This window comes from Piliocolobus tephrosceles, chromosome 6 (assembly GCF_002776525.5).
Source record: "Piliocolobus tephrosceles isolate RC106 chromosome 6, ASM277652v3, whole genome shotgun sequence".
In the NCBI taxonomy this organism is placed as follows: Eukaryota; Metazoa; Chordata; class Mammalia; order Primates; family Cercopithecidae; genus Piliocolobus; species Piliocolobus tephrosceles.
In genome coordinates this window covers 24,302,926-24,375,014 of record NC_045439.1, presented here as the reverse complement: position 1 = coordinate 24,375,014, position 72,089 = coordinate 24,302,926, and positions in this window count along the sequence as shown.

Below are 72,089 nucleotides of genomic sequence, written 5' to 3'. Positions count from 1 at the left end.
AATTCTTGAAACACTTTCTGCCTACACCTAAGTTTGAGACTGTAATAATGGATTTAGTAGAAAAAATGGAAAATTAAATACGTAAGATCATTGAGTTCACTCAGCCTGATGTTCAATTGCTCATTAGGCAAGAAAGTTGGCTTTTAAAATGTAATGAAAGACAATGGGTTTCTGGTATGGAATGGCTGAACAGATAAATTAGGTCCCAGCATGTACTGAGCTCTGTGCTTTTGTGTTTTGACTTCCTTCTCCAGCAACAATAACTTTCCAACTACAGCGAGGCTGAGTAAAAAACACAATCACTGATTGATGGTCAGACTCCTATGGTGTTTTGAACCTTTAAAGAAACTAAGGCTGGTGGCTGATTTCTGGTTGAAAGGGGCTAAATGTTCTCTCCTGGAGTTCAGGGAACCAGCTGGGCTTCCTGCGCTGGCAAAGGAGAGAAAACCTTGAGGCAGAGCAGCTTCAATTTGCATGAGATGTACTAAGCAATCCTCCAATTAGCTGGCTCTTGCCTCTCTTGATGGCTACCTTGGGGAGGAGATGGGGGTTGTGAACTTTGAAGTGGATTATTAATTATTCATGCCTCCTTTGCCTTGATGGAGGTAACCTGCATCTCAGGAGCCAGGTCCAGCATTCATTATCTTCCTGTCTGTGTTTGCAATAAAATAACACTGAATATTAATCCTTTTACCTTCATTCTTAACTCCCTCTTCCCCCTTCTCCAGTCTCTAGACAGATTATGCAGAATCATGCCTCTCCTTTAATTCTTCTCATTCCTGGTCCTCCTACATCATTCATTGTTTATTCAATAATTTGCAGACCTGTTAAACTGAGAATTAAGTTCAAGGGCTAGTTGCTTTCTTGAAAGCTCCCCAGAATGCAATGTTTTCCTACTCAAGTTTTCAGTTTATTTTTTAGCTTGTTTGTGATCATCATGTCATGATTAGTGACTTGTCACCTGTTTTTTATTTCTATATTCTAAAATTTTAGGAGTTTCATGCTTTTTCTTTTTCTTAGAGTACTCTAGAGACTTTACTGTCAGGTTTAATCAGGGTTTTCTAGTAAAAAGCTGAAGACTTGTTTTCATGTCAAGTGTGGGTGTTTGTGTGTGTGAGTGCAAACCTATGTCTGTCTGTGCATTACTTTTCTTTCAGGGAACAAATACATAAATCAGTACTTCTGAAAATTTAAGTTAATTCAATGAGAGGTCACTAAGTTAAGTCTTTATAACAAAGAATAATCTCATGATATATCAAGAAAGGGATTAATTCTGAGGTGGGTTAAAATTAGCTTGCAGAAGACTTGGTATGAAGATTTGTTTTTAACTGAAAAGGTAAAACATAAAGAATATTATCATGACATGATAATAGTTAATTGACCAAATGTAATGATAGTCACTGAGTTAATGCAAGAAATGTATATGGGCAGTCTTGGGGATTCTCATCATTACCTTCTTGACTTGGTTCCAGCTTTTTTTTTTTTCTTTCTTCTTCATATTCTCTCTCTTTATCTTACTTTCTCTTTCTTTTTTTTTTTCTTTTTTATTAACTGAAACACATAGTTTACACTTGGGTTCACACTTTTAATCATACAGTCTATAGGTTTGACATATGTATAATGTTATGTACTCACCACTATAGTATCATACAAGATGATTTCAATGCCCTGAAAATTCTGTGTGCTCTGTTTATTCATCCCTTCCTATCTTTGCCCTAGAACTTCTGGAAATCACTAATCTTTTTACAATCTCTAAAGTTTTGCTTTTTCTAGAATATCAAATAGTTGGAAACATACACTAGGTAGACTTTTTAGACTGGCTTATATCACTTAGCAATATGTACTTGAGATTCCTCTGTATTTTGTTATGGCTGAGCTCATTTCTTTTTGTCACTGAATTATATACAGTTGTACGTAAGTGCCGCAGTTTATTTATCCATTACCTATTGAAGGACATCTTGGATGCTTTCAGATTTTCACAATTTTGAATAAAGCTTCTAGAAACATCCATTTGTAACTTTTTGTGCAGGCATAAATTTTAAGCTTAATACCAAGGAGTGTGATTACTGAGCTTACATAAGACTATGTTTAATTTTGTAAAAAGTTGTCACGCTCTCTTGTAAAGTGGCTGCACCATTTTGCACTCCCAGCAACAATGAATAAGAGTTTCTGTTGTTTCATATACTCTCTAGTATTTGGTGTTGTCATTTTTGAATTTTAGACATTCTAATAAGTGTGTAGTGGTACCTCATTGTGTTAATTTGCAATTTCCTAGTAGTATGATGTTGTGAATCTTGTCATGTGATTATTTGCCATCTGTTTATTTTGCCATCTGTTTATTTTCTTTGATAAAGTCTCTAATCAGATAGTCTGCTCAACGTTAATTATGATATTTTCATACTGCCGAGTTTTAAGGGCTCTCTGTATATTTTGGATATGCGTCTTTATCAGATGTGTTTTTAGCAAATATTTTCTCCCAGTCTCTGGCTTTCATTTTCATTCTTTTAACATTGGGTTTTACAAAGGGTTATGCTTTTAATGAAGTCCTATTTATGATTTTTAAAAAATGAATCATGTGTTGTACCTTTTATATATATATATATCTTTCTTTCTCCTTTTTTCCTCTCTTCTTCAGAACTCAGAATGAAGTCCTGTGTGAATCATGACTTTGCCACTTTCTATTCACATGATTTTGGACAAATTTTTTTTTTTTATCTAAACTTTAGGTTCCAAGTTCCTTGTTTATTTAAGGGGAAATGATAATGTTGCTTACTCCCTGAGTTTGCTGAAAATGTTATGTAAGATTATTGTTATGGACTGAATGTGTCTCCCCCAAATTTGTTTGTTAAAACCGTAACCCCCATTGTAATGAATATATGTGTGTGTGTGTGTGTGCACGCATGTGCGCGCGTGTGTGTGTTACTTGATCCTAAATCAAATGTAGGTTTAACAGTGATTTAAACTGACTGTTTGCACCTAATTCAAATTGGGAGGGTGAATTTTTTTTTTTTTTTTTCATTTTGATGAATGAACTTTGGTGCATTAGTCTACTGAACTTGGATGGGTACTCAAAAAATGAGTCCAAGGTCATGTTTTAACCCTAGAATTGATTTGATCAAGAGAACAATTTCATGTTAGAGCCTTGTTGAGGCAGTGGTTTTCAAACTTTGTTCTGTAGAGCCTGAGGGATTTAAAAACCCTCTAGCTATGAGAAGAGAGCAGTGCTGCTGAGATTTTGAAGACCCCTCCCACCTCCCACTGATTTCACCAGAACAGCTTTGCTTGTGTTAATAAGTTCTCATGTAATATTATGCATGAAGGAATGGTTTTGCTGCTAAGAAAATGTTTGGTTTTCATCAAAATTATAAACTGGAGTTCAAGATTCTAAATGAGTTTACTGGTACTCTGTATTAGAAAATGGCTCATATATTTCAAGTCATTTTTTTCTGGGAAGAATTACATTAAATGCATTAGTGGTTCTTATATGTTTAGAAGGCCACTGGATCTGTTTTACTAAGTATGGTGGTTGATCAGTGAACTGTTTTTATTTTAATATCTTCTGTTCTTAAAACTGCCTATGACAGAGCCACTATATCTTGTCATGGATTCAACTCAAGTTGAAATACACTGAGGCTCACAGTCTAATATGTTTTCTCTCTCACTTGATTTATAGACTTAGCCTTTATATATTGAGAGCCAGAGATGTTGATATAGACTTGAGACATAAATGATGAGGTTGTTTATTATTCTCTTTCTTCTCCAAAGAGACAGACCAAGCAAGGGTTAGAAGAACCGTATGAATACAAATATAAAAGAAAAAACCTCAATGGAAATGAACTCACATCTTCAAATTTTCAATTCACTAATTTCGACTTACTCATCCTTTGGAATATCTTGTGCATCTGGTCTTTTCTATTCCCAAAGCTTCATTCTTGTTTCAAATATTTTTCAACTCCTTCCATTTTTCCTGCCTTCACTTCCTCTCACTTTTAATTTATTCTACATGTGACCTTTAAAACTAACTTTCTAAAATGCCAATTACATACTATTGTTCCCATGATAAAACATCTCAAATGACTACTTTTTTTTTTTTAAACGAATGTAACATGATTTATTTAAGAACTCTTCCCTATTTTTAGACATTAAATTTATTTCCATTTTTGGCTATTATAAATAATACTGGGAGGAACAATTTTCGCAAAAGGCTTTTTTTTTTTTTTTTTTTTTTTTTTTTTTTTTTTTTTTTTTTTTTTGCTTTGAGATCATTTTCTTAGGTTAAACTGCCAGATGTGTAATTACCCGACTGAAGAACAAGACTGAAGAAAAGGATGATTTTAAAGTCCTTGAAACAGCTATGCCAAATTGTGTCCCCCAAAGATTCATTTGCATACCCAACAGCATGGGCTATATGTCCCTTGCTGATCCAAACTTTCTTTTATTAAATAAATTAACCAAGCATAGGATCATTAATAACTTCTTATTGTTAGAATTAATAGCGCTGCAGGTTAGAAAGAGCATAAAGTCTTTGCAATTGCCTTAAAAGGCACAGAAGTATCACAATGCTATTCGCATTTTTAAGACACTCTATGTAAATTTTGATTGCTAGGGTTTATTTCCATCAAAAAAGTGGAAAGACACTTGTATTCGTGTGATCTTAGCAAGTTTGCATTTAATTAAGCAGATTTTTTCAGAATCTGGACTTTAGCTGGGCCACTTTTTATTTTCAACAGTTTTATCAAGGTACACGAACATATTGAAATATATAATATGCTGGATGATTTAAAGTGTACACTTTGATAAATTTTGACACGTATATACATATGTGTGATGTGAAAACATCACTACAATCAAAATAACGAACATTTTCATCAGTCCCAAGTTTCCTCTTGGTCCTTTGTAAACCTTGGAGACCCTTGCTGCCTTCCCACAACTCCATCAAGACTAAATCCTTGCTCAACAGCATGGTATTCAAGTTATCAGTAATTTTTATTTAGTATTTAAAAGGATCCAAATTCTACCTTTTGGTATATAACAATCTAATTTTTTTCCCATCCAGATTAGTTTATTTTCTCTCATCTAGTTACGCAATACCCATTCCTTGTTCCAAAACTTTGCCTATGTTTCTCCCTTACCATCTCTTCTGGTTGTCCAAATAAGTATATAATTCCCCTTTCAAAATTCAGTTTGATTCTTCACTCCCTCTGTAACCATTTTTGGATCATGATATATTTTTTCTATTTGAGTTTTCTAAACATATTGTCTGAGGCATTTATTTCTATTAGTTAATGTTATCTTTTTACTGATTATATTACATTTCAAAGTAGGTTGTTCTCTATCGAAAAACAAAAAAGTAACCAGGTCTCATCACACTAACACAACCACTGACAACAGTAATAACAACTATGATTTTTATGAGTATATATTCTGAGTCAGGCAATGTGATAAGCGCTTTGTTTCTATCATTTCTTTTAATCTTCAAAATCACTGCAAGCTAGCCTTTATTATTCTATTTGACACATGAGAATATAAAGGCTTTTAGATGTTGAATAGCTTTTTCTAGGATGCTACAGTAATATTTGGCATAGCCAGGATTAAAACATAATTCTGTTTGACAAAAGAAAAGAAAAAAGAAAAGAATAAAACGCCTCTTCAATTCATAAATTGTACAATATTGCTTTGGTATTCACTTCAGCACCCAAGACAGCTCCACCAAAAAGGGAAACCCCCAAACTGAGTTTTTGAAACCCTGCCTTAAAGAGAGAAATATGGGTCACAATAAGGCATCAGGGTAAAATATCTCCAGGATTCTTTAAAACTGAATTCCAGTTAGACAGGAAACTGACATCAGAGTCAAGTAAAAATCCTTCCTAGTGTCAGTTATGCTGTTACAGAATTGTCCTGCATCAGTGTTAAAAAGCATTGTGAGTAGGGGTAGATGAGGATAGGTGCTTGGAGAAGCTTGTGTAGAGGATAGGATTTAGATTTTTCTTATCTAAGTCAGAAGAAGGATGCTAAATATTATCTAATCCTTCTCCTAGCTTAAGTACTAATGAGGCCAGAAGTAACAATATTTCTGTGGAATAAATAGCAGAATGATTTTGGGGTCCCTCTTTCATTCCTCTGTGAATAAACACTTGCAGAGATAGCACACCACTCACTGCATAGTCACTGTAAACTTTTCCAGGGAAGAGTAAGCCCTTTGTAAGCTCCTTGATCTGCAAAGATGTTTTCCTTTGATGTTTGGAACACCAAAGAACTATTTGATGGTGATTTATTTGCTGATTTTTTATTTTGATTATTTTCTCTAGTCTCTCCTTTTCTGATTATTATCAGCTTCTTTTTTGTTTTTTTACCTACAGTGCTTTTGGCCATTATAAATACATATCACAAATATCCAATAATTATAGAAAAAACATAAGAGTTTCACTAGTGATCATAAATATGAGCAAAGGCATTTTGAAAGCTCTAGGTTTGTCTTCCTACTTATAGCTCCTTCCCTTTTCTCTAAGCCCTTAATTTAAATCAATGAGTAAGTGCAGCTGCACTTTGTACTGGAGTTCCTTAATATTCTGCTAGACAGTTTTGCTATCTCTCTGAGTCAGACATTTTCTGGTTATAATCTACTTGTATCAGATTGTTGACTAAGAAAATAAGAGCTTAGAGAGATATTGAACAATTCAAAACAAAGAAACAAGGAAGCCTAGAAAAACTTGAGTTGATTCTTAAAAAAAAAAGGAAAAGGAATAAAATAAATGATTTACTTCAAGAGTGTGATTCATTTAATATTCAGAACAGATCATTAATTGAGAGGTGTAATATCCATTGAATATTTTTATACTAAAATTTAAAAGAAATCTGTTTCTAAAATTTACTGTAAATTAAAGTGTGTGTGTGACCTATAACTTCCACAGCTTTCCTTTTACATAGGCCAAATAAGAAGTTTAGGCTACCAGTTGAGAAGGTAAATAAATTAGTTGTAAAAATTTAGAGATAAGAAAGTTATCTGGGTAGTCTTGGGCAACAAATCTGAAACAGAGAGAATTTCGTGGAAATTGGAATTGTTCAAATAATATGCCTCTTACATTTTTATACTATTTAATTGCTGCAAAATTCTTATAGAGAAGAAACAAATCATTTTGAATTTAATTAGTCTTCAAATCATAGAAATGACATTGACAGCCTTGGAGGACACAGCAGAATTTTTCCATGCTTATTAATTAGATAATTTTAGTGAAGCATGCTAAAGATGAACAGTGTTATATAAACAGTAGCCTTATTATCCAGGGGCATTAAACATGACTTCATGTACACATATAGAATGGATAAATCTTTCTTAATGAGCTGAATTTCCCCACTTTATATGTACCTTGTTTTTGAAAACCTTGTTGAATTTTGAGTTGTAATTTTTTTAAAGAACTCTACAAATATGAGTGCTATTAGATTGTTATACTCTAGAACAGTGGCCCCCAACCTTCTTGGCACCAGGGACCGGTTTTGTGGAAGACAGTTTTTCCACAGATTGAGAGGGTGGGCTGTGGGGTGGGGGCGGGGAATGGTTTCAGGATGAAAATATTTCATCTCAGATCATCAGGCATTAGATTCTCATAAGTAGCACGCAACCTAGATCCCTCGCATGTGCAGTTCACAATAGGGTTCACCAAACTGGTACGGTCTGTGGCCCAGGGATTGAAGACTTTTGGTAGAAGATGTATGCATTCTTTGAAATAAAATATATTGCAATATTTTGATAATTTTTATTTATAATTTCAGAATTATCTTCACTTTTTTATTTTATCACACATTTTAATGATCTCTACTCTACATCAATATATTTCCCTTATTTTGAAAACTAAAGTAGTGCAAAGGAGAGTAATAGCAACTTAATTATCTACTTTGGTAAGAAACAGTCAGATACCTAACTGTGGTGAGATAATTTTATATTACTTTGAATGAAGGGGTTTAAACTTTTCTCTGTGTGGGCAGCATACAAAATGGGAAGTATGTTTGCTATGTAAGTGTATATAACTAGAAGTTTGGAAGTATTTGCATATTAGAAATGTAAAATTTCTTACTTCCTTCATTTTAAACATTTTTAATTTAAAAATTTTATAGCAACTGTTAGGGAAATTTTCTGTTGACATAAAATAAACTTTCAGTTTGATAATGAGCTTTACTTTTAATGAGATATACTCTATATTATTTATTATAATTGTTTTATGATGCATTAACTTACTGAAAGACACCTGTATTAATAACATTTAATTCTAATAATACATTTCTCTCTAATTAACCAAATAATTTACTTCATTGAAAAAAATAAAATCCATACATGTAGAAAGTTGAAAAGGGAAACATTTATTAAATAGTGTATGTAGTCCATTCTTATAATTGTCTATTTATTCATTCAGCATTTATTGATTACCTTTTTGTTACTAATTTGAAGAAGGGGGTTTATTATAAAAATGTCACTTAATTGGTGACATTTATTTCTGTCCCTAAATTCACCTTCTTAATTGGGTTAGGTAATTATTTAGCAGAATAATTCTGCCCAATCTTTGTTATAAAAATTACTCTAATAAACTGAATTTTATCTTATTCTACTTATTCTCGCTTCGTACCCAATCATTTGTTTGAATAATCACACATAAAAAGAGATCAATACCAAAACCGTATTTTTCTCAAATGATGAGGTCTCTTATGGTCAGTTTTATTGTTATTGTGACAAGATTATAGTATTTAGTTATTCAATCAAACACTACTCTAAGCATCGTTTTGACAATATTTTGTAGATATAATTAGCATCTAGAATAAATTGATGTAAAAGGAGATCATTCTGAATAAAACCAATGCAACCAGTTGAAAGATCTTAAGAAGGAATCTAAGGTTTCTCTGAGAAGAAGACATTCTGACTGGGGACTGCTGGTGCGTTTCCGGCTGGTCTTCCTGATGGTCTGCTCCACAGAATCCTACACACAATCCTAGGATGATTTTGGACTTGCCTAGATAGTCTCTATGATTAAAATCACAATTCCATATAATAAATCAATCCATCTCCCTGCTTCATATATATAGAGATTGATCTATTTTTATCTATTTATCTTCCATCTATTTATCTATCATCAATCAATCATCTGTCTATCATCTATCTATCACCAATCTATCATCTATTTATTACCTATCTATCTATCTATCTATCTATCTATCTATCTATCTATCACCAATCTATCATGTATCTATCATCAATTTGTCAATCAATCAATCAATCAATCAATCTGTCTATCTATCTATGGAGTGTTATTTCCTACATTTTTTGTTGTTTCTCTGATGTTATACTATTCCATTTTAAGTATCACCAAAATATTCATAAATGATACATAAAGCCTCATAACTTTCTTGTGAAGGAGTGTGTATTATCTATACATTTATGATGCTTTCACATGGTGAGGTCTTGCTATCCATGGAAAGACTGCCCCTCCCAGGGCTAGGCAGTTCCTAGAGATATGAAAGGGCTCACATGCAAGAGTGTCTTTTATTTAATCCAGAGAGTATACCCCTAACCCCTACCTCTGTCAGGCTCTCACACTCAGAGCCACTATTTCCCTGTCCAAGTCACCCAAGGTCTAGTATCATAGTCCATCTGTGCTGCTATAACAAAACCTGAGACTGGGAAACGTACAAATTATTTTATTTCCTTTTACAAAACATTTAAAAATAGAGATGGGGTCCCAAGCGATTTTCCTGCCTCAGACTCCCAAAGTTCTGGGATTACAGGTGTGAGCCACTATGTCTGGCTGAGACTGGGTAATTTATAAAGGACAGAAATTTATTTCTCCAAATTCTGGAGGCTGGGAAGTCCAAGATCAAAGTGCCAGCAGGTTCAGTTGTCTGGGGAGTTTCTGGTCTCAACTTTCATGATGCTTCAAGATTAATTATTTCTCCAGAAGAGACAAATTCTGTGTTCTCACATGGTGAAAGCTTGAAGAACAAAAGAAACGAACTCCGGCCCTCATGCATTTGTATAAGCACACCTGTGTTCACAAAGGTTTCACCCTAATGACCTAGTCACCTCGTAAAGTCTCCACCTCTTAGTACTATCACCTTGGCAACATCTGAGTTTTTAGAGGGAATACATTCAAGCCATAGCAGCCAGGTATCATATAACTGGGGACAGCCCCTGTGCCCCAGAGTCTGCTGAAATTATTCAAACCAGTCAAACCAGCCAATCCTAAACCTGCTTACCCTGCCTCACACTATTTTTCCTCAAAGAAACTGCAATAAAGGCTCTTGCCCACTTTTTTTCCCTCAGCTTTCTCTATCTCTTGATACTGATGCTTCTCTATGTGAACCCCCATGGTATGGTGTGCCCCCTCTACTTGGGACTTGTGAATTTGTGAATATAACCAACTATCCAACTATTTTTTTTTTTTTTTTGAGGCAAGGTGTTACTCTGTCACCCAGGCTGGAGCAGTGGTGTGATCATAGCTTACTGCAACCTCCGCCTCCTGGGCTCAAGCAATCCTCTCACCTCAGCCTCCCAAGTAGCTGGGACAACAGCCATGCACCACCGTGCCTGGCTAATTTTTGTATTTTTTATAGATATGTGCTTTCACCATGTCACCCAGGCTGGTCTGGACTCCTGAGCTCAAGCAGTCCTCCCGCTTTGGCCTCCCAAAGTGTTGCAATTACAGGCATGGGCCACTGCACCTGGTCCCAACTATCTTTTCAACAGCAATTATTCCTATCTAAATAATAATGTCACTCACATGTTAAAACAGAGGAAAACATTCTGTTTAATTTAAAGATACACTACAGAAAGGTTTTGTAATATTTTACTGCTATAGATTGTGAATTTATTTTGCTTTAAGAATGTTTAAATGGTTTGTCATACATTTATATACCCAAGTTCATTATTCTTTTATTTGTTTTAAATCTAATGCATGCCTTTCTAGTTATTTTGTAAACTCCCAGTGTTAACCTTATAGTAATAAAAAAAGACTGTGAAATATATTTCTTGGTTCTTAATTACCGCTTAGCTGACTTTATATTTGGGGTCTATTTCTAGATTGTCAAATAGAACAATGGGTGAAAAATTCTCTAGAACTTTTTTCTTTTTGATAGTGTTTAAGCAATCTTCACTGGAACAGAGTCCTCTCAGCTTCACAAACAATGCATATTTTTCCCAAAATGCACACCCACATACATTAGGCATAATTGAATTTATGTTGCTGCATTGGATACTAGACAAAAACATGAAATCCTGTTTTGCTTACCTGGTAGGTATTTATATATAGCCTAAACTGAAAAAAAGGACTTTATCTATGTATATACTACCAACCTGAGCGTCTGAAAATTGGAATCAGTAATTATTCTTATTTTTAATGCTGTTTGCATGTTTGTTTGTATATGCTAATTCTAGCTTGACTGCTGTCTTAGTCCACTCATTGTTGCTGTAACAGAATACCTGAGACTGGGTCATTTATAATAAACAGAAATTTATTAGTTCACAGTTTAGGAGGCTGGAAAGTCCAAGATTGAGAGGCCAGAAACTTGCAAGTGTCTTCTTGCAGTATCAGCTAATGGTAGAGGGCAGAAGGGCAAGAGAAGGTGAGAGAGAGAGAGAGACAAAAGGGGGCTAAACTCATTCATTTATAAGGTACTCATTCCCATGATATAGACCCACTCCCATGTAACAACATTCATTCATTCATAGGGACAGAACCCTCATGGTCTAATCTCCTCTCAGTAAGCTCCAGCTCCCAAGGCTGTTGCATTGGAGATACACGTTTCAAATACATGCTTTGGAGGACACACTCAAACCACAGCATTCATCTCCAAATTTATGTTCTTCTCCCATTCAAACTACATTCATTCCATTCCAATATCCCCAAAGTCTTAACTTGTCTATATATCATGTGGCTGGGACTCAAGGTATGCTTCATCCTACGGCAAATTACTCTCTAGCCATGAGCCTTTGAAATCAAACAAGTCATTAACTTCTGAAATAGGAGAACAGGACAGACACAGAATAGATATTTCCATTCCAAAAGGAAGAAATGGGCACAAAAAAGAGGGGTATCTGCTCCCATGTAAGTCCAAAACCCAACAGAGCAAACAAAATCAAATCTTAAAGCTGGAGAATAATCTTTTTTGACCCTTCTTTTGCCTTCTGAGTACACCAGAGGTGGGGGTTGGACCCTCAAAGCCACAGGCAGCCTGACCCCTATGTTTGTGTGTTCATGGGCTGTTGAGCCCTCATGTGCTGGCAGCACTCCCAAGCTGTGGCTCCATGCTGGCAGCTCTGAGGTCTTGGGGATGGCCCCAGTCCTGTGGCTCCACTAAGCATTGAACTCTGGTGGCTCCACCTTTTTGGCAGGTTTCTGCCTGGGTCCCTGGGATGTTCACGACACCCTTTGAAATTGAGGTGGAGGCCACCATGGTCTCACAGCTTGTGCACTCTGTGAGTCTGTGGAGTCAGCACCATTGCTTTGTGTGGCAGTGTTTGTTCAATTATCTTTTTAATGTTGTAATATCTTTCCTTTTGAAATTAGCAGAAAATTGAAAGTGCTACAAAGATGGAAATATTAAGCATATTAAAAGTGAAACTTTTAATCCATTTGAATATTCATTATATTTAATTCAATTGTAAATGAAAATAAAAAGCTAAACTATATAATCCTAAAAAATCTATAATTGAATATAGCATTTGAAAAGTGAAGCATAGTGATGAATTTATAGAAGTTATTAAACTGTGGTTTGAGTAATAATTAATAATGTTATTGCTAAAAATTTTGAATGCTTCTTTGCCCAAGCATAGAGCTAAGGGTTATAAATAGATTATATAATTTGATTCCCACAACAACCACATGAAATGATTTGAGATTTTACTCTACTTGCTAACTAACAGGTTATCGTGATACAGAGTCAAGGTTACAAACAGAAGTTATAAGACTCTTGGGTCAGAGACAAAGAACTACATATTCTAGAAAGAGCAGAAGCCAGAGCATCAGCATTCGAGCCAGTTGCCAAAGCCTAGATTCCCCCAGGGCAATGCAGTGAGGGCCAGGCAACTCCTGGGCTAAGGAAGGAGAAGAATCCTAAGTTTAGGTAGTCCAATGTTTTAAAGGATAATGTATAAAAGGAAACGTGTCAAATTTTTGCTCTGGAGGGAGACATTATTACTATTATTCTGGACAGCAAAAGGCAATGTTTCTATTCTACACTGTCTCTGTTTTGCATAGCAAACAATCTTGAAAAGATAGTCTGAAATAATATATTGTCAGGACTCTTACTCATGTTATAATATATGCAGAAATACAAAGGACCCATGAGAAATTTTCTTCCAATGATATATGTTCTACTATTTCCAGTTAAAACATTGGGACACTGAGACTTTGAGAGGTTAGATTACTTAATTATGGTCACAGATATTTGTATCAAAAGTTTATTGTAGGGATCTAAAAGCAAAGGAAAGTTCATGGTTTCACCAGAGAATCCTTTGTTTAGAGAAGATTTCCTTTCATAATCATCTGATTACATTTTGTTACCTATGGACTAGTCAGAAAAATGAATCAGCCTCACAATTCCAGACTCAATCCATGCTTAATCCAAGGCTTTGCTATGTTTTCAGTCATAGTGCCTTCTTCCCAATATTGGAACATATTTCTTCCTTGCACTCAAGGTCACGGTAGTTAAGCTAAAATGCTAACTTTCTAAAATACTTAAAATTTATTTGTGTGGTCTGTAGCAAATAGAAATCCATGTTGTTAACCTTTGAAATACTTCTAAAGGTTGGATAACATAAAGAAAAATAGTAGCAACAACATCAACCAGCCTGCATAGTTTCAATAGTTTTCTGAAAATGAAATCTTCACTTGATACATACAAGCTTCTCGTTTCTGCTTTTGGAAATTCAGCTATCAAGTATTGATACAGTTTGGCTTTGTGTTCCCACCCAAATCTCATCTTGAATTCTAATCCCCACATGTCAGAGGAGGGACCTGATGACAGGTGATTGGATCGTGAGAAGGCTTCCGCCATGCTGTTCTCCTGATAGTGAGTTCTCAGGAGAGTTAGTTAATGGTTTTAAACGTGTTTGGCGGTTCTCCATTGGCTATCTCTCTCCTGCTGCCTGGTAAAGAAGGTGCCTGCTTCCCCTCCATCTTCTGCCATGATTGTAAGTTTCCTGAGGACTCCTCAGCCACAAAAAACTGTGAGTTAAACGTCTTTTATTTATAAATTACCCAGTCTCACATATAGCAGTGTGTGAAAACAGATGAATATAAGTCATTGTTTCAAAAATGCCCTCTGTATTAACTAATAGACTTTCTCTATGTAAGCATCAGTGTGGGGCTATTCAGGAAGATCATCAATACCTCCCTTCCTATTAGTTGGGAAAACTACAGTGGGAATGTACCTTTGTGCTTGACTTGTGGTGGCAGAAGAGAAGGGGCTATCCTTAGGAGTAGAACACAGAGTCCACAGTCCCTGAGTGGGACCGTGTGAGTAAAGTAGAGTAAATGGATGTGTAAACAGAGCAAAGGAAGAAAACTTCCTTTCTTTACTGGTTTATCTATGCTGCTTACATAAATCATGCTTGGGATTTAATTTTTGCTCTAAAATACATGTTAAGGATACTTACTGTAATATTTTAAGAATACTGAAGAAATGTAGCCCTTTCAAGTGAAAAATAGCCATTAATTCTACGTAAATGTTACTTTGAATAATCTCAGGTTGGGTTCAAGGGCTATATACTGCTTTGTAGAATTGGTTGGTGGGTTTATTTTCTGTTCAGTGGCACATTTTCCCCCTTTCAAGATTCTATCCTGATTCTCTGGTGAGATAACAGGTTACGTGACCTCTTCTTGTGAAATGGTACTAGATTACAGAGTAACTTCCAAGATGTGTATGTGATCTTGGGGGAATTTTTCACCTGCACTAACGTAGCTAGGTATGTTCATCTAATTGATTCCTGTAAATAATTTATAACTGGTATAATGTACTATAACTGCAATAAACGTGTACATACATGAAGAGAAAGTGCCTTATTGTTTTCACTCAAACACAAATAGAACCATCTACCAACAATAACTCTCCATCAGTTCCCCACGAGCCTAAACAGCACACTGCTCCCTTCTATATTGGGTATATGTAAACTGGATTGAATTCTGTATTAAGTTATATACTGTTTTGGGGATTTATTGAACACAATTAAGCAGTTGTGTCTTTGGAATTGTAAATGATATTTCTATGGCACAGAATAAAATATCAGCAAACAATTCAGTCATCTGATCAGCTGCCCATCAATCGTGAAAGCTCTGTACCAAATCAGATTTATTCTTAAATCCTATTCATTTCTCACCTGTATAAAGAGCCTGAATAAAATTTTCTCCAATTTCTACAATGTAGTTCAGAGAAGTGCTTCTATTTTCAGATAATGTAAAATTCAGCAACTGAGTCACAGTACACTGTACCAGTTGTACACTCTTTATAAGAATAAAATAGATGAGCATACACTAGATACAACCCTAACTCATAAGTCTATAACTACATAAATCACATACAATTTTGGTAACTTCATGGAAGTATAGGAGAACTGATACTATGAGGCCCAGTTCCTTTTTACTTCATAAAATATCTCTATATGTAGTATTTAAAAGAAGGAAGATATAAAATGTTTGGATATTTCATACTGAGAATCAGTGGTGATTGTTATCCTCTTTCAATTTCCAAGGGAGAAGGACATTATCTTGAGAGCATTGGCAGACTTCAGCTGTGAAGAAACAGCCTCCTGAGGCTTGGAAATGATACTGGGAAAGGTATAGGACCAAATCATACAGGAGACATAGAGGGAAAGAATCAGTAAAAAAATGTTACATAATTAAAGTTGGTGAATGAAGCAGAGTTGGAGCTTGACATAGATAGAATATGAGGAGAAAATGGCAGCCTTTAAAATCATAGACATAGATGGTAATACTCACTCTGACACATGGTAGAGGAAGGCTAAGCAAATCCTGGCACTCACTCTGAAAAACATGTATGCATATGTTAAATGGTAATGAAAGGAGCCCCCTCTGTTGTTCACCCCAGCTGCAGTGGTTTGTCGTTTTCAATAAAAACTTAATGCCTCTCCCTGAGAATGAATGCGTGTCCTGGTTTTAAAGGGATAATGTACTGGGCTTATTTCCAGTGTCTGACAGATCAGCAAATACACGTAGGCACAACTGCCTATTTGCTATTTACTACTACGGTAAATGGCAAGCCATAAAAATGCGATCTGTTTAGATTGCATTTTGCAAACAATCCTTTCTTCATGCCATACACTCTGTGAACATTATTATTGTTATTTATGAGGCACAGTTAAGGGTGCCTGGTGCTAGGAGAATTGTGGATTTCTTTTACATTTAATTTTGCAGAAGAAAGGGACCCAGAGATTATCTTGTTGGAGGCTTCCATTTTATGGTAGAACAAAACTGAAATGTAGTAACTTAACCATGATCATACAGATAATTAGAGATAAATGCCAACAACAAAAAAGTTCTGGCATATTTTATTTTAAATTGGACAAAATATCCATATTCTTTTATTAGGTTGGTGCAAAAATAATTGCAGTTTTTGCCATTGCTCTGAACAGCAAAAACCGTAAATACTTTTGCACCATCCCAAAACTTAAAGCAATTGTCAGTAAAAGAATGTAAAATCCCCGGTAAGAGTGATTGCTACTCTGAATGAGCATTTTGAATGTGTCATTCAGAGAAGGAAACACACATACATATGTAATATTCATTTCTATATTTGAATAACCTGCATAACAAGCTTGAGTGAAAAGCCGAATTTATGTGTTTTATATATATTATTTATATATTAGGCATTATATACATGTGTATAGGTGCATGTGTATGTATGTGTTTCTTTCACTGGTTATCACTGTTTTGGTATTTCAAATTGGAGAACCTTATCAATTATAAACAGGTTTTCAGGTTCATCAAGTGAAATGACTATAGAGATATAAAGAAATAGGAGACATAATCTCACATCTCTTATTAGTGGGGGATAATGAGGACTCTCCAAGGAACATGAATGTAAGTGAGATGTATCTATTCTCTGGGAGTTAAATGTTAAAATACAAATATAATGGACCAAGCTAAGATTTGTGAAATTTCTTCCAAGAGGCAATGTATTTCTTAGCCTTATAATAGGCCAGAATATAATCCTATTTTAATATATTTCAGGTCAGTTGATGGCTTTGTATCTTCACTTGGGTGTTTGTCAGGCATTTCAAACTAAAATTAAATTATTGGTTTGTTCATCCAAACCAGAACCTCCTTCTCTCATTCTCCCACCTTTCTGTAAAGAGCTCTGTTGGCATCCAGGCTAAGAAACCAAATTCTAGGTGTTATTTTAAATTTATTCCTGTCCATATCCTCTATCTCAAAGCCATCAGTCCATGCTGCTTACCCTTTCTCCAAAACCTGTCCCAAACCATCTGCTTCTCTCCATTTCTACTATTGCTACTCTAGCCCCTTCTGGCCTTGATAAATGCAAAAACCTCCTGACTGCATTTTACTTGAATCTGTCTGCTTGTAATTTTTTTTTTTTGTTTGTTTTTTGAGAGAGAGAGTCTTGCTCTGCTGCTCAGTGGCATGATCTCAGCTCACTGCAACCTCCGCCTCCCAGGTTCAAGTGATTCTCCTGGCTCAGCCTCCTGAGTAGCTGGGACCACAGGCACGCATCACCAGGCCTGGCTAATTTTTGTATAGTTAGTACAGACAGGGTTTCACCATATTCGTCAGGCTGGTCTCTAACTCCTGACCTCAGGTGATCTACCTGACTTGGTCTCCTAGATTTCTGGGATTACAGGTGTGAGTCACTGCACCTGGCCCCTCCTTGTAAGTTAAACCTTTCCACAATTAATTGTCTATGCACCAACAAAAGTGATCCTTCAAAATACAAATATGATCACATTATTCACTTGATGAAAAATAACACATAGCTTCTCATTGAATTTCACATAAAACACACAAATGATGATTTTTTTCTGCCTTGTGAAACCCTGCAAGATCTGGTTCCACCTATTTCTTTGAACTCAATAACAACTTTCTCCTCACCCTCTAAGCACTCATTTAATAATATCCTTTTTGTTCCTAAAACAAATCAACCCCTTTCCCCACTATAGGGCCTTTCTGTGAGCTATTCCCATCCTGGACTTTCTCAGTCTTTGTATGGATGGCTTCTAATGGTCATTTAGCTTAAATATCACTCTTCAGTCAAGTCTTCCCTGACCCCACATTCTGAAGTAGCCATGCAGTCCTTTCACTCCTGGGCTCTGTTTCTTTCCCCACGACATCACAGGGGAAGAGCAAAGTTTCACACTAGAGCCTACTAATTTCTTGTTTCTTTTTTTTCTCTTTCCCTCAGCGGAGGAGGAAACAAGAAAAAATATTAGTTAGTGAAAAGTGCTCTGGGTAAAATTAAAACAAGAGGAACGAGACATGATCAAATAATTACAAAAGCAAACCCAGGGCATGTACAATACAAATGTCAGTAAGTATTATGATAGGAAACCATAGAGTGAGGTGGTGTATGCACATTCTCACCAGTGCTCCTACCTGTCACCAATGGAACTACCTATATATACCTTTCGTTGATATTGACCCAAGTGGGTTAGGGGACTGTAGATAGCCAGGAAAGCCTAATATCGGTTTTTCACATAAATGTATGAGGTGTATTTGTATTTTTATTAGGTTAGTGCTTTGAGAAAGCAAGGGACAGGAAACTCATTACTGATTCACTTGAGTTGTGAATTACAGCAAGCCTAAATGGCTGGGATTTAGAGCCTGGATGCTATTAGCACACAATGTACTAGATTGCCCCAGTGTCTAGACTTGAGACTACTCCCTGGTTTCATTAGGTTTTAAATAATTACTTTAGGAAATTGTAATAAGTCTGTTCAAAAATCCCTTGGTAAGTAATATGATTCATGGGACGAGAAGTAGGTTGGGCATCAGAAAGAAAGGAAGAAAACCGGAGACATGGGTTGAGCATTTGCCAATCCATGGGCTAGATTGTTAGGTACTATCATTTGTTTTAGGATCCCACACTACACTGTGGATTTCCTTTTATACTCATTGCCATTAATTTATGTAGTTATTTGATTAATGTTTGATTCACCAATTAGATAATCAGTAAAATGAAAGTCGAATTTTTCTTTCTTTAACTTACTACGAGGCACTAGGTCTGACATATAGAAAATGCTTGAATGAAACTGTTGAATGCAAAATATGAACATATATTATTTCATGGAATCATCTCAATAATTTCTTCAGGAGGCAGTATTTCACAGATAATATCACCACTCAGAAGTAAAAAAATAACATTTTGTTGCATAACACTTAGAAAAGTCTCTTGGACAACAAAACCTACAAAACTTTAGCTACATAGATCTATTCAATACCTGAATAGTAGTCTATTATATAAAAATATTACCATTAGCCAATAATGTTTTTCTACTGAAAATGTAGGTTTCCATGTTGCCACCATTGTAAATAATTCTCTGATAAATACACGTGTATTTTTTGTGTGATTTAAAAGTCTTCTCATCTTTTAGACCATTCGTGATTTCTAATTTGTTGTGTTTTTCTCTTTTCTTCTTGAGTAGGCAGCTAGTGGTTTGTCTATGTTTTTGTTTGACTGTTTTCAAGAAACCAATTTCGGGGTAAATATATTGGCTATACTGTTTGTTGTTTTCTAATTCATTTATTTCTATGCAAGTTTTTGAAAATTATTCTCTTCTCTTTTGGCTAGATTCTTTATTTTGTATTCTTTTTATGATCTCTGACATTAAATGCTGAATTTATTATTTCTTCCTTAAATATAAAAGTATTTATAGCTATAAATTTGCCTATAAATATAGCCAAGGTCACATTTTAAGTTTTCCTAAGTTGTGTTCTAAATTTTGGGTTTTGGTTTATACTTTGATTCTTTTATATTTTGATAAAGTTTTACTTGAGTTAAAACATATTCAGAAATATTATGACCATATAGCTAGATGAATTTTTCCAAACTGAACACATCTAATGCCTTTTCTCCAAGATGCTGTTTTCAAAGTTTGTTGCTGTATAGTCATAGAGTACAGTTTATATGTTTTCTATTGGGAGAAGGAGAGGAAAACATGCTTTTTGTAGTCAGCTCACTCTCAGGAACAAAAGAGAAAATCTGAGTTAAGCATGCCCTTTTCATTTTTCAAAAACTCATTGACCAAATATGTCACTAGGTTTGCCCTGGGAAGGAGTGACCCAATAGAGAAAGCCAAGGAGGGTTATGCCCATTAAGTGCTCACTATGAAAAAGGAAGGAGCATGAATGGGAAAGGTGGCCCATCAGGAATGTTTCTTTATCCTTGTTTACTTGTATTCATCATCTTTAATGTAGGACTAAATAACTAAATAATTTATCTTTATGTTACTACTTTATTAATTCAGCAGCTCTGGGAAGAAACAAGGGAACCTGGACCATAAAATTGTTTTATAACAAACTTCATGTCTAGTTTCTTCTCCATGTTTGTGGAAGCCACTGACTCAAGGGTATGTTTTCTGCTTTACTCAACCTCTGATGAAGAGAACTGGCATGACTAAGTTTGAGTTCTTTCCTGTGTTATTATCTGCCATATCAGGAAGCCCTTGTCATACATTGGTCCTATAGGTACAGGTACTATGTTTGGCCAGAGACATCCAAATTTATGACATAAAGATCATACTTGCTCCTAAGTTCCAACATTTTACATTATTTTTATATTGATTTGTTTATTTTAATTGGGTTCTGATGGAGTGGGGACATACAAATATTTGCATTCAAATACTGTTTGACCTGGATATTCTCTTTTTTTTCTTTAAAAACGTTCTGAACCCTTGTTCCTTTATATAGTCTGAAATTATGAAATTACAAGCATAAATGCATTTGCAATGACCTGAGTTCTCAGATTAAAACATAGCAATAATGATTTTTTTCTAAATTATTTGGAGATCCATATCTGAATAGAGTACTTGGCTTTGTCTACATTTTCTAATTTTTATATATAGCTTTATTATAATTTATTATAAATTTTCTACTTATAATTTTTCTCCTAACATATTCTAGGTCATCTGTGTTTTTGTTGGACTTTTATACTTCAAAGTAAAAGGTAACAATCATTATCATTTAGATGTCTCACTTCTTTACTAAATCTTAAAAATCATTCAACTGGCCCATGAAATTTATAGGTATGGAGGCTCATCAGAAACAATACTGAGGAGCCAGTATTTTCCTGGATAACATTTATTTCCTTCCCTCTCTAAGCCATTCAACTCTGTCATGTTTAAATGTTTCTTTCCTTAGAAAAAATAAAAATTAGTTAAAGAAAATACATGTTTAACTATTGTCAGGCTTTGCTTTCTCCTAGATGTATATTAAAATGGAGGAAATGTTTTTTTCAAAACAAGTTTTTAGTTTTTAAGCATGAAGCATTGATGGAGAAAAGTGGTCAGTTACACAGAGTTGAGGACATTCTATAGTTTCATTTTGTGGCTGGGTGACGCATACGTCTAATTCTCTGAACTTTAAAATATGTCTCCATGTGTAGGTTTGCAATTTTACTGATCTTTATGAATGATTTTGAGGGCAGTTATGGCTTTTAGAGTTAACTGCATCAATACTATGTAGTCTCGAATTTGGAAGTCCCAGACCTGATTATTTAAAGATATACACCACAGCTGATAAAACTATTTTTACCAACCAAAGTCTATTCTGTTTAATAATCTGGCACTAACTCATGCATTCTTCAAAGGTGTCACATTCTGCCTTTATCTTTGACACTTATCTCTCAACATGTTTGTATTTAAAATTAAGAGAATGGAAATAAATGTTATAGTTTGTATTTGTCTTTTCTCACAACTCAAAACAGTGATTCAGTTTCTGTAGGGAGAAATGGAAAACCTTTGGAGCTTCTGTTACGATCTAACCCAAACAACCTACTCTTCGCATTTGTAGTGACATATGATTAAAATGTGATTCATATGATTTCATCGAATGCCTACTATTTGCAATTATCAAAGTCAAAAACCATAGATCCCTTTTTAAAGGCGCCGAGTCTACTGTTGAGGTTTCATGTTATATTTTGTACTGTAGTTATCTGTCTAAAAGCCATACAATTATTTTGAGAAATTGGTATGCTATTTTAGGACATGGAATGATTACTACCAACTTGGGAATAAAAAATATTTTCACAGAGGAGGTGGCCTTTGTTTGCAGGCTGGAAATCTCCACTTGGGGAATTCATGAGAAATATAAAGTTTAAAACATAAAATGGTGGTGAAAAACCTGCAGACTTATAGAAATGATTCAACAGAGGAAAGAAAAATTCAGATGCAAGGCAATAGAATTTTGGAAGAGAAAGGGTTGGAATAAGAAAGAAGTTAAAGTTTTAGACACGAAGAAAGGAAAAATATATGCTCTTTATCTCTATTGGGAGAAGGAAAATTATATAGATACACATGGAGTGCCATTTTAAGGTAGAGATGACAGAAGACAGTAGATGCATATTTGCTACAACACTGTAATGTGATTGATGAAAAGCTAATATAAATATGAAGTCTGTAAATTCTTGTTTAATGGCAAAGAATATAGCTATGCACAGTTAATGTGTGGAATGAAGAGTGTAAGACCATTTTACCATTTTTGACAATCTTTTTTACACTCTCATAGATTCCCAAAACTCTCAAATCTCAGTATATATGCCTGCTTGTCTGCCCATTAGTGATTATCAGATAAACGTTCTGAGTGTTTCAGTGAGCCAATTTATCAGGAACATCCACCAGTAGGTTCAAGTTGTAGGCTTGCCTGGGGTTTGTTCCTGCAGCAGAAGAAAGGAAACAACACTTATTAACACCCTAACACCCTCACAAGTGCAAGACATTGGCTTATGTAATTTATATCACTTCATTGCATATTACACATATACATATTATAGCCCTCATTCTATGATTAAGGAAATGCAGGCGCACATTTTATGAACGTCTTCTTGGTACAATATAGTAAGTTATGTTTTGCCGAGCTGCAGGACCAAGGACCTAAGTGAGGATGGATAGAGGTAGAATCAGTAAGATTGCCTGTAAAATTGTCCCCACTAATACTTGGCTGCCTTAGATGTGAATGAAAAATGTGAACAATGTAGACTACCTTAGCTTTGTATATCATGAAGCAATATGAATAAGCAATATGGACATTCCATGAGTACGATGACTCTGAGTCCAGTAACTGACCAAGATCACGTAAAAAGGCAAGTGAATTTTGAAAGGAGTCACATGTTGTAGAGATAACGAGAGGCTGCAGGACTAGAGTTAACAAAGAGGGAGAAGAATATGTACAACCCAATGAATTAGTAGAAAAGTAAAAAGATAAAAAGCATGGCCTAAGTAGTGAAACTTATATTTTATATCTTGGAAGTAGAGATCTTAAGATATGGCCAGTGAAGTGTAATGAACTTATGGTTGCTGGAGTTCAGAAAGTTAAGGATCTGTAAGGTTGGCACTTTAATGATCATTGATATGAAGTTGCCATCACTGATCATAGAGAAACTGGTGGGGTGGAAGCTTATGCATACATGGGTAAATTACTGGAGTTTAGAAGACCAAGGGGAGGGGGATTTAAAAGCCGGTGAAAACTAGCCATGTATTGTCTTGGTATGATTCCAAATCTTAAAACCGCCTATGGGCTAATGATCAGATTTTGGGTAGTGGTGCTTTAGCTGGATTTTGGCTCCAACAGATGAGCACCTTTGTACATGGCACAAATTGCACAATCAAACCCAGTGTGCCTATACTAATTGGTGGTATGAAATTTAAATGAGAAAACACATTGAGAAATGATAAAACATCAATGGTCAGCCAAGACTTGGCAAATATACTACCACACCCCACAAATTCTCACAATAATGATATCAGATCATGGATATCCACAATCTGGAATATATATCCCCTCACCCTTAGAGATATTATAATCATCCTAAGGCCATAACCACCAGAAGAACAGTGATGTGAATTAAATAGACTGATACATTCTGCTTACTGAGGGTGTCTGAATGCAAGTAATAGCTTTTTATTGCACTGGGTTCTATTGCACCCTGTATTCCAAATGTGAAAGCCAGTTTGCACTTATGAACAGAGGGCGGTTGGAGCCGTGTTTGAAAGAGAGGCAAAAAAGCATGGATCCTGACAGTCACAATGAAAGCACTAGCCAAAGGAAAGACTTGAGTAGGGCAAAGAAGGATGGACTGGGGTTTCTAGGAATGAGATTTCAGTAACAAATCATAGTGATGTAGTGATATGAGCTAAAAGGGTTTCTTTTCATGAACTCACTGAATGAAGCAGGAGGATGATGAGTAAGACTATCTACCCATTAGTGATGGGTTTCAGAAGGCAGAAGGTAGAAAATGGTAGTTTATTGGAACAACTGGTTCTACAAATTCAAATAGAATACAATTATTTCCCTTTCCCGGGGACTTCATGTGCTGCTGCTGATGCGGTTGGATACATTGAACAGAAAGAGCTAGTGGTGGCATAGTCTGGTGCGTCTCTGGCCCCAGAAAGTTGGTCACGGCATTGAAATAATGGACTGTGGGGTGAGAAGGTTAGAAAATATATATTTGCATGGTCTTTAAAGTATCCAGACTCAGTTTATTTTACAGTGTTTAGAACCTAATGATACATGCTTTTTATTTTGTTTATACAAGGAAGGTCATGAAAAAGAACTGGCAACTTTGTTAGTACATTTCTGTAAAACCCATGGAAATACCTGCTACTGCATCCCAAGTTTCCTGGGAGAACTAAACCTTACCAGTCTCTGCATTCCCAGCATGTAGCACAGTACCTGGCACATAATACATTTTAAAATACATTTTGTTGAAAGAATGAATAAATTGGGTCGGAACTCAGTCTTATGGAGTTGAAGCTATCCTTTATTTTCAAATCCTTTTATATCAGAAGTTCCTACTGAATTTTAGGGGTAGAACATAAATGCCACTTTGTACACAGGTCAGCCACAGACACTAACATCTTCTTACTCTGTTATTTTAACTGAATTCTGAGGCAATGGACATGGTCCACTTGATTAACTGATTGACAAGTAATCTGCAAATGGGTGACTGGATTGGTTTGACCACATGGGAGCTGCTCTGAGTCATTCTACCTCATCCTTTCTGCAGACTCTCAAGATAATGAGCCTCTCAGAGTTGCATTCATTCTAAAATAGACGACTAGAAAAGGGAAAATAAAATTATTTATAAGAAAGCCGGGGAGGAAAAAAACATACTACAATTCTTGACTGCAATGATAGGGGACTCATTTAGAAAATCAAGTGCACTAATCAATTTATAGTTTCCCTGGTAGAAAAGAACAAAGCTATCTTATGCATGGACTAAGCATTTTTCTGTAATTTTAAAAAATTGTGAGCAGATGACAAATTAGTGCATGAGTAACACATTATGAGGACTGAGCATGCATGTTTATATTTCATTGTTTTAACCTAATCTAATACAACACACACTAAAGTCCCTCATACACACATTTAATGGCATGCATAATCATGATTGTGCTGCATAACAATTAGGCATTAGTGATAAGCAGTTCCCATAAATTACTGTAATTAGTATTACTCTTATACCACCACAGCAATTTTTTTAAGGTTTTCTCTTCTAATTTTGTTAATTCTTTAGTATCAATCATCAACACAAATGTCAGCAGTTTCCCTAATGCTATGTGTGACTTAATTATCATTATTCTTTGCCCAGAGTAAGGTCTCAATCAATGTTTGTTGGACTGAATTGAATAAAATCATCACATAGCAGCTAACATTTGCTATGTTGCAAGGCAAACAAGTTGGATTTGCTCTTCAGAGTTTGGGGCTTCTATCTACATTTCCCAGGGCTAATGCAATTTTTTCTATCTCATATACCTTTACTCTCCTTACTTCTCCCTTGACAGAACCATGAGTTTCAGGTCTTGATGAAACATGGGTCAGGAAATGCTTGGCTGGAGCAGAATGTAGTGACTATTGATCATTTCCCAGCTGTGTAGCTCACAAATTAGGGAGCTAGATCAGAGACTGAGCAATACAAAAAGGAAAGAGAACAATGAAAATGTATCCTTGGTACCAAGCATCTTGCTATGTTCGGCTGAGAAATAAGCTAAGAGATTACTTTAATTCACCAGACTATTGGTTCAAGGTTAACAGAGAGCTGAGAAAAAAGTTTACAATTTAGATACCCTGCAGCACCATCAGAAACAGCTATCAGAGACTTCTAATTCAGGGTAAGGACAATTTATCTGCTGGAGTAGCCTTGGCTTTGAATAACTGGAGTGAAGAGAATGCTCTTGATTTTTAAAATATTTCCTCTTGTTCCATCGGGAGGAGGCAGAGCTTTATTTATTTATTTTTCCATCTTAAAAACAGGTTTTATTGCATTTGGTCCACAGTCAGTATTTCACATTATTTCATGGTGCAGAGCCCCTAGGTGGGGGACCCTGTGCAGTACTTGGCGGGGCGTGTGGCAGGGGAAGATGGAGCAGTACAGCTGGTCAGGCCCAGAAGGTGAGAAGGAGGGCTGGGGCTCCTTAAAACCTCCTGAGGGGCCGGATGGGGTGGCTCACCCCTGTAATCCCAGCACTTTAAGAGGCTGAGGCAGGTGGATCACCTGGGGCCAGGAGTTGGAGACCAGCCTGGCCAACATGGCAAAACCCCATCTCTACTAAAAATACAAAAATAAGCCGGATATGGTGGCATGCTACTTGGGAGGCTGAGGCAGAAGAATCACTTGAGCCTGTGAGGTGGAGGTGCAGTGAGCCGAGATTGTGCTGCTGCACTCCAGACTGGGTGACAGAATGAGAACCTTCTCCCACCCCTCCACCCCTACTATGGCCCTTAGTAGGTTTTTGTTTTTTTGTTTTTTTTTTTGGCTTTTTAAAAATTTAATTTGAGAAAAATAACTTAAAAATTCAAATAACTAACAGAAAACATTCGTGTAAATAAGTTTCAACCAACTCTTGAAAATGAGATCAAGTACTTTCTTGGATGGTTTAGGAGAATGGACTAAAAGTAAATGTGTAAAGTTATCAGAAGTGCAGGCTGGGCAAAAGTTAATGTTCCCTCTACCCTACGTGGCCTGGCATCTGGGTCCCCTGGCCTCTTTAGAGTAGCCACATATACTGATAGTACTCGACTATGTTTCTTGGTGGAACAAAAGAAACACAAGCCAGTGAAGCACTGGGTAGCTGCATTAGTTTTCTATTGATGCTGTAACACATTACTGGCTTAAAACAATACAAATGTATCATTTTACAGTTCAGTAGATTAGAAGTCAAGAGTGTGCTCATATAGCAAAGAAAACCAAGGTATTGGCAGGGCTTCATTCTTTCCTATAGGCTGTAGAGGTGAATCTGTTTCCAGCTTCTAGAGGTTGCCCACATTTCTGGCTTGTGGCTTGTTTCCTCCGTCTTCGAAGCCAGCATGAAAGCATCTTCAAATCTCTCTGCATCTCTCTTTAACTTATAAGGACCTTTGTGATTACCTTTGGACCATCCAGATGATTCAAGATAATTTCCCCATCTAAAAGTCTTTAATCACATCTACAAAGTTCCTTTAGCCATTTAAGGTAACATATTTTTTGGATCCGAGGATTAGGATTTGGACATTTTGAAGGGGGCGGGTATTATTCTGGTGACCACAGTAACGGATAGCACCTGACCAATGAATACTAAACTCCTTAATAAGATTCCATGATTTAAAAACCTGTGGCAAAGCATTCTTTCCTCTTCTCTGGAGCTACCTCCTGCTTCCCTAGCCTCTTTATGATTCACATTAGGGTTATGTTCTCATGGGAATTCTTTCCCTGCATTTTGTCTAATACAGAAAGAGATTCTTGGTCATTGAGTTCCTTGGAGCCACCGTCTTTGCCAGGTTCACACTTCATAGATTAGACATCCTGACCAATTCTTTTGGTGACTCTCCCTGGCAATTTAGGCTTAGGAAACATAAAAATAATAACAAAAATAAACATTTCTCTAGAGATTAGTATGTATTCAAAACTGTTTAAAATGCTTTACACAGACTAAGTCACTTAATCTTCACACACTCCTATGAGAAAAGTGCTATTAACACCATTTTGCAGATGTAAAAACTGAGGCCCAGAAAGCTTGTATAAATTACCAAGTCCACACCTAGTAAATGACAGAGCCAGTATTCAAACCCAGGCTGTCTGACTCTGGAGTCAGTGCTTTAAATCATTACACTATATATGCCTCTCACAGCAAAACTAAAGCTTACTTTAAAAACACAGACAATGCTATACTAAACCAAAAATAATGCTGGAGAGATGGAAAATGGGAGGGGGAATGAGAGGAAGGTTTGCATAAAGAGTGAGCATGCATACACACACACAGTAAGGAAAGAGAGAGGAGGAGGGGGCCAGGAGAGGGAAGGAGGGAGGGAGAGAGAGAGAGAGAGAAAGAGAGAGAGAGAAATGCATTATTTATACTCCCAGTGTTTGAAAGCTTATAAGATTGGGAGACAGTCTCATGGCCATCTCTGCCTGTTAGACCCCCAGATTATTTCCAAATGGAGGTTTGCTCATGTGAGGACCACCTCGCCATGGCCCCCACCTCCAGTGTCTCTCATAACTCAGTATTTCTCTCAGATTTATTTCTCCCAAAGACTTTATGACGAAGAATAAGTCCGAAATAGTCCAGCTTCTCTCTTGTTAAGATAATTAATACGTAATTAAAATGCATGCCATGAGCCAATAAAAGGTAAGACTTGGGACTTACTCCAGTCAGAAGACTCAGTAGGATTAAAAAAAAAAAAAAAAAAAAGGTTGTTTGTTTCTTACACAATTGTGTCTCAAATCTTACTTCATAATTTGCAAAGATTTTATAAAGCTCTCCAATTTTACTTTTGTGTAAAAGTAATATTAATTTAAAAAAAGACATGTAAAAAATTTATAACTGTGATAAAAGTCTCCATATATTTCTTACTAATACCGTGTATATGTTGAAATGTTAATTTATTGATGTTATTTATGGTATGATTTAACACCCTTTGGGATAAATACTGACCTTGAACTTCTTCTCATTTTCTCTTTTCCTCTAAGCATAGTAATTTATAACATATACTTGTTAAATTGCACTAAACTATTTAGGGTTCAACTGTACAGTGGATAAAGCTATTGCTTAAAAAAATTTTAATGTTAAAAATATTTTAACATTTCTCTGCGATGTTTACCCTTAATGGCCTTTCTTATATGTCTTTTATATTATGAAGTGACAATTTAAGTTGACAACTAAACAGGCACCAAGATTGATAATCATTATAATGTTTATGACTTGATTTTATCAGTTTCCTTATGGAAGAAAAGGCCTGAATAATTTGACAATATGGCTAACATTCCCTGCATGTTCTAATAGGTACAGAAGGGAATGGGAAGGGAAGGGAGAAAAGCTACTTTTGAGGTTCACTAACAGAAATGGCAAACACTTGTTTTTGTTCTTATGAAGTGTCAGGATTAATGCTAAATGCTTTGTATGTATTTATTATTTAATTTCATCCTTGAAACAGTCCAATGAGATCAGTATTCTTACTTTGTCTAGTTTGCAAATAAACAAACTGATGATTTTTCTGAAAGTCAAAAGATATCAATCAGATCAGATGATTAAATCTAACGTACATCTTAAAAATAAGTTTCTAGTTTTGCAATAATTTTAGACTGACAGAGAAGTGCAAAGGTTCCAGAGGAACTGCCTTTTTTTCCTTGCACAAATGTGCCATCTAGGCTAGCAGCAACTCTGTTCACAAGCTGATGAGTGTATGAAAGCAATTTTCTTGACTAGAGAAATGGATTTATTTAATATATATTATAAGATTCAAGAAATATGTTTTCTAGCATTAGGACTATTGGCTTTCCATCAGAAATCCTACAGAGATATTTAAGGTATGAGAACACTGAGTTGATTGTTGGAAGATCTGGTGCCTATATGGTACCAGCACTTTCACTCATGGGTCATTGGACTCGCAACTTATATGAATTACTTCTTCCTCTGTAATTAAGAGCTTAAAGATCAAGGTGCCAATCATCTTCCTAGGCCGAAAATTTTGTGATTTTTGTTTCTTCTTGTTGAGACATAAATAGATATCTAATGGAGAGGTGCTATCTTCCTTTGAGGCTACTTTGAAATGCTGTGGTATCTGTAAGTGTTATTTATGACCCTGCTTAGGCTGTTAGAGTTATCAACTTTTTAAGTAAAAGATATTCCATAGAAATAACATTAATCATTGGTTTATAGCAACTAGATAGCAGAAATTCAATAATCAATGAATTTTAATCCTGAAATATTAATTCTTATCACTCACTCAGTAGTTAAAATATTTAACAGCCTCAAATTAGTTGTGCATTAAAGCTGCTCTTTAACACAATGGCTATTTCTGAAAATACTTGGATGTGGGAAGTAATTGTGTTTCTATTGAAGCTATTAGAATGAATCACAATTGGATTTCACATAAAAAATTTTAATGCACAGATATTTCACATATGTTTATAGTTAAGGGTTCTTCAAATAAAGCTGCTTTGTCCTTTAGGGATTTTAGTCAGGCTTACCTCCATTTAGATCAGATATTCTTGCTTTTTCTTTTTGTTTTCTTTTTAAATGTCTTACTTAAATTGTTTGTAGGCAATGTGATAACACCTATAGTTCTTATGTTCAGGCTGAAAAAGAAGGATAGACTTCCTCATCCAAAATTTGGTCTGGATGTCAAGACTGATACCATATGCACAGCAAAAGAATATGAAAGATTTATTACTCACATACAGAGGCTTTCTGGGGAGAGCCGGGCAGGCCCCCAAGCTGTCCAAAATGTCTTGGGAAATAAGGAAAAGGGAATGGCTTGGGGTTTTTATGGTGATTACATAGGTTGGACCAGGTGATGGCTCCTGCAGGTGGTTTCTTCCTAACAGAGTCAAAGGAAGCACCTGGGTTTTGTTATCAGCATGACTGTATATGGCCCAGAAGGGGAAGGGAAAGGGGAAGGGTTAAAAGCTATCAGCTGTCAAGCATTTTACAAAATGGAGTCAGAGTCTTTATCACAATCATTCACATTAGAATATAATTTTACAATATACTTTTGTACCTGTCATGCAAATAATGAGCAAATTTCATCTGCTTTTTGTGTATGTGTGTGTGTGTGTGTGTGTGTACCCACCCCTACCATATTATAAAGATATGGTGACAAAAGCAAGACTTGGAATAAAATTTAAAGTCTGTTGATTACTTGCTGTATCAGTCAATATTCAGTATTTAGGGCAGGAAATAGAATCCACTGTAGGTATTTAAAGCAGACGGTAGGGTAATACAGTGGATTGGATACTTACATGATTATAAGAAGGGCTGAAAAAACAGCTTCTAGTGACTCCAAGAGTGAGACATAGAACAACTCTCCTAGGGAAGAGTTACTTCTGAGGTTTCCCCATAGATATGCTGGAAGCAAGCATCTCTTCCAGCACCACTGCTGTAACTGCCTCCCAACATCCAAGAGATTGGGCAATGACCTGGAATTGCTACTATAGAAAACCCTCAGATTTTCAAGGTGCTTGCTTGCTAGCAACAAAAGCCATGAGCCACAAGAAGGCAGCCTTGGCCTCATTTCCACTGTCCCAATCTTGCATTGGTATATGTAATGGGTAGAAGTGAATTCACATTTAGAACTCTAGCTTGAAGGAGGTTTGAGAAATGTTAGTTTAAACATGACAAAGTCAAATGAGGATTGAGTGAAACAATCTAGAGTCTTGTGTACATTTTCCTTGTGATCTGGGACAAGTATTTTAACCTTAACTTTCTCTTCTGCAAAAGAGATCTAATACTTAGATCAAAGGACCATTCAAGCACTAGAGATCATGTAATTCAGAAGGAAACAAACAAACAAAAATATTTTCCTTTACCTTCTTCAGTTCAGTGGTTGGGGCTCTACAAATTAGACTGTCAAAAGACAGATTACATAGGAGAAAAGATTTATTAGTACATATGTATATAGAGGTCTTTGTAGAAAAGTATAGATCCCCACAAAAGTGATAGGCTTGAGACCTTATATACCTTTTTGAAAAAAAAACAAAGAATGATAAATTATGAAGATATGATAAGACAAGGAAAAAGGGGTTTGGGTTTGGGGTGACAAATTGTAGGAAAGTAACTAGAAAATACACTGGAACTTATATATATAATGAAAATTATGTCATAGAAGATAAGGGTTAATTTTAGGAAGATTTGTTTGCATACCCATCTAGGGGTTGACTCTCCATATCTTCATGGCCATAAAACTACCCTAGGAGAGAAGTTTATGGCAGTCCTCATTTCTCAGAAGTTTCTGCTCTTAGTTGGATAAGGGAACCTCTGACACGTCTTTCTCTATCTGTTGATTCTCATTTACGTCCAGCTCAAAATAATTCTTGTCAAAGTGGCATATTTTGAGGTGGCATATTCTGATTCCCTTAAAATTAAAGAATCTGGTGCATGGTAGTTGGCTAAATAACCATATCTATTATTATGGCTTTTTGGTGCTATTTTGGAATTTCAAAAATCATTACACTGAATGTCTTAATGAACAGTTGCTTTATTGTAAAGTATGTAATCAAGGAATTTTCACTTCAAGTTAGTGTGGGAAATTACATAGTTCAAAACTGATTTCAGAAACTAATAATCATAACTGACATTGAAATTTATAAATATTGGGACACAAACTCATACCTAGCTCCATTTTGTATTTATGGATTCATTAATTCAACTAATGCAGATTATTTTTACAACCTTTTGTGCTGGGCACTATACTGATTGTTGGATACATAGAAGAAAAATAAACAGATTAATCCTTCCCACCAGCTTTAGAGTGGATAAAAATGTGTTCAATAAATAATCAAAATTACAGTGAAACTGCCATAAAGGAAAACTACAAGTCACTGAGAAAAACTATAATAAGAAAAACTAGAGTTGCCAGATTTAGCAAATAAAAACACACGATGCTCGTATAAACTTTAATTTAAGATAAATACAAAATAATCTTTGTTGTTTTTGATAATCCCTTTTCACATATATAATTTGCAAATATTTTCTTCCATTTTTTTTAGGTTGTCTCTTTAATTTCTTGATTGTTTGCTATGCAGAAACGTTTTGGCTTCATGTAATTCCATTTGTCAATGCACGTTTGGTTTTCTGTGCTTTTGAGGTCTTATTCAAAAAATGTTTTTCCTGATCAAAGTCCTGAAAAATGTTCCCAATGTTTGTTCTAGTAGTTTCATAGTTTTGGGTCTCACATTTTAGCCTTTAACCAATTTTGTTTTGATTTTTCTTACATGATGAGAAATAGGGGTCTAGTTTCATTCTTTATATAAGTATCTATGTTTTTTCAGCACTATTGTTTGATGAGACTGTCCTTTCCCCAGTGTATGTTCTTGGTCCCTTTGTTAAAAATAAGTTGGCTGTAAATACATGTCTTTATTTCTGAGTTATTTGTTCCATTGGTCTATGTGTCTGTTTTTACGCCAGTATCATGCTATTTTGGCTACTAGAGCTTTGAGGTATAAACTGAAGTCAGGTAATGTGATACCTCCAGCTTTGTTATTTTTGCTCAGTATTGTTATGAGGAACTCAGAAAGTTCAATGGCAAAAACCCAAATAGTTCAATTTAAAAGTGGGCAAAAAATCTGAATAAACATTTCTCAAAAGAAGACATACAAATGGCCAAAAAGTATACGAAAAAAATGCTCAACATTACTAATCAGAGGAATGCAAATCAAAACCACAATGATGTATCATTTAACCCTAGTTAAAATGACTACTATCAAAAAGATAGAAAATAAATTCTGGTGAGGTTGCAGAGAATGGAGAATGCTCACACACTGTTGGTGTGAATATAAATTGACACAGTCGCTATAGAAAATAGTATTAAGATTCCTCAAAAATCAAAAAACACAAATACTGTATGATTCAGCAATCCCACTGCTGGGTACATATTCAAAAGAAGCAAATCAGTTTATTGAAGAGCTATTGGCACTCTCATGCTTATTGCAGCACTATTTGTAAGAGCTAAGATATGGAATCAACCAGGCGTCTACAAATAAATAGATAAAGAAAATGTGTTAAGTATAAACGATGGGATATTATTCCAAAATAAAAAATAAGATCTTGTCTTTCATAGCAACATGGATGGAACTGAAGTACATTACATTAAGTAAAATAAGCCAGGCACAGAAAGACAAATATTTCATATTCTCACTCATATATGGAAGGTAAAAAACAAAACAAAACAAAACAAAACAACAACAAAAAAAGCGATTTCTTGAAGGTAGTGAATAGACTGGTGACTATCAGAGGCTAAGGGGGTTGGTGAAAGAGGTGAGAGGATAAAGAGGGGTAGATAAATGGGTAAAAATTACTGTCAGATAGAATGAATATGATCTAGTGTACAGTAGCACAAAATGACATCTATAGTTAACAATAATTTGTTGTATGTTTTAATATAGTTAGAAGATTTGGAATGTTCCCAACACAAAGAAATGATAAATGTTTGAGGTGATGTGTATCACAATTACCTAGATTTGATCATTACACATTGTATGTTTGTATTATAAAAAATCACATGTGCCCCATAAATATGTATGACTATGATATATCCATAAAAATAATAATAAATTTTTAAGAAGTATTTGTAGTTTGTCTAAAGTTCAAATTTAATTAGGTGCTCTGTTTTTTACCCAAGAATTCTAAGGGAAAACCTTAGATGGTGGTGTGGTACAAGAAAGGCCTCTTTAAGGGGATAAATAAGCAGAGAACCAAAGAATAAGGACTTAGTAATTATAAGGTCAGTTGAAGAGTGGTGGGAAAAGGTTTACAAAAGAAGAAATAGCCTGTGTAAAACTCCTTAAGGTTAGAAAGAGCTTGCCACATTTAAGACATGGAAAGAATGTGAGTGGCTAAATTGAGTAAGGAATATCATACCCTGGAATGGGATCAGAGAGGTATAGATAGGGTCAGAACAAGAAGAGAGTATGCTCTCTTAAAGCAGTGGTTAAATTTTTTTTTTTTTTTGGTATAAAGTCTTTTAAAAATCATTTCAAGCAGAAGCTCATAGCATATAACATATACAATTGAAGCAACTCAGCTTGAAGAGTGAAGTTGAGGGGTATTTTGAGGGTTCATGCTTCTCTACTTGTGTTATAGTTTTACTCCATGCAGTAGCAGCCCCTCCTGGTACTAAATCATGTAAGGTATCAAACCATGGTGTCCTTTGCAATTGATATCCAGAGAGCAGAAAAAAATTATCCAAGTTTTAATGTTCATTTTATAAGCATCAGTTCTAAAAATTCGATAGTTAGAAATGGGAAGCTTCTGAATTCACCTTTACAATTAATATAACTTGAACTACTGAAAATCACCCCAGTACTTTGCTTTTGGATATTAACATAATTGAAGTGTATAGAAGTCAGTTTAACATTTTAAAATTAGCATCTCCCAGTCATCTCTGATAGGAAATTGTTGATCACTAAAATATTTCTAGTACCTGAATTTCAAAGAAAGTCTACCTGACCTTCCCCAGCTCAGGGCACGTCGTCTCCTTGGAGAAACAAAGCTAGCATTTAATGAACTGTATTATGTCCAGGCACTGTGCTGCGTGCTTTACACAGACAATATTCAATTTTTCTTTACACAAATGAGGAAAACAGTAGGCTCAGAAAGGCACAGTAATTTGTTTAAGGTTACCAGCTAAGAGGGCCCAGGAACAGAATTGGAGTCTATAACTGTTTGACTACAAAGCATAAGTTACAGTTGAGGGAGTACTGGTCGGAAGTATACCAGTACCATTTAGGAAGATGAGTCTCCAGAATGATTTTTGACTTTGTTACACACACACACAGAACACACACACACACACACACACACACACACACACACACACACACACACACGTCAGTTTTCTTACTCTATTGCCAGACTTGCAACAGAATCAACATTTAGGTTTTAAGACAGGTGGTCAATTTATTCTGTAATATTTTTAATTTTCTATACTCCTCTGGGGTGTCAGTCATCTGTCTTCTCATAGGAGAGCTTTGTCTTTCACTTCAGAATCTATTGGATTTCCTATGGTGATGTTATAAACAATATCAGTAATTCACAACTGCAAAGCACTTCAGAACACATCGTTACTTTTGGTTAGACTTAGAACATCTGAAAGCGCATGCAGAGAATTTTAAATGCTACATATCATTTTTAAACAATGAATATTTATTATTACTATTTTGTTTAGGAAGAGAAAAAAAAGAAAACAGAGAAAGTGTCACAGAGTGGAAAAGGAAAAAATTATGTATGTCAAAGGGAAAATAGAGCATGCCCTCTTACTTCTTCTGACTTCTGGCTATTAAAATCTTAATAAATTGAGAAAGGAACTCACTGAATAAAGTAGCAGATAGTGTTATATTTCTAATAAACGCGTGATTAAAAACACGGTTTCCCTGTGGATGATTTTCATGAGATGGAAATACACTGCCAACAGCATTTACCCAAGGAAATTTATCACCGTATTTCAAATGCAGAGTGCTATAATTTGAGTGTGTTTCTCAAATTTCATATGTTGAAAACTTAATTCCCAAATTCATATGTTGATGGCATTTGGAGGTGGGGCTTCTAGTAAGTAATTAAGATGACCTAATCCCAGCTACTCAAGAGGCTGAGGTGGCAGAATTGCTTGAGCCTAGGAGTTCAAGGCCAGCCTTGGCAATGTATCAAGACTCCATCTTTAAAAAAAAAAAGATTAGATAATATCATCAGCATAGGGCCCCTATGATGGGACTGATGGTTTTATAAGAAGAGGAGGAGAGACCTGAGCTGGAACACTCTTCTCTCTCACCATGTGATGTCCTCCCCTATGTTATCATGCAGCATGAAGGTCCTCACAAGATGCCAGCACCATGTTCTTGTACTTGCCAGCCTCCAGAATTATGAGCTAAATAAATTCCTTTTCTTTATTAATTGCCCAGTCTGTGATACTCCATTATAGCAACAGAAGATGGACTAAGACATAGAGGAAAGTCAAGAAGGATGAGTCTACCCAAGAATGGTAAAGGGGTTTCCCCCCAGGTGTCAATTTTGACAAATTGGTGATTGTGAAGTATCCCATTTGGAATGACTTTGAAGCCAAATCTCAGCTAAATAGATTGCATCAGTGACCAACAGGCAATGTCTATCACGGCTAAATGACGGGTTGTTTCTTGTGAAATGTAAATGCCAACTAGAAACTGAGTACTCTAAGAGACTGGATAGATTTATGCCAACTTAAAGGCACACACACACACATACATACACACATATACACATATAAATGTTGAATACACACAATGTTTAACAAATTATTTTTAATTTTTTTTCTTTTTACAAAGTAGCCAGTAAGTTTGGCGATGATTTACTTTTCTCTTTAATATAGAAGTAGAAACAAATTCTGTTCACTTTAGGACTCTAAATAATTGATTTAGCTCATGAAAATATTATAATATTTGATAAATAAAATATATAAACTAACAAATATGAATAAATGGATAAGTAGACAGTGTCCTCATTCAACACAGTGTTGGGGCAAGGCAAACTGGAAACTTGGTTATGCAGTTGGGACAAAGCTGGAAACACATGAATTAGCTGGAGAAAATAAAGGACTGAAAAAGGCTGGAATGATAAAGGGGAACTCACAATAGAAAATGATTTTGTAAACTGTGAGGAGAAAAGAAGCATGTGCTAATATTTGGAGCTGTTTGGAACTATAGCAAGAAAAATTGGCTTAGCTAGAGACAGCCAATCATTTAACCCTCAGAATGGTGTTACGTCTGAAAAGTTAAATCATGGTAGCTAATGTTTATTACATACTCATATGCCAAGTGCTTTACAAGTATTATCTCTTTTATCTCAGATATAAAAACAACAGAGTCCCTAGGAGGTGGTTACTGTTTTAACATGATAAAATCAGGGCTTAGAATGACCAAATGGATGTTTCAGACTCCCACTGTATCCAAGCAATCTAGATTAAGCTCACATACTTTCTTAATCACTGCTTATATTATTTTTCCAAAATCATGAATAAGATATATGCTATTTTTTCTCATTAAAAATAAGAATCTCTGAATATAAATCCAATGTAAAATTTTTTTAAAATTAAATAAATGAGTGTGGTAGGCTGAACAATGCCCCTCCTCTCTTCTCCCTCCACAAAGATATTTATATCCCAATTCCTGCAGCCTGTGATTATTACTTTACATGGCTAATAATGGCTTTGCAGATGTGATTAAATTTGTGATTTTGAGATAAAGAGATTATCGTGGATTATCCCAGATGGGTCCTAAATGCAATTACAAGTATCCTTATTAGAGGGGGATGGAGGAAGATTTGACACAGACAAAAGAGAGGAAGAGGAAGATTAAAGTGATGTAACCACAAGCTAAGGAATGCTGGCAGCCATCAGATTCTGGCTGAAGCAAGGAATGAATTGTCCATTAGAGCCTCTGAAGGGAGTGAAGTCCTGACAACACCTTGATTCAGGTCCTACTAAAGTGATTTTGGACTTCTGGTCTGCAGAATTGTGAAATGATAAATTTCTCTTATTTTAAATTAGTAAATTTGTGGTAAGTTGTTGTAACAGTCACAGCAAACAAATACAATGAGTTTAGAAACAAAGTTGAATTCTTTTATTCTGGAAACTCTCCCTAGAACTTACCTTCCCTTACCACATACATCCTAGAACCTCAGATTTCACTTTTTTGTGACATTCCCCATATTAGCTTTTAGTTATCTTATTTATCTCTGTATCCCAAGATGTCTAGTAAAACAACTGGCATGTAGTAGGAGCTCAATAAATACTTCTTAAATGATCAAATAGAGTTCAAGGCACATGGTCAACAATGTGGTTGGATTGTGACTTTTGTAACTCCTGGTAGGGTAAAGTCCTCCAGAGAAGCTTCTAGGTTGAAAACAGGGCATAGCAGTTATCACTGAGTACCCCACATGTGAGGATTAGTGGAAACAAAATGTGAATCGCTTAGTCATTTTGGAAGACAAATTGCCTGTAAAATTACACAGATGTATGACTTTTGACTGAGCAGATCCCTTTTTTGGGAATTACCAACATATAAGATTATACAGGCAGAGGTATTTATTACAATGTTGATTATGGTCTAATATCCTGAAAAAAGTGAGTATCTAACATTAAGAAAACTATCAAAGCAGTCATGGTATGTCCACATCATGAAATATTATGCAACCACTAAAAAATTAGGTAGAGCTATAACAATTGACTTGGATGAATATCTATGAGATACTAAGAAGAGAGAGATGAGGAAAAGTATTGTAAGATTTATTTTTTAAGCAAACATTATCTGTCTATATGATATATTACAACATGTATAGCATAATCACATATGCAAAATATTACATATGACTACATAAGCGTATCTACACACATGACTATGAATATTGATAATGATAGTTTTTTATATTGATACACACATAATACTGGATGAATTGTTAATAAAGGCATGTTATAGGTATGGTGATATGGTTGGGAGGGAGAAGTGAAAGTAAAAAAAAAGCAAAACAAAATGAAAGATCACCCAAGATAACAAAATGAAAGATCACCCAAGATAAGGCAAATGTTCTATAAACCATTAATACATTTATGTAAATTTGTATTTACATGTAGATATACTTACGGATACTTTAAAAAGATAAATGCAAAAATTACTGTATAGAAGCAAAACATTGTCTAAGGAATGGTTTCCAAGCAGGAAAGTGTAACTTAATGGATTGACAGTGAAAGGGGAATTTGTTGGAAAAAATTAATGTGTGTTATGTTTCCAATATGTCTGTAGTAATGTTGAAGTTTTGAAATACATTAGTTATAGAACAAGAAGAAGGGGTCAGCTGTGTGGTAAATCTAGACCTTAGCCAAATCAGTAAGAGTGCTGGGTTGCTTGGGTGTGGGGGTGGGTGCCAGGTAGAACATTTGAGGAGAAACAGTAAATGCGCACACTCCTCCCAACCATGTGACCCAGGACTACAGCCACTAGCTCTTAATTCATCCCCCACCAAGTATGAGGAAACTAAGCCTCTATCCACACCAACCCATAGAATCAAATCTCCGAAACTAGGCTTGAACACAACTGTCTAACAAATGACCTAGATTGGTTTCCCCTAATGTATATTTGGTAGTACTCTGATCTTTACTTTCATAAGATTTGTCATATTTCACATTTATTTATGGAGTAGTAATTCATGTCTGTACTCCCTCCCTCCAAGCCCACCTTTCTAAGGGAAGACATTTAGACTCTTGTTGTATCCCCAGGACAGCACTGTGTCTGGCACTTAGTGAAACTTCAGAAATATTTGTTGAAAGTTTATAAACATGTCTTCTCTACTGGAAAATATGTAATGTAATGATTCTTACTTTTTCTGTTGTTGTTTTTGGGCCCATTCAGAATTTTGACAAAAGCTATGAAATGTGTTTCCAGAATTTTGTCACATTTTCTGGAGATTTAATTATCCCCTAAAGCCCATTTATGTAGGGTTAACCATTTCCAAAAGATGTTAATTCCCCATTTAAACAACAGATGTTAACTTTTATTGAATACTTATTATTTGTCAGACTTTCCATGGTTTTACATGTAAAATTTCAATTAATACTTAGAGCTCTAGGAGGTAAGTCCTAATTTTAGTTTTTAAACAGATGAAGAATAATTTTAAGAGAGATTAAGTTTCTTACCCAAGCTTTCAGTCCTAATTGGCAGCAAAGCTGGGTCTCAGACAGAGGTCTTTTATTAGTCCAGCATGAGTTTGCACCCCAACCACTAAAAACCATCTGTCTGTTCTACGCCCCCACCTCATCATGAGCAATAAAGTTATCCAGTGAAGATGCTTAATCTCCCCTAGTAAGAGTCTGAAATGATGATGTTAACTTGAGCTCCTGACTTGATGTTAGCAAAGTTTCCTTGATCAAACAGGACAGGCTGTTCCCCCAGCAACACTCTAGATGCTTAGAGAGCCTACATTCCTGCTGCACTTGTTTAGCAACTGGCAGAGCTGTGACTCCAAATTATCTCATGCATGTTTCAAACCACTTAAATTGTCATTGTAGGATTTTGCCTATTAGCAAAATACCATCCTCTGAATACTGATTATGTAAAATAGTGCAATTGTCTGGTGATAGGAAAGCAATAACTTCTTGAATGTAGTCCAGCAGAATGACTGCTCCTTTTTAGTGAAACGTAAGGAAGATGCTTGTGTAATATTCTTTATGTAATTGGATGCAGGGTCCATTCATATTTTACCACATGTTGATAGAAAATAAATTGGCATCATTGCATATCTAAATGTCTGTTGTCACAGTTCAGGCTAAAGAGAGTGAAACATGACTTGGACTTATTTTGCATTCTCTTCCCTTTCTTCTTTGGTGGTGACAACATTTCCATCAGAGATTGAGTTAACCCAAGAACACTAAATGCAGTCATAGCATGGAATTTAGCTCCTAGCTTGCTAGCCCCGAGGGAAAGCGTTCCTGGTGAAATGGGGGCCATTAGCGCGCTGGTGATTGATTAGTTGAGTTATTCACTTTTAAGCTTCATCATTTTCACATTTAAGGTAATTTTGGTCAGTAAGAGTAAATTATACTCATTATATTCAAATGCAACTACATGTTTAGAAAGCATGTGCTTTAGAAAACAAATAGGACACAAACTCAATGCTAATGCCTCTTTAGGGGCATGTGCACACCTCTAGGGACTATTTCTATTTCCTTACTCTTAATAATTATCATAATGTCATGCCACCCTCTATGAAATCAGTAGATGCTTATTTGTGTCACTCTCCCCATGGGCATGTGACAAAACGTATCCGCTGAAGTGAAACTCCTGCCACCCTGTTTTGCTTTTATTTTCCTTGTTTTCTGCAGCAGAAACTGCATTAACCAGATTAACTTGGTCTGAAAACATATAGAAATCCTACATGATGCTCCTGGAAAAGACTGTTTAATCCCCAAGAGATGACAAAACTAGGAAATAACTTCATTTACCATACCTTCAGAATGATCACTGACACTGATCATGAATTAGGCATCTGTAAAAACTTGACCAAAGAGAACTTGCTCATGGTAAATTAAAAATGGTTGCAAATGCTTTATTGTTCTGCCATTGAGAGACGGAGTCTAATTGTGTTTTCCTAGCTACCTACTTGACCAGTTCAGAGGAAGTGGCATTCTGAGGCTTCCCAGGCAAGGTCATAAGAAGTCTTGCAGCTGCTCTTCAAGTCTCGTTATGCACCCTTTCTGGGATCCTTGAGATGCCATGTAAAATGTCTGACTACTCTGGGATGATGTGTAGGGACTCCATGATATTCTAGAGAGCCCAGCCTTATAGATATTGCTTCCAATTCCCTGTGAGAGTGTATTTGGATTGGTTGGTTTGCAAATGAAGGGTTCTCTCACAGGGAATAGCTTATTATGTCTTGGAATTAGATCAGTGGCAGGGAAGTGTCTCCTAAGGACCCAGATGCCAGAGCATGAAGACTACAGAGACTAAGATAACATAGTTAATACCACCTGAAATGTAAGTGAAGCCCTCTTAGGCCCTCAAAACCAGCCCATCTGCCAACGGAATACTATTGTGGAGACTCTATCAATGCCATGTAGAATTGAAGAACTGGAACTGAATCCTGCTCAAATTCCTGACCCACAGATTTGTATGTTATAATAAACGAGTCAGTGTCAGCCACTGAGTTTGGCATAAATTGTTACGCGATAATCATTCATTTGGACATTGCACTCCACCTTTGAGTCCTTTTACTTTCTGTTCCACATGTCAAAAATCCATTGACATGAGTATTTATTTTTGACCAATGCAAAAACTCAGCCAAAATTTAATTAAAGGTGATTTCTTGGGATCTTTTGGCAGAATAATACTTGGATAATACAATTAATCAGTTTACTTTAACAATTCTGATACATAGGAAAATCATATATAAACTATAAAATAATACAAGTGAGTAAATGGAATGACTCCTGGGTTTCACTACTATAAAATAACATTTTCAAACTTGAGGAAGCAGTGGAACTCACAGATTCTTTCCAAACTTACTCTGCCAAAGGATAGTTGGTGGGGCTTTCAGTTGATATAAACATACATGGACCACGAGGATAATGGGAATGTTGGAAATGCTACACAGACAGAGGAGGAAGAAAACTAATGCTATCTCTCTTTCCATAAAATTTGGTTTCAGAGGGTCCCAGGTTTTTCCCAAACAGTCATTCCACTACTGCCTTCATTAGTGTCTGTGTTTCTCTGTCCTGTGGTTGCCTCCATCTGGAGTTTAGTATGCACTCATCTCTTTTCTATTCCAGGAGGGATACATAATGAAAAGCTCCATATTAGTCATCAGCTGTCAACACTGACGAATTTCAATTACCATCCTCCAGTAGCAGTTCACACTAGAGAAGGAAATCAGGATGGCACACTGGGATAACACACTCATGACAGATCTATTTTAATTGCCTTCCTTATCCACATTTAACCTCTATCATTTTGACAAGAGAAAGAAACTCACAGAGGAGGTAACTTTTCCTGCCAGTAATCAAGGGGAGGAGGGTGGGCAAATAGCCTGCTTGGAAGAGACTGTGCAACATCCATCAATATATGGACTGGCATTGATTGCTGGGGTCGCTTTCCTTCTCCTATGAGGCCTGCCATAGTAACTTTCTGCTATCAAAATACTTGGCATTTAATCAACTGCCTGGATGGATGTTCCTGCTGATCACCCATAAATTATTTATCAATTAAAGAGAGTTGGTACAATTCCTTTGTTGTTTGCTTCATTTTCTGAGAGATGAATTTTCAAGGACCCCAAGCAGAAGTTTCCCTTACTGGATTCTCATTCCTTCTAGCAACACTGCTCATTTAGCCTTTGGAGCATAACCTGATGGTTGCATCAGAGGATATCTGCAGTGATCAGTCACATAGAGTTGTGCTATTTTGCTTTTGCTTCTTTCTTTTTATTTAATCCCAAGGGATCAAAGTGTTTTTCTTGAAATAAAGAGATTCTTTTTGATGTTGTTAATAAGACATATTAGAAAAGCACTTGGGACCTTTGGTTTTTCATTTACTCTTTTCTCAGTGCGTTTACACTGTGGGTTCTGTTTCTTGAGTGTTCTGACTTCTGTTATAATCCATTCAAAATTAGCTCTAGGTATCTTTCTATAACAATGATTAGCTAATATTTATTGGCCCTGACTGTGTTTCAAATGGCAATATTGACCATATAACGTGTTTTTTATTTTAATCTTCAAAGAACCCCTGTGAGGGAGATAATATTATTATTTATATTTTACAGATGAAAAAGAAGCTTACGAGTTTTAAGTAACTTGCTCAGGGTTATACAGCTAGAAAGTGGTGCCCAGAATTCATGCTCAGGGAGTCTGACTCCAGAATCTTCATTTGCAACTTCTGTGCTGCACTATTCATTGGCAGTCCATATCTGTATTGTTTCATTTACCATTTTAGTCTTTTTTTTTTTACAGCCCCACTGTAGAATAACATCCTCCTGGGGACCTACACATTCATTAATGCTTCAAAAACTAGAAAAAGAGGACAATGTGGTTTCATCCTTCTTGGGAAGAGACAAAAAGGGGTAACTAATTTTCCCTAAGAATTAAGAGCCAGGAACAAGGACAGTAGCCAGATTTGAGAAAATTACTCAAAGAGTTGACTAATGCATTGCTAACTTTATGAAAGAGTAAAGTTGTAATGGAGCCAGATGGACCAAATGGGACAGAATCACTGGACATCTGTGACTCCTCCGTAGTCTTCCCCAGGTGTGGAACCATAGCAGAACCTGGATACTTTCTCTTTTATATCCTCTTTTCTCCTCATTTAGTTCATATTTAATCTGAATCTAGAGGACTATAAGAGCTGATTCACATAAATGTATAATAAGAGAACACATATCACCCCCTTAATTCTAATTTTTAAAATAATGGAGAAAAACCTGTCAGTCAACAACATTGACTGATTACCTACAATGTATATAATTTTAAAAAGTACAAAATAATGTGAAAAATACTGTAGCCCTTCTGAAATATCAGGATGTCAAATAGACGGTCCTTTTACTAGGTGGAAGGACTGAGAAACAGAATAAAGTGTTAGCAAATTTCCAGTATTGAGGAGGCAGTTAAGGCAGAAGAAAGAACTTATAATGCTGTAAATACCAGGCCAAGAATGGCCCAGGAGGAGGCAAATTACAATCAGTTATTAATCATAGTGGAATTGAGAGGGGTTAAGGAGGTAATTAAAACCTTCCTCTACCTAGAAATTACAGCCTTTAAGTTGAAAGAATAGCCTTGGTGGAATTTAATAAAACTCTTCCTAATTATTTAAAGGATAAACTCTGGTGTTTGATAGAGTGTTCCTTTTTAAATAAAACCAAATCAAAACTACGCAGGGGTATGTAAATTAACTGTGCTCATTTATAAACTATAAAGTGCTGTATACCTAAGACACTGTATAAGACAAGCTGAAGACAAATCTATGAATGTATTCAGACTTGGAGTGCCAGGATTCCTTATACTTGTTTAGAAAGTATCCCCAATGAGATGTAATACAGTTCAGGAAATCTCAAGTCTCCTTTAGTTTTGCTTGGTATAACTGAGGAGCCTGTGTAATGCAGGAATTGCTGTAGAATGATTAATATAGAAGCACAGATTTTAGTTATAAATATAATAATTATCTTTGCTCCTGGGAGTATGACACATTTATCACGTAGCTCTCCAGTAACTGACAGTTAGGGCTTGGGGAGGGGACTCACATTTATTGAATATGTGTTATCTATTAGGGAATGTCTGGGCTGTGCATATTACTTTATTGAACTCTCAAAGAGATTCTAATAGGTACCATTAGTACTGTTATGCATATAGGGAAACTTAGGCTTAGTAAGTGAAAGTAAAATGGCCAAATACCATAAGGCTGTAACTCCAGAAGCTGAGTTTATAGCTAAGGTCACAGGTCTTTAAACTATACTTTCCGCTACTGTATCATGCTATCTTCTAGAGTATTATGGGTTCTTCTTGTATACTATAGGAATTTAATAAATGTTTGCTGTGTGAACTCTGAAAAATCAATCCATCTACCTGTACTTAGTGGACTTGAACTTGAGTAGAAGTTCAATTTGGACTTGAGAAGAAGTAAAAGTAAAATAAAATGCAATTAAAGACTATACTTGACTATTATTAAAATGATAGACATAAACACATATAGGCAGTAACATTTATCAAAACTGAATGAAGAGTGCTACTATTGAAACCAAGTATTTATTAAAGGACAGTTAAAGGAGAAGAGAACAGTTTGCATTATAAAATATGCAATTTTGAATTAAAATGTTTACTCCAAAACTTTTTGGTAATCCCTTCAGAATAACATATCACCATTTTTCAATATTATATACAGAAAGGTGCCTAAAAGCCTATTTATCTTACAAGAATTTTACTGCAGCCTTGGAGCACATTTTTCTTTCAGTAATGAGGCAAATGAACCAAATTTTCAGGTGAGTTTTTTTTTCATAGACTGCACAGGCCACCACAAGCTCTTCCCAGTAAAAATGTCCTCTGGGGAAATGTTTCATCTAGGTCCTCAAGAAAAGTTTAGAACTGGTACCATGTCCTCGGGAATAAATATCTCATTTGAGCAAGGTATGCTTGACCTTGAGAAGCAGCTGTAGAGTCTGCACACTGAGCCGTGTGACTTCCCATAGGCCACAATCAATCTATTGCTGACTGTGGTGTTGACTCTGTATCATTTTGAGTCTGGAGAAAAAAAAAAAAAGGCAGAAATAGCTTTTGACTTACTTGATTTGGTTAGAAGGGCCCCTGAAGACCAGTTTGGATGACAGAGGAGTCAACCTGCAGCCTCTCTGTTTGAGATGATTTAATTAAGGCGCTTCAGTTGACATCTATATAACGTAATGTGAATTATGTCAAATTGCAGGGAAGCGTGGTACATTCAAATTTTGCCCCTTATTCCTCATTACCACATGAAAAAGTTTTATCTATCTCATTTTAGATTGCTCCCAGATCATTTTCCAGGTTATTTTTCTTTCTTACTTGCCCCTTCAAGGTGTTTCTTTTTTTTTTTTTTTTTTTTTCTGGTGTATTTTCTGATTGCAGATTTTGAAGCAGCTAAAATAAATCAAAATTATAGCATAGAAATTGTACAATATTTGGTTAATTAATATGTGTAAGATGCTTACAAAGACTTTTTTTTTTTTTTTTTTTTTGAGACGGAGTCTGGCTCTGTCGCCTAGGCTGGAGTGCAGTGGCTGGATCTCGGCTCACTGCAAGCTCCACCTCCCAGGTTCACGCCATTCTCCTGCCTCAGCCTCCCGAGTAGCTGGGACTACAGGCGCCCGCCACCTCGCCCGGCTAGTTTTTTGTATTTTTTAGTTGAGACGGGGTTTCACCGTGTTCGCCAGGATGGTCTCGATCTCCTGACCTCGTGATCCACCCGTCTCGGCCTCCCAAAGTGCTGGGATTACAGGCTTGAGCCACCGCGCCCGGCCGACAAAGACTTTATATGTATATTATTTCATTTAATCTTGTAAAAATCTTATGAGTTAGTTACTCTACCATTCACATTATACAGATGAGGACATTGAGTTTTAGAAGCTTGTGAACATTTTTTCAAGGTTATGGACATGATATAAAGGTGGATTCAAGCTTCGGACTGAGACTGGTATTGTTTCAAAATCCGTACGTATCCTAAGACTCTGTGCTATCACCCTTCAGCTTAATTTGAGAAAGCTGTAATCTCAGATGCATTGTCTCTTTTATCATGTTTCATCCACATGAGTTCACTCGCTTAACACTCATTTATCACTAGGATGCTATGTGCCTGTTACCAGAGAGAGACTAATACAAGACACACCTTCTCTCTCCCCAGATTTATTTTCAAAAGCTAAAATTTCTTGTGAAATACCAATTCTGATCATCATTAGTATCGATTTATTCAACTTTGTGTTATTTCATTTACCGATTTCAGCCAAGTCAATATTCCTCACCTTCTGGTAATACTTAATCCAAAGCATAAAGATTTTTGCTTGTGTCCTCTTAGATCAGAATTTCACAACAGACTACTCAGTTTCCTTGCATCCTTTTTGCCTTCATCTTGATCTCTTCTGTGATGCCTCTCAGTTTACTTTTTTGCCTTGATTTTTTTTTTTTTTTTGGACTGATGCTCAGAAAATACATCTACCCTCAGAAGGTAACACTGTAATTAAATGATTTTTTTTTCTCTTGTTTGTCCTTCATACAGAGATGCCCAACAAGAATAACAAACCAATTAATGGTTCATAAGCTGGTCTTTAAGTTCAAATGAAACATTTCCATATATAGAGGAATTTTTAGATTCATTCTCTTTTTGGTTCAACATCAAAAACTCAGCTTTTTTTTGAATACCACATCTCTTCTCTATTAGAGTAGTTACACTGATGTGCAAAATAGCTAGATTTGTATATTTCTATTATGTCACAGTGTTATAAGTTCTTTACGGGAAGAAACACTGTCTAATTCATCACAGCCCTCACATCATCTATGTCTAGGACAGGGCCAGTGAGAAGACATTCAATAAAGATGGTTGGTCCAAATTCTTCTCTTAATAATATGTATATTCACCTATGCATTGAAAACATATTGGCAAGCTGAATCAGACAAGATCCCTGCCCGCCTGGGGTTTATAGTCTTCAAATTGTTTCAGACAGGGTAGAGAGAAGGAAATGGAAAAGTAATAAAGGAGAAATTCATATTATAAGAGTACCTGCAGTATGTGAAATGTTTGCTATTTCATTTAATCTTTTATCTATATCCCATAACAAAGGAAGTAAATTAAACTTTCCTTAACATTTGTGTTACTTGATAATATGAAAATAAGCATGAGTCATTAGCCTTTCTGCAGCATGATAATTTGCTGCTTGGTACTTCTGGAAATTCCTTTCATTTAGCAAAGACAGGAGTTAGATTTGCTTTTGCTATTGCATTTGAGCTCACCATTGCCTGTAATAAGCATATTATTTTCTTTCTTAATAGTCTTTCCATTCTTTGGGCATTCATTGGTGATAACTCACTACTCTGTTACATGTAATTTTAAAAGTATATATTAATAACCAAATATTTATGAAATGTGTTTTTCCCCTCCAAATTTTAATATGGGGTCACCTGGGAGAAATAAGTAGGCCTTATATAACTACTAAGATGAGAGTTTGTTTATTTCTTAGGCCACTTTTTTGATTTGGAAGATTATTTCTATTATTTTCCTTCTCTCTAACTTGTATATCATAGAAGTACCAGTTGACAGAGACTGATTTAGGAAGAAAACCACCCCTAGAAAGCTACATATTCAGTTGCTCTAAAGGATGAAATAGCCTTTTACCTCTTGCCTGAAATCAGGATCTTCATCTCCAGGTTTCAAGCATAATTGTACATTATGGCTCTAAGAAGTGCTCTCCCTTGTAAATGAGACAGAACTTATTTTGAAGAAGGGAATGAAATACGTCAGGTTAACCCAATAGGTAGCAATGAGATTAAATTTGGAAGTTGAAGAGCATCAGACCAGGTCTGATGGAAAGCATAGTGCCAACTTGTAGTAAAGATCTCTCAGGACTACAGAGACAAGATGACTAGGGTCTGTTTATAGATCAAAGAGATCAACATGGAGGCACAGCACTTTGATCACAGAATCTTAACAAGCCAGATATTGATGTGGTTTATAAGCAATCACAAGAGTCTAAACTGTGTTTAAGTAGAGTAGAAGGGAAGAAATAAATAAGCTACCTGTTTCATTTAAGAGGGAAGATAAAAGACTGTTTACTTAAGTAGGTGCATTAACATATAAATCATCAAGCATTATTGCAAGAGTTAAGGATGGAAAAAGAAGAATAGTTTTGAAGTCAGCCCTGTCTTCTCCTTGGTGATTATTAGCATTAGATATTAAATAAATGGCTTAATGTAATAAAATACAAGTCCCTATCTGTGAGTTCTGACACCCTTTGGGTCTCTAGTAAGATTAAAATGGCAAAATGTGCACTGAAAGTTTAACAATGTAAAGGTTTGAAAGATTTTTGTGTATGATTTAATTTTTTAAAGTAATTTTGCCATCAAATTTGAATGATTTTTTCCAATGTAACCAAATAATCACTTTCAAGGGTCTCCAAAGAGTCACAAAGCTTTTGCAAATAATTTTTAGTTTTTCTTAATGATGACAAATGTTTTCTAAATGCCAACTTGCTGAATGCAAGATGTTAAACTTTTAAATGCCAAAGATAGCAGGTTGAATGTGATGTAAAGCAGAATAAGAAAGAACTTAAAACTCACAGGAAGCAAAAAAGAAACAAACATCAACAGTAGAAATAATAAAATTTCACATGACTTTGTATTGCCAATAAGTGTAGATATTCCAGATCTGACATTTCAGATCCCTAGAATATCAAAATGATGTCCAACAGCACTTAGGCATTTGGTGCATTCTATAATGGTCTTTCTTAAGCACTTTTCTGACTTTGGGACAGTTAGTGGTATTTTTTCATAACTTGAATAGAATTTAAAGAGGGAGTAGTTTTTAAGTTTTGTTTTGCTCACAGATCCATTTAAACAGCTGATGAAACTTATGGATATTCTTACTATTAAAAGGACATATATGTACCTGCACACACAATTTTACAAACAGATTATGGGTTATTATATTTGTCAATCTGGACTCTCCAGCAATAGATACTGAAAATTGAAGAGACTGATTAGGGGTGAGGTCTGTGAGCAGCAATAGGGAAGGAATGGAAGAAGATGACATGATGCAGGTCTGCCCCCAGTGAAGGACAAAAGGAAGAAAGGAATGTCAGATGGAGCCATCTTGGACTGTGGTACAATTCTACGAGGACTCACCAAGGGTGTGAGGTCCTCAAGCTATAGTTACATATAAGAAAAATCCTCATCTTCTAGGGCCAGGTTCCTTACTATCCCTACCGTGATCAATACTGGTTGGGAGAAGCCTGTGGGGTATGTTGGGTCCATGAGAACATCTTAATAAATGTTGGCTGCATAGTATTCCATGGTGTATATGTACCACTTTTCCTTTATCCAATTTATCATTGATGGACATTTGGATTGATTTCATGTGTTTTCTATTGTGAATGGCACACGTTCACCTATTTAACAAACCTGCATGTCCTGCACATGTATCTTGGAACTTAAAATTAAATTAAAAAAAATGTTGGAAGGCAGCAACTGAGTTCGTAAGTCAGTTACACTCGCTGAAGCCAGAGATTTAAGAGGCACATCCTCATGACTCCCATGATGAAAACCTTGGCTTTAAGGAAATGTAACAATTATATGAGTAAAGAGATGGTTCTTTTTTTTTAAACAAGATAGTTATCAAATCTAAGTATATGACTTAATCTTCATGTAATGACTTAAAATGAGTCAGAATCTGTGTATCACCCTAGACATTAATTCAAGTCCAAATGTACTGTGTACTCGTCCAATGATTGATGCTATTTATTTGTTAGTACCTACTCTGGGATAAATATGGTACTGAGCAATTTATATTAATTAATTCAATGTGAGGTATTATGATATTCAATTTCACAGTTTAGGAACTTGAGTAATTCACCCATGTATCTAGAAACCCAAATCACTTCTAATGCTTTTATATCTGCTTAGCATATGTATTTCTGCATATACATCTGTACAACATCAACAGCTGCAAAAAATAACTTTGGGATCATTGTGCCTGTAGAGAAGGAAAAATGGACTTTGTGCAGGAACTTCAGCCTCCTCTTTATGACAAAGTCATCTTCCCTACTCTATGAGAGGTCATCTCTAGTCCGTTCCGTCTTGTTGTCCAGCAGTGTACATGAGGAACAAGAGGGAAAGCATAGAACTGAGATGAGAAATAAAACCTGTCATAGTGTTCAAAGAGACTGAGGAAACATAACTGAAGATTTAAAAGTTACCTTCAACATAAAGTGGAATAATATCAGAAATCCATGTATATAATGATGGGGTGATAAGCAAGGCTTCCTTTGCAGCAGGAAGATTTAGGTTAAGTGGAAGGAAGAGCTCTTTTTCAAGGTTACTAAACAAGTGAATTGTGTATTTAAAAAAAATGGGAATAGATAAAAACAGAAAAAAAGATAAAAACAGGATTTGTAATTTGGGTACTTTTGAAAAGAACATCCATGTATTCCAATTGATTTCAAGCATTATTTTTAACTTAACATATAATAAATACACTTTACACCACAATACAATACACATGAAAACACACACAAACATGCATTTATATTTCATAGTGTCCACAGCTTGCTATCTGCAACACATTCTATTTTGTTTATTTTGTTCTATTCTATTCATTTCTATAGTTTTCTATTCTATTCTATCTTATCTTACCCTAGTCTAATGCATTAAAGAATGCTCATCATCGTCAACTTAATTGATTTTACTACCTTCTAATGACTCAAAAGTTAAACAGTTTATTGAGTCTATAAGTCTCCAACAGACTACTGATTTGACGACAAGAATAATGGCATCATTGAGGAAGGAGAAAGGAGATGGGAATAGTTTTGGCACATCCTTCATATTGTGTAGTTATGGAGTAACTATATAATAGAGTGGAGTAACTATTATAGGTGAGAAGAGTAATGCTCTAATTCATTCTCTATTGTATAGTTACTCCATATTGAGTTCTCCAAATAGAGTTCTCTATTGCATGTTATATATGCAGTATCAAATGTTGTGTAGAGAACAGTTTTCAGTGGCCACTTAGTCACTGCTATTCTATTGTCTCTATTCTGGGTATCACTACACAATACGGAGAAATACATGACCTTCTATGTAAGAACTGTTGGATACTTCAACATTTAAGTAGGAAAGTTACCTTCAAGAGAAAGTGGATTATCTCAGGGATCAACTTAGAGCTAAGTTGCAGGATGACATGAGGCTAAGGCTCAAGATCTCATAAGTGGTTCTCATTTTTTGAAAGTTATATCTATCCAGAGGTTAAACACATTGTCATTGGTCACAGTGGTGCAATGGCAGAACAAAATTGGTACTGAAATAAAAGTATTTATCCTAGTAACCTCAACTGGTTATTGAGCTCAGTTTGTCTAATAAATAGTTGTAGAGCAAATGCTGTACACTAGACTCTGCTCATGCTGAGCATCCAAAGATGAAAGGTTGACCCTAGGCTCTGTATCATCTTGCCTTCTGACTTCTAGTAGGATTTGGTCAAATGGAGACACCAGCAGGTGATTGGAAAGTGGGAAGAGAGAGGTTAAGACTTTTCTTTCCTTGTCCCTCCTGTTTTTTCTGATGTGTTTTCTGATAATGGTTGTTCCCTCCATAACTCCAGTTCTTGTAGTACAGCCCTTTCTTCATTACTTCAGCTCTCAATGCTATAGTAACACCTTTTGCTCCCCTTGCCTTGGGGTGCCAGGGCTGACTTAATGTTACTAATATCTATGTCTTTAACTTCCCTTGCTGGTTTTACTAATCCTTCCCAGACCTTTGTAAGCATATTTTTAAATTTCTTGAGCTATTCAAGTACTACTCTGTGCCTGCTGAGACTTTGACTGTTATAGGAGAATCCATACGTAATATGAGAACAAAAGGAGAAGTATTGCAAAAAAGAAATTCCACTTTGACCTTTTTTAGAAAGATCTCTTTTGTACACGCAGCGATGCTGGGGTGGAGGTGGCAAGGCTGTTGAGAAGGGTTACTTGAAATAGGATGTTAATAATTTAACACAGGAATAAGAAAGTATCAGATGATGCTATAACAGAATTTACCCTGAGATATTCATTCAAATTTTTACCATTGTGTCTTTTCCTTTTTGCATTTTGGCTGAACTATCTTTTAGTTCAACAAAATGTTACCACTGGAAATATCCGTGAGCTCATCTCACATTTATTTACTAGTGAAGAGTAATGAGGTGCTTAAGGGTATAATGTGCTTATAGGCTGAATGCTGGAGTTATGCCTTTGGGGAGTATTTTCTTTTAATATATGCTCGCTTTCTCAGTGCATAATATCCTCACTTAAGTCCCATCCTAATTTCATTAAAAACTGAAAAATGGGGACTCGTGCTAATGTCTGTAGTTGATAGACTTTTCTGTAGGTTATTCTACCTATTTTGTATTTCTTTGGCTGCTGTGGCCTTTTTACCTTGATCCATTTGACAGGTTAGCTAATTTAGCGTGAAATAGCAAGCAAGAGAAAGCTATCTTCTTCTTGCACATTCAAGAAAGACATGGACGTGCTGGAAGTAGCTAGACAAACCTAAATTTTTGACCTTTTTAAAAAATGTGTGCTCCAGCCCAGTGAGCTTATTACAGGAAAGTCTGTTAGCATCCGGCACGTGTTGGCAGATGACTGGTACTGAACACATGCTGACCTCCTAACAGGGGATCAGAGAAACCCAGTTGGTGCATAACCCGTCTTTGCTACAGAGCAAATTATTGTCATTACTTTCATTACACAAAACTGCTTGATGTACATTAAAGAGAACTTTCTGAACTCCACACTCATTTCTTTTCTCTTTTCCCATTTTTCTGACTTCTATAGTGAGACTACCTTATAGTTTTATCATATGTGATCATACTTTGGGCAATTAATGAATATAAATGTTGTTTGTGCTAACTCTTGAAGGTATAAAAGACTAGACAGGGAAGTAGTGCCAGCTTTTATCTTAAGAAAAGTTTCAGGAAATAATGCAGCTTCGAGTCTGTCAGATTCAGAGGGGACATCGGAGTCGAAAGAAATGAGTCCTGTGTGTAACTTTTTCCTCCTGTTCCCCTGAAAGGAAAAGAAAATGAAAGTTAAGATAGGATTCCTCTTTCTCTTTTTACAGATTCAAAAGTATGGCAAAAATTACCAGAAAAATGTTTGCAGGCTAAAACAACTGTCCTTATGGTGTATCTAGTGGGTTTGGATTCTTAGTCAAACAATGGTTCTTTTTTGTTACACCTTCCTAATGACTGGTGTTGTTTTAGTGTGCAAACAGTAACGCACACTTTACAATAAACTCCAATCCATCTTCCATGATAATTGTATAGACCCTGAAATTATAGGAGTTTATGGCTTTTCAATTAAGGGCTCAAAGTGACAACAATTGAAAAGAGCCCTGGGTTACAATCCTGACTCAACTGGTAATTTACTTGTTGACTTTGGACCATTCTCTTCACCATAAAAGATGGGGTTAGACTATGTAATTTTGCAGTTTTAACACTTTGATTTTGATGTTAAGATTAGTTGTCTAGACTGGATTAAGAAAATGTGGCACATATACACCATGGAATACTATGCAGCCATAAAAAAGGATGAGTTTGCGTCCTTTGTAGGGACATGGATGCAGCTGGAAACCATCATTCTTAGCAAACTATCACAAGAAGAGAAAACCAAAGACTGCATGTTCTCACTCATAGGTGGGAACTGAACAATGAGCTCACTTGGACTCGGGAAGGGGAACATCACACACTGGGGCCTATCATGGTGGGGGAGGGGGGAGGGATTGCACTGGGGAGTTATACCTGATATAAATGATGAATTGATGGGTGCTGACGAGTTGATGGGTGCAGCACACCAACATGGCACAGGTATACATATGTAACAAACCTGCACGTTATGCACATGTACCCTAGAACTTAAAGTATAATTAAAAAAAAAAAAGAAGAAAAAAAAAAGATTAGCTGTCTAAAGGTGGGACTAACCTTGATTACTAGCAAAGGAACACAGTTAATGGCAAAGTTTACTCATAAATCTCATAGTACTTTTCAAGTCAAATTTCAGCCACTTTGTAGAGAAATGTTTAAAATCAATCTGTTGTATGTCATTGGGCTGGAAGGAGGCCAATCTGAATTTGTAAAAGATCCGAGATATGCAGATTTTAAAAGAAAGAGAACCGTTACTACTACAGCCTTTCTCAAAGAAAGTAGGTATAAAAATGTAGCAAGAGTATTTTACCAAATAGATTGCTACTGGCCTGTTTTTCACGTCAATATATACAGCTAGTATGTAATGCATATCTTTATATTTGTGAAAATGAGTAAAACTCAAATATTTGCAATTTTACAAATTTTGGCAAGTTTTCTATACTTCAGTCCTCAGAATAATTGTAGATAACTATTTTAACAGTGATATTTTCTTTTCTTTTCTTTTCTTTCTTTCTTTCTTTCTTTCTTTTTTTTTTTTTTTTTTTGAGACGGAGTCTGGCTGTCTCCCAGGCCGTAGAGCAGTGGCGGCACTACCTCAGCTCACTGCAAGCTCCGCCTCCCAGGTTCACCCCATTCTCCTGCCTCAGCCTCCCGAGTAGCTGGGACTACAGGCGCCCGCCACCATGCCTGACTAATTTTTTTGTATTTTAGTAGAGATGGGGTTTCACCATATTAGCCAGGATGGTCTCAATCTCCTGACTTCGTGATCCGCCCGCCTCGGCCTCCCAACGTGCTGGGATTACAGAGTGAGCCACCGCGCCCGGGCAAGAGTGGTATTTTCTATGAATGACATCAAACAGATGCCTTTGCCTAATGCTTTGTAATGAGGAACTGTTCTACCCTTTTCTTGAGATAAGGATGTTAATAATTTAACACAGAAATAAGAAAGTATCACATGATGCTGTAACAGAATTTACTCTGAGATATTCATTCAAATTTTTACCATTGTGGTTTTTCCTTTTTGCATCTTGGCTGAACTATCTTTGAGTTCAACAAAATGTTATCACTTTGGAAATATCCATGAGCTCATCTCACATTTATTTGCTAGTGAAGAATAATGAGGTGCTTAAGGGTATAATGTGCTTATAGGCTGAATGCTGGAGTTATGCCTTTGTGGAGTATTTTCTTTTAATATATAATGCTCATAATTGATAGGCCAAGTGTAGTATACCATCTAGTGGGTCACTATGGAGAAGAAAGGTGTTGCACACTTTGTTGTATAAGATAGAATGGGAATTGGGTTATGGTTGTCACCTTTACATTGGTTTTCTGTATGTCAAGGAATCATATGTGAGGATGAGTGTGTGGTCGACAGTTCATTGAACTGGGTTGCATAATTATCCAGTCATTGGTGCCTTATTTAGGGCCATTTAAACTTCAAATTTAGTGGATCAGTAAATACTATTATGTAATATGAAATGTGATATTACCACATTGAGTTAAGTAAAACTAATTGCCAAATATAAGGTGCTAATTTATCTATCTCATGTGACTGTGAGAAGGTGAGATTGAGAAGTGTCCAGATTAGAAACTGAAGCATGTCAACATAATTTGAGAAATAGGCAGAGGTCTTTTATATGAGAGAATACAGTGAATTAATTCCTGAGAGGTGACATTAAACTTGACAGAACATCCAAATATAAAAATTAAGGGAAGCACAAATACAATTACTCAAAATAGATTAGGTGTTAGGTATTCATCAAAATTCGTATGCCCATTTGAGTGAGTTCTAGATGATGTCATGTGACATGAAATGATATACATACTAGCAGACCTGTTTTTTATATCCCAAGTGCACTACTCCTTGCTTATTCTCACGATGGCTTACTGGAATAGAGTAACTTATAGGGAAACTTTGGAAGGCATGTTGAAGATGGCAAGCTTTCACTATCCCATATCTTTGGAGAACAGCACAAAGGAAGACTACCCTAACCACCTATTAACTTGTCCCATATGGTTACATAAACAGTAGATCTATTGGTTGACACTATTGGTTAAAACAGTTAGCTTTATCCTAATAAATACAACTTCTAAATAATATATAAATATATTGCAGTCACTTATAACCTTTTTGTGGGGTCATAAATCTTACTGATAATCTTTTGACATTTCTGGAAATTTCTTCCTTAAAAATGCTTATATTCAGCATATACCATATTTTGCAAATGATTTCCTGAACTTTATGGAGTGCATGTATGGATATTAAAGATGTACAGTTAAAGTATACTAAAATTCAGGAATAGTGCAAACAATTACTGGGAGTCATATAGCAAGACTAATTGGCATAATATATTTCAAAATAGGTATTGAAGATTTTTAACATTTTTGAAAGATGCAGGTCTTTAGCACTCAAATTTCAAAAAAATAATGTAGTTTATTAGGCAAAACACCTAGCAACTGGTAGTAGAATTGGGAGAGCCATAGGCTTAGTGCTCAGCTTCTGGAGTTCTACAAAAAGAGATCTGTAATCTTGTACCTACTCAGCACAATAGCTTACCAACAAATTTTATGTGAATTAAGTTTTTTTTTTTTTGAGAGACAGAGTCTCACTCTGTCATACAGGTTGGAATGCAGTGGTGCAATCATAATTTACTGCAGCCTCAACCTCCCAGGCTCAGGCAATATTTTCTTGCCTCAGCCTCCTGAGTAGCTGGGACTATAGGTGTGTGCCACCATGCCAAGCTAATTTTTTTAATTTTATTTTTTGTACAGAAAGTTTCTCCCTGTGTTGCCCAGGTTGGTCTTGAGCTCCTGGCCTCAAGCAATCCTCCCACCTTGGCCTCCCAAAATGCTGGGATTAAAGGCAAGGACCCAATAGTGAATTAGGACTTTTAGTTTCAAGAAAGAGAGGCTTATGAAAGGGAACTAAAATCCTGAGAGTTGATAGTAAGGCTACAGATGAAAATACAGAGACTAGAATTTCAGAGAAATAATAGCAAGGCTTGTAATGTCATGTACAGTTCACCCTCAGACAATGTAGATTTGAACTGTGAGGGACTATTAAACACAGATTGTCTTCCACCTCTACAATCCTAAGCCAGAGAGATGAACCTATCCTAAGCAAGAAAGGTGAACCTCTCTTCTTGTTTTTCATCTCACTCAATGTGAAGACAATGAGGATGAAGACTTGTATGATAATCCACTTTCACTGAATACTTAGTAAATCTATTTCTCTTCCTTATTATTTTCATAATAATGATTTTTTTCTGGCTTACTTTATTGTAAGAATACTGTATATAATACATATAATGCACAAAATATGTGATAATAGACTGTTTATATATTAAGTCTTCTAGTCCACAGCAGGCTATTAGTGAGATTTTTGGGGAGTTAAAGTCATACTTGAATTTTCAACTGCATGGAGAGTCAGCATCCCTAACTCCTGCATTATTCAAGGATCAACTGTATTACTAGTTGGTTCTGAATGTAAAGCAGCTGAGAGTCCGGTTATAGTGTCTTTTTTTTTAGAAATGCAAGTGATGTTTTTGGATTTATAATGCCATTAACCATCATTAAGCCACTCCTTTATTTTGCATTTGGTTTGGTTCAAATCTAATTTTTTTCTTCTACTAACCTAATGCTTCTGCCCATTATGAAGCAAAAGATAATTTGGTTCACTTAGTTATTTACAATCACAAACTCTGGATATTTTGTCATACTGGAGAACCACATAGATTGAACTTGTCCTCCAGGGCTTAAAGTATAACCTTCAGAGACTTCTCTCAGTTAAAATTATGAATGGGCAGCTTCCCAAAGTATGAAAGATAATGTGGCTATGGCTGGCATTACTAGTCATCTAGTGCAACCATTAATAGCTAGTAAATCTACTTCCCGGAAAAAAAGAAAAGGTTCTGATTTGTAGTGTTTGCCAATTTCCAGGGTGTAAATATTCTCATCCTGACCAATTTCTGGTACCTATGGTTTTAAAAATCACTTAAAATTTTCTAAATATTTGACAATTGAATTTTATGGTCCAGAAGTTTTGGGCATTGGTACATCACTTGTACAAGAAACTATGTTCAATCAGTGAATTAATTGAGCAAAAATACACATCAGTCATGCCAAGATTAGAATTAGTCAAATTGACTAGAAGAAGTTTAAGACTCCCAGGAAAAAAATATATATGTATATATATAACACAATACACACACACACCCTCTCACACATACACACAATTACAAACTTGCTTAGGAAATAAATATTGCCATTTCATATAACACTGATAACAACCTCAGCTCTTTGCCCTTGGGAATTGCAACGTCTGCAACAAAAACCCTGCTACCTTTTCAGCAACACAAAGTGTTCTCCAATGAAAGGATGTTTGAGAAAGCTGTAATTAGACTTGACAGGAGTTTAATATATTGAAGACCTAACATTGATTTAATTTTATATTTGCATTCATGATATATGCTTATACTCGATTTCCCTAACTGGATCTGACACCTTTATTGGAATACTTGCAGCATAGACAAGAATGGCTTACATAAAATATGACAGCATGGTTTGGACCAGATGGAAGTTTTCTGACCTGATGTGATATATCATCTGAGGAACTGGTAACTGCTAGACTCAGTGTGCTCATTAACTGAATAGGAAACCATTACAGTCTTGAGATGAGCTGATCTGACCCCGATCCCATGCACACCCTTCTCTCTTTATTCATGACAGAGTTGGAGCCATGTGGTTTAGAGAAACTGCTTATTATCTCAAGCTCTATGTTAACATAAAGCAGGTAAAATGGACAAGGGAATCACTGCTGACACATGGGAGTAGTGACACAGAGATTATGTTGACTAAAAGAAGAAATGATAGAGACTGGTATAAACATTATATCCCATATCTTTATGAACTTATTATAAACATAAAGCACAATTGATTTTTCCTCAATAGTTTCTCCCTTTCTCTGTTTGGCCCTAGAAAGTATAAAGTCAAGAAAATCAGATCAATATCCTTTTCTTTTACTTCTTACCTATTGTTTTGGTTTACTTGGCACATTTTCTGTCTTTATTGTTTTTGCTGACTCTGGATTTCTGTAACTTTAAGACATCCTAACTGACATAGAAATCAACCACTATCCAATACCTAAAGGAGGCTTATTATAGGACACAGTTCTTGAGATGAGTTTAAATAATTATAATAGATGAATGTATTGAACTGTTGGAGAGCTTTTCTGAGCTTTGAAGACCTGCACAGTTTACCATTATCGGTTGAGGGGAATGTGTTTCCTAGTCCCATTTCTATTACTGTAACAAGACATCTCAGACTGAGTGATTTATGAAGAAAAAAAAAAATTTCTTTTTACAGTTCTGGAGTCTGGGAAGTCCAAGAACATGGTTCCAGTATCTGGTGATGGCATGTTTGTTATGTGGTGGAGGGCATCACATGGTGAGAAATTAAGAATGTGTGTGTCACCTTAGGCCTCTCTTTCCCCTCTCATAAGGCCACCAGTTCCATCATGGGGGTCCTGATGAACTTATCTAATCTTAATTACTTCTCAAAGACCCCCAACTATAATCAGCATATGGGAAATTAAATTTCTAACACACGAAATTTGGGGGACATATTCAAACCACACCCATATGTAAGCAAATCAGGGTAGATTTTTCCCAGAGAGTCCTTGCTTAGAGATAAATTCAAAGTTCATAGTAGTTGTGGTAGTAATACACAGCCTAAATGTTATTAAGCTGTCCTTCTGAGATTTATTCCTAGAAGTCTCTATCTCCCGACAGATACCATCCCTAGACCATATTGTTTGGCAAGTTGCTGCCTGGTGGCCAGCAATTATACCGTCTCTAAAAACACCCCCAGAAAGTCAAACCTCTATAAAAACCTGAACCCTTCTCCAAATTATAGTGTGGTGCCAATAATTATCAGATTATATACGTCTAAATAATGAGGAATATTTGTTAAAATAGAGTGATATTGTTTGGCTCTGGATCTTCACCCAAATCTCATTCTGAATTGTAATCTCCAATGTTGGGGAGGGTCCTGGTGGGAGGTGATTGGATCACAGGCGCAGATTTCCCCCTTGCTGTTCTTGTAATAGTGTGCGAATTCTTACAAGATCTGGTTGTTTGAAAGTGTGTAGCACTTCCCCTTTGTCTCTCTCTCTCCCCTCTCCCCCACTGGCCATGTGAAGACATGCTTTCTTCCCCTTCACCTTCTGCCATTATTGTAAGTTTCCTGAGGCCTCCCCAGCCATGCCTCCTGTACAGCCTGTGGAACTATGAGTCAATTAAACCTCTTTTCTTCATGAATTTCTCAGTTGTAGGTAGCTGTTTATAGTAGTGTTAGAATGGATTAATACAGAAAGTTGGTACCAGAGATGTGGGGGCATTGCCATAAAAATGCCTGAAAATGCAGAAGCCACTTTAAAAGTGGGTAACAGGCAGAGGTTGGAACAGTTTGGAGGGCTCAGAAGAAGAGATGATGAGGGAAAGTTTGGAACTTTCTAGAGACATGTTAAATTGTTGTAACCAAAATGCTGATAGTGATGTGGACAGTGAAGTCCAGGCTGAGGAGTTCTCAGATGGAGATGAGGAACTTCTTGAGAAGTGGAGTAAAGGTCACTGTTGCTATGCTGTAGCAAAGAGACTGGTGGCATTGTGTCCCTGCTCTAGGGATCTATTGAACTTTGAACTTGAGAGAGGTGATTGAGGGTATCTGTCGGAAGAATTTCTAAGAAGCAAAGCATTCAAGATGTGACCTGGCTGCTTCTAAAAGCCTAAGCTCATCTGTATAAACAAAGAAATGACCTGAAACTGGAACTTATATATAAAAGGGAAGCAAAGCATAAACGTTTGGAAATTTTTCAGCACAGTCATGTGATAGAAAAGAAAACTCATTTTCTGGGAAGAAATTTAATGCCATTGCAGGAATTTGCATAAGTAAGAGAAGCTGAATGTTAATAGCCAAGACAGGGAGGAAAATTCCTCCAAGGCATTTCAGGCATCTTCAGGGCAGCCCCTCCCATCACAAGCCTGGAAGCCTAGGGGAGAAAAATGTTTTTGTGGGCTAGGTCCAGGGCCCTGCTACTCTGTGCAGCATCAGAGCATGGTGCCCTGTATTGCAGCTTCTTCAGCTCCAGCCATGACTAAAGGGCCCCAGATATGTCTCGGGCCACTGTTCCAGAGGGTGGACTACCATAGCCTTGGAAGGCACCAAGACCTCCACATGGTGTTAAGTCTGCGAGTGTGCAGAGGGCAGAAGTTGAGGCTTGAGAACTTCTGCTTAGATTTCAGAGTGTATTATTCCATTGTTATATTGCTATAAAGAACTGCCTGAGACATGGTAATTTATAAAGAAAAGAAGATTAATTGACTCACAGTTCTGCAAGACTGGGAAGACCTCAGGAAACTTACAATCATGGCAAAGGGCAAAGAGAAAGCAAGGTACCTTCTTCACAAGGTGGCAGAAAGGAGAAGAGCAAGCAGGGGGAATGCTAGATGTTTATAAAACCATCGGATCTCATGATACTCACTATCATGAGAAGAGCATGGGGGAACCTTCCCCATAATCAGATTACCTCCACCTGGTTCCACCCTTGACATGTGGAGATTATGAGTATTATAATCTGAAATGAGATTTGGGTGGGGACACAGCCAAACCATATCATTCTGCCTCTGGCCCCTTCCAAATTTCACGTCCTCACATTTCAAAACACAATTACGCCTTTCCAACAGTCCCCCAAAATCTTAGCTCATTCCCGCATTAACCCAAAATCCAAGCCCAAAGTCTCATCTGAGACAAGGCAAATCCCTTTCACATATGAGCCTGTAAAATTGAAAGCAAGTTACTTACTTCCTAGATACAATGGGGATAAAGGCATTGGGTAAATATAGCCATTCCAGATGGGAGAAATTGGCCAAAACGAAGGGGCTATGGGCCCCATGCAAGTCCAAAATCCAACAGGGCAGACATTAAATCTTAAAGCTCCAAAATGATCTTCTTTGATCCCGTGTCTCACATCTGGGGCATACTGATGCAAAGGGTGGAATCCCATGGCTTTGGGTAGCTCTGCCCCTGAGGCTTTGCAGGGTGCAGCTCAACTCCAAGCTGCTTTCACAGGCTGGCGTTGAGGGTGTGTGGCTTTTCCAGGTACACAGTGTAAGCGTCAGTGGTTCTACCATTCTGGAGTCTGGAGGACTGTGGCCTGATAAGAGGGTACATCCATCAACAGCTTGCACAGTGTATCTGTAAAAGTTGTAGGCACTCAGTGCCAGCCTGTGAAAGCAGTCATGGTGACTGTACCTTGCAGAGCCACAGGGGTAGAGCTCTCCCAGGCCTCAGGAGTCCACCTCTTGTATCAGTGTGGCCTGGATGTGAGACATGGAGTCAAAGGAGAATATTTTGGAGCTTTAAGATTTTTTTTTTTTTTGAGATGGAGTGTTGCTGTTATCGCCCAGGCTGGAGTGCAATGGTGTGATCTCGGCTCACTGCAACTTCTGCCTCCTGGGTTCAAGCGATTCTCCTGCCTCAGCCTCCTGAGTAGCTGGGATTACAGGTGTCCACCACCACACCCAGCTAATTTTTGTGTTTTTAGTAGAGACAGGGTTTCGCCATGTTGGCCAGGCTGGTCTCGAACTCTTGACCTCAGGTGATCCACCTACCTCAGCCTCCCAAACTTCTGGGATTACAGGTGTGAGCACTGTGCTTGGCCAAAGCTTTAAGATTTGATGACTGCCCTGCTGGGTTTCAGACTTTCATGGGGCCTATAGCCCCTTTGTTTTGGCCAATTTCTCCCATTTGGAATGGGAACATTTACCCAATGCCTGTATTCCCATTGTGCCTTGGAAGTAACTAACTTGTTTTTAACTTTACAGGCCCACTGTAAAAGCTTAAAGGGACTTGCCTTGTCTCAGATGAGACTTTGGACTTGGACTTTTGAGTTAATGCTGCAATGAGTTAAGACTTTGAGGGACTCTTGGGAAGGCATCCTTATGTTTTGAAATATGAGAAGGATATGAGGTTTGGAGGGGCAGAATGATATGATTTGACTCTGTGTCCTCACCCAAATTTCATGTTGAATTGTAATCCCCAATGTTGGGTAAAAGACCTGGAAGGAGGTGATTGGCTCATGGGGGAAGATTTCCCCTTTGCTGTTCTTATGGTAGTGAGTTATCATGAGATCTGATCATTTGAAAGTGTGTAGCAATTCCATCTTCTTTCCCTCTTTCTCCTGCCCCATGTGAAGATGTTCTTGCTTCCTCTTCACCTTCCGCCATGATGTAAGTTTCCTGAGCCCTCCCCAATCATGCCTCCTGTACAGCCTACAGAAAACTAAGTCAATTAGACCTTTTTTTCCTTCATGATTTCCGAGTCTCAGGTAGTTCTTTATAGCAGTGTGAAAATGGACTAATACATATAGGTTCCTCTAGGAATCCAACTGTGGATGAAGGCAGAGAGCTACTTATATTTTAACAAGCAATCTGGATAGTTCTTAAACATCCAGATATATTTTTAACTACATTTTAGTCATTACTTCTTAGACTTGATACATCCTTACTTATACAGTTTTCCTTTTACATCTCATTCCAATTTGATTATTTTCATCACTGTTAGATCTATACATGGACATTTTTTTTCTAGCCATAACCAGAAGCTATTCACTGAGAAGGAAGTAAACAGTATATATACTTTTTATGTGTATATATATATTTTATGTATATATATTCATATATAATATATAAAATATATTCATAAATATATATTTATGTATATATATTCATATATATACATATGTATGTATATGTCTGTTATGATACTGTTTAATATAAATGGGTCTGATTTTGTAAACAGAAATACTTGATAGTTCTATTCTTCTATATTTCTAGATATTAACTGTACAGTGATATTTATAGATGAGGGTTTGAATGTTTATTTGAAATCCAGGAGAGTAACTGAGAGCAAGACTTGTTTGCTAGAGAATGGAGTAACATTATTTAGGGTGTAGATGCCTAAATTTGAAAACTCTGTGTTAATAATTTTTTAAAATGTTAAAGAAGAGTTTCATGCATATTATTCATGCATTTTAATATTGATTTTTTAAGAAGGGTTTTTAAAAACATTTCTAAAGAATGATCTCTGAGCTTCCCACAGGGTTCACTCTCATGTTTTAGATGCTCTCATGCTGTGGATTTTATTTTTTGGCTTTATGACATTTCTATTTAAATGCCTCAAAAGATCTTATAGGGACATGCATGGGCATGGATATTTATAGATAAAAGGACATTTTATTTTCTCATTTTATGGAATTTAATTACATATACTAACTTACTGGGGCTGCCATAACACTTACCTGCAGGGGAGAGAAGCATCCTCTGAAGCAGGGCTCAATTCCTTTGCATTTTTCCTTGGTCCTCAGATGAGGTGACAGGTTTTTCTTAACCAAATGGAATGCAGAGAACACGTGTGTATTTGTTTTATATTTACAAGTTGCAAAGCTCTTCCTGAGACTGGAGCCTGGGTAACTGGTGCTACACAAGAGAAATAGGACAGTTATTACTGCGCCAGCAGCATGAAACATCCTGGTTTGGATTGAGTGTTTATTATCAAGAAGATAAAGGGTGTTAGCAAAGAAACTACTAAAGAAAGTGTAAGCGATTTATTAAAGAGAATTTCAAGACTATCTCATATATTCATGTAGATTTTTCATAGTATTGCAGTTCATTTGTAAACGATAACATCCACAGTAGAAATAATAATTTAGGGCCAGGCACAACTGAGTTAAAATTCTTACTCCTCTTTACATGATAGGTGACATTTGGTCATTAGAACCGCTCTTAAACTCAGCATCCTTGTCTATAAAATAGGAATAAGCACAATTATATAGAAGATTAAAAACTAAATGAGTTGACATCTGTCTCAAGGGAGAAGGTCATTCATAGGAGAATGACTTTTGAACTTTTGATATAATGAATTGCATTGACTGACTTTCAAATTTGAAATAAACTTGCATTCCTGGGATAAACTCTTTATCTTGATGCATATTCTTTTTTATATATTGCTGGATTTGATTTGCTAACATTCTGTTAAATATTTTTGCATCTATGTATATAAAGAATATCGTTCTGTAGCTTTCAAATGTTTTTGTCTGGCTTGATTATCAGTGTAGTATTGACCTCATAACGTGAATTAAGAAATATTTCTTCCTTATTTTTATTAAAGTTTGGTCAGGATCAGCATAAGTTCTTTAAATGTTTTTTTTTTTTGTTTTTTTTGTTTTTGTTTTTTTATAATTCACCAGTGAAGCCACCTGGACCCACTTTTTTTGGGAAAGTCTTACAAATAATTTAGTTTCTAAAATTGATATGGTAGTATTCAAATTTTTTATTTCTCTTGAATTAATATTGGAGTTTATCTCTCAAGGAGTTTTTTATATTCACATAAGGCAACTTTTTCACATTAAAAATTTATAATATTCTCTTATTATCTTTGTAATATCTGTGGGCTCTGTACTGATGTCCTCTTATTAATTTCCAATATTAATAATGTGTATTTTATTAATTTCTTCTTTTATAGCTAAAGATTCAACTATATAAATTTTTCTTCCAGCTAAAGATTTCTCATTTTTAGTGATCTCAAAGATTCAGCTTTTTTCTAGGGGTATTTACCTATTATATGTCCATTTTCTAGTTTATTTATTTCTCACTGATCTTTATGTTTTCTTTATCCTTAGTTTTGGGATTTTAAATTTTTCTCTCAGCATCCCACTTTCACTAGTTTGATTATGATGTATCTAGGTGTGATCTTCTTTGAGATTATCCTACTTGACATTTGTGAAGCTTCTTGATTAAATAAGTTACACAATCCTAAGCTGAAAGAACAAAGCTGGAGGCATCATGCTACCTGACTTCAAACTATACAACAAGGCTACAGTAACCAAAACAGCATGGTACTGTTACCAAAACAGAGATATAGACCAATGGAACAGAACAGAACCCTCAGAAATAATACCAGACATCTACAGCCATCTGATCTTTGACAAACCTGAGAAAAAGAAGAAATGGGGAAAAGATTCCCTATTTAATAAATGGTGCTGGGAAAATTGGCTAGCCATAAGTAGAAAGCTGAAACTGGATCCTTTCCTTACTCCTTATATGAAAATTAATTCAATGTGGATTAGAGACTTAAATGTTAGACCTAAAACCATAAAAACCCTAGAAGAAAACCTAAGTAATACCATTCAGGACATACACATGGGCAAGGACTTCACGTCTAAAACACCAAAAGCAATGGCAACAAAAGCCAACATTGACAAATGGGATCTAATTAAACTAAAGAGCTTCTGCACAGCAATGGAAACTACCATCAGAGTGAACAGGCAACCTACAGAATGGGAGAAAATTTTTGCAATCTACTCATCTGACAAAGGGCTAATATCCAGAACCTATAAAGAGCTCAATCAAATTTACAAGAAAAAAACAAACAATCCCATCAAAAAGTGGGCAAAGGATATGAACAGACACTTCTCAAAAGAAGACATTCATACAGCCAACAGACACATGAAAAAATGCTCATCATCACTCGCCATCAGAGAAATGCAAATCAAAACCACAATGAGATACCATCTCACACCAGTTAGAATGGCAATCATTAAAAAATCAGGAAACAACAGTTGCTGGAGAGGATGTGGAGAAATAGGAACACTTTTACACTGTTAGTGGGACTGTAAACTAGTTCAACCCTTGTGGAAAACAGTGTGGTGATTCCTCAAGGATCTAGAACTAGAAATACCATTTGACCCAGCCATCCCATTACTGGGGATATACCCAAAGGATTATAAGTCATGCTGCTATAAAGACACATGCACACGTATGTTTATTGCGGCACTATTCACAATAGCAAAGACTTGGAATCAACCCAAATGTCTATCGGTGACAGACTGGATTAAGAAAATGTGGCACATATACACCATGGAATACTATGCAGCCATAAAAAAGGATGAGTTTGCGTCCTTTGTAGGGACATGGATGCAGCTGGAAACCATCATTCTTAGCAAACTATCACAAGAAGAGAAAACCAAACACCGCATGTTCTCACTCATAGGTGGGAACTGAACAATGAGATCACTTGGACTCGGGAAGGGGAACATCACACACTGGGGCCTATCATGGGGAGGGGTGAGGGGGGAGGGATTGCAATGGGGAGTTATACATGATAGAAATGATGAATTGATGGGTGCTGACGAGTTGATGGGTGCAGCACACCAACATGGCACAAGTATACATATGTAACAAACCTGCACATTGTACATATGTACCCTAGAACTTAAAGTATAATAAAAAATAAAAAATAAAAAAAGTTACAAGTTTTTGCTAAATCTGGGATAGTTTTGGACATTGTGCCTGCAAATATTTTTTTTTGTCTTTTACTGTCATCTCCTTGCAGAAATCCAATTAAACATGTATCACAATTTCTGAGATTGCCCTCATTTTCACTGGGCTTTCTGTTTGTCCTGCATTTGTGCATAGTTTAGAAGTCATCCAGGGATTCATGTATAGCTTATCTCTACCTTTCTATGACTATCTTGGTCTCTGAGGCTCTGTTGTTTTTCTTCAATTCTTTGCTCTCTGTACTTCAATTGAATCATTTTCTTTAGTATATCTTCAGTTCACAAAATATTTTTTCAGCCATTTCAATGCTGCTATTGAGCTTGTATACTAAATTTTTGCTTTTAGTTATGGTATTTTTCAGGGCTAAAATTCCTACTTGGTTCTTTTGTATCATTTCAATTTCTCTCCTGACATCATTATTGGTTCCCTTATTATTAGCACATTTCTCTTTATCCTTGTGAACATGTTTTCTTTTAACTTTTAAAACATATTTATAGTAGTGCTTTGAGATCTTTTTCTCCTTTATCCAACATCTAGTCTTCTTTACGTGTATGTGTGATTATGATTTACATTTACTGGTTTGTTTGCATGTCTAGTAGTTTTTCATTAAAAAACAGCCACCAGCTAATGTATTATAGTAATTCTTAAACCTGTTTTGCTTTTCTAAGAGTTGCTGTTTTGTGTTTTTCTTTCATTTTAGTAGGTGATTCACTTTTCTGGTCTCAAAATGTGAAATCTGTTACGTCTGTGACTTGTATCCACTCATGGCTCTGCTTACATTTTTTTTAACCTTGGTCTCTGCAGATCAACTTTGTGCCTGTGTAGTTTTAGCAGGCAGTCAATGATTTAGACATAGGCTATACTTAGACACCACAGGTAAGTAAATCTTCTATGCTCTGCACCCTGAAATGTGATTGAGGAATACATCAAAAAAAATTCAGGAAATATTCAACTTTTTCTAAGACTTCAATTTTCACTGGGCTTTTTGTGTGTCCTGCATGTGTACACAGTTTGGTAGTCATCCAAGGGTTCATGCAGAGCTTATCTCTCCCCTTCTATGACTGTCTTACTTTTAAACACTGCCTTTGCAATTTCTAGTTTCTGTTTTGTTGACCTTCAACCAAACTATTACTTCTGGCCAGAGAAGCTGTGGCTTTCACTCCTTGTGCTGGGGAGGATGGGAACAATTCAGCATGGAAATACCACAAATTCACTGTTCTTAACCAATGCAGCAACATTTTTTCATAAAATCACAATTCTCAAGTTATTTCATGCATAAAAAAATTCTCAGACTCGTGATGTCTGAGCATAGCCTATGTCTAAATCATTGACTGACTGCTAAAACTACACAGGCACATAGTAGACCTCCAGGAACCAAGGTTAAAATAAAAAGGTATCAGAGTCATCAGTGGATACAAGTTGAAGGGGACGGATTTTACATTTTGAGACAAGAAAAGAGAATCACCTACTAAAATGAAAACAACACAAAACAGCAACTCTTAGGAAAACAAAACAGATTTAAGAATCATTATAACACATTAACTAGTGTCTGGTTTTCTATAAAAAAAATAACTAGACATGCAAAGAAATGAGTAAAAACTCACTTACATAAAAAGAGCACATACACAAAGAAACCCCGAGTATTGGATAAAGGAGACAAAGACTTCAAAGCAACTACTGTACATATGTTGCCTACCTTTGGTCATTTTCAGTTCCTGTCATGATCATTCTGAATGATTTCAATGCATTTTATGTTTGCTTTCTGCTTAGCAAAATCATCTCACTCCTTCATCATGCTATTGACAAAAGTAGAGTTCTGTTTTTCAGAGTTTAAATGTGTACCAGCTTTGTTTGCTTGTTTCTTTTCTTATTTATTTATTTTATTATACTTTAAGTTCTGGGATACACGTGCAGAATGCACAGGTTTGTTACATTGGTATACATGTGACACGGTGGTTTGCTGCACCCATTAACCCATAATCTACATTAGGTATTTCTCCTAATGCTATCCCTCCTCTATTTCCCCAACCCCTGTCAAGTCCCAGTGTGTGATGTTCCCCTCACTGTGTCCATGTGTCCTCATTGTCCAACTCCCACTTATGAATGAGAACATGTGGTGTCTGGTTTTCTGTTCTTGTGTTAGTTTGCTGAGAATGATGGTTTCCAGCTTCCTCCATGTCCCTGCAAAGGACATGAACTCATCCTTTTTAATGGCTGCATAGTATTCTATGGTGTATATGTGCTACGTTTTCCAGTTGCTAGAGGTTCTAAACTAGGCCCCTTAAAAGCTGGTAAAAATGTGTGTACCAACTTTAAAAGAGCCTAGTTTAGAACCTCTAGCAACTGTCTTAGTGTCAGATAAATAACACATGCTCAATAAACACAAACTCCCTTAATCCTTATATAAAGTATTGAATTTGAATATGGTTAGTTAAAAAATAGGACAGCCTTCTAATAAGTAATAAAAGTATAACAATACCCACTTTGGATATAAGCAATGGCAAGATGTTATCTGAAAACTTGGATTTTTGAATAAATAGACTAAAAGGAATTGATTCAGTAGGTTAAAATGATTACCACACCTGCGTATTGACCAAAGTTATTTACAGAGATATCCGTAGCAAAATACTACTGAGATTTATTTAAAAAATCATTTTTTTATATTATGCAAAGTTTCACATAATCTATGAAGCAGAGCTTAATTATCTCCTTTTGGACATTATAGCTTATTCCTCGAAGTGAAGTTGCACTAAATTTCAATGCATCCTCACTTATCTAAGCAATCTTTAGTAAGACTTTGTTTCAGAAGGTGCCAAGTGTCTGAAATATTTTCTACTTAGTATTATAAAATACCAATTATTCAATATGACACCAAGC